Source organism: Phodopus roborovskii, unplaced genomic scaffold (assembly GCF_943737965.1).
Source record: "Phodopus roborovskii unplaced genomic scaffold, PHOROB, whole genome shotgun sequence".
In the NCBI taxonomy this organism is placed as follows: Eukaryota; Metazoa; Chordata; class Mammalia; order Rodentia; family Cricetidae; genus Phodopus; species Phodopus roborovskii.
This window is the reverse complement of record NW_026126636.1, coordinates 10868670-10922187: the sequence shown is the minus strand read 5'-3', so window position 1 is coordinate 10922187 and position 53518 is coordinate 10868670. Positions and strand designations below refer to the sequence as shown.

The following is a 53518-nucleotide window of genomic DNA, read 5'->3' as shown; positions in this document are numbered from 1 at the left end:
ATAATAGAAAGACCAGTATGACAGCACCAGAATCTGGGGACTCTACACCAACTAGACCCGAACACACCAAAGCATATGAAGCAGAAGAGAATGATTTAAAGAATAACTTCATTAAAATGATAGAGGCCCTCAAATATGATATGAGAAAGAAATGGAAGGAAAAACGAACAAAAATTGAAGAAATAGAGGAAAAGACCAAGAAAAAATGCAAGAAATGAACAAATCTCTTAAAGAAAGTAAGGAAAGCCAAGAAAAAACAATCAAACAGATGAAGGAAACAGTTCAAGACTTGAAAACTGAAATAGAGACAATAAAGAAAACACACACTGAGGGAATGCTGGAAATAGAAAAGCTGGGCAAAAGATCAGGAACTACAGACACAAGCATAACCAACAGAATACAAGAGATGGAAGAGAGAATCTCAGGCGCAGAAGATAAACTAGAGGAAATAGATTCATCGACCAAAGAAAATCTGAAACCCAACAAATCCTTAACATAAAACATCCAGGAAATGTGGGACACCATGAAAAGGCCAAACCTAAGAATAATAGGCATAGAGGAAGGTGAGGAAGCCCAGCTCAAAGATGCTGAAAACATATTCAACAAAATCATCGAGGAAAACTTTCCAAATCTGAAGAAGGACATGCCCATGAAAGTACAAGAAGCATACCGAACACCAAATAGACTGGACCAAAGGAAAAAGACCCCTGGACACATGATAATCAAAACACCTAACATACAGAATAAAGAAGGAACATTAAGGGCAGCGAAGGAATTGGCCAGGTAACATAGAAAGGCAGACCTATCAAAATTACATCTGACTTCTCCATGGAAACTCTCAAGGCCAGAAGGTCCTGGATAGATGTTCTACAAACTAAGAGCCCAGGGATGCCAGCCTAGGCTATTATACCCAGCAAAACTCTCAATCACTATACATGGAGAAAACAAGATATTCAATGACAAAGCCAGATTTTCACAATACATATCTACAAATCCAGCCCTACAGAAAGTTCTGGAAGGAAAACTCCAACTCAAGGAAGTTAACTACACTCACAAAGACATAGGCAATAGATAATCCCACTTCACCAGAACCCAAGGGTAAATAAAGCAGGGTGAATATACTCACAGTACCACCGCCAACAACAAACCCAAAGCATACAAGAATTATCAATCAATGATTCTTACTTTTCCTCAACATTAAGGGTCTTAACTTGTCTATAACAAGACACAAGCTAACAGAATGGATACGAAGACAGAATCCATCCTTCTGCTGCATACAAGAAACACATCTGAGCTTCAAAGACAGACATTACCTCAGGGTTGGGAAAAGACCTTCCAATCAAATTGACCCAAGAAGCAAGCAGGGGTAGCTATCCTAATATCCTAACAAGTTAGACTTCAAGCCAAAATCAATCAAAAGGGATGAAGAAGGTAATTTCATATTCATCACAGGAGAAACCCATTAGTACAAAGTCTCAGTTCTGAACATCTATGTCTCAAATACAAAGGTACTCACATTCGTAAAAGAAATGGTACTTAAACTCAATGCTCACATAAAACCTCATACACTCATAGTGGGAGATTTCAACACCCCACTCTCACCGCTAGACAGGACCACCAGACAGAAAGTTACCAAAGAGACAAAATAATTAATAGAAGTTATGTTCCAATTGGGTTTAACAGACATCAATAGGACATTCCATCCAAACACAAAAGAATATATCTTCTTCTCAGCTTCACATGGAACCTTCTCTAAAATCGACCACATACTAGGTAACATAACCTCAACACATTAAAAAAAAAATTGGAATAGTCCCCCGTATCTTAGCAGACCACCATGCTTTAAAGTTGGAATTCAACAATAACACAAACCACAGAAACCCTACAAACTCATGGAAACTGAACAATGCACAATTGCACCATTCCTGGGTCAAGGAAGAAATAAAGAAAGAAATTAAAGATTTCCTAGAATTCAATGAGAATGAAGACACAACATACATGAACTCATGGGGCACTTTGAAAGCAGTGCTATGAGGAAAGTTCATTGCACTAAGTGCCCATATGAAGAAAATGGAGGACAGTCACATTAGAGAATTAACAGCACAACTGGAAGCCTTAGAACAAACAGAAGCAAACTCACCCAGGAGGAGTAGATGCCAGGAAATAATTTAAGGGCTAAAATCAACAAAGTAGAATTTAGGAAAACAATACAAAGAATCAATGTAATGAAGAGTTGATTTTTTGAGAAAATCAACAAGACAGACAAAACTTTATCCAAACTACCCAAAAAGCAGAGAGAGAACATGCAAATCAACAAAATCAGAAATGAAAAGGGGGACATAACAATGGACATCGAGGAAATCCAGAGAATTTTCAGGTCATACTTTCAGAACCTGTACTCCAAAAAATTTGAAAACTCAAAGGAAATGGACAAATTTCTGTATAACCATCACTTACCAAAATTAAATCAAGAACAGATAAGCAACTTAAATAGACCTATAACCCCTAATGATTTAGAGGCTGTAATCAAAGGCTTCCCAATCAAAAGAAGCCCAGGGCCAGATGGCTTCAGTTCAAAATTCTACCAGAAATTTAAAGAAGAGCTAATACCACTACTCCTCAAATCGTTCCACACAATAGAAGCAGAAGGCTTATTACCAAACTTTTTTATGAGGCTAAAATTACCTTGGTACCCAAGCCAAAGAAAGACACAACTAAGAAAGAGAATATCAGACCAATATCCATCATGGTGCAAATATACTCAATAAAATGCTGGCAAACTAAATCCAAGAACACATCAGAGAAATCATCCACCATGACCAAGTAGGCTTCTTCCCAGAGATGCAGGGATGGTTCAGCTTATGAAAATTCATCAATGTGATCCACCATATAAACAAAGTCCCCCCACAAACATCTCCAATATGTCAGGGCACTGAATGGCAAGCCTTCAGCGGGTCAGAGAAGCTGAAGAAGAGATGCAGATCAAGTGAGCTACTGGACAGGCAGACACACACACACAAGGACTTTTTTGAGGGCCAAAGCTGAGTTCTTCATGTTATCATTCTTTTTGTTGTTTGCTCTATTCCATTCTCTTTCTGTTCTTTTTTCTATACTGATGTTTCCTTTCAATCATTTCCTGATGACTTCCTTCTAACTTCTTTATTTTTTTCCCTTACAGCTATGTATGCCAGCAGAATCTTTCAAGCAATATATAAATTACAATGTGGTTACATTCTATTTTTCAAGGGAATGATTACAATGAAAAAAAAAAAAACAACAACAAAACAAAACAGCATGTTTTTCAGAACCGTTACATGATTAAACATTTTATGTGTTAACGGTGAAAAACAAATCACCCTGAGAACCCATATGCATTCATGTTCAAGCAACTTGTTTTAGATTAACAAAGCAAGCAGGGTATTTTTCTCAGCCAGTTCTTTTATTGACAGACTACATTTTGTGGTTACAAAGACGGGACAAATGATTTTACTTATCTCAAAAGATGATCTTATTAAATCACAAATCTAAACTTTTTTTTGTAATTCAATTGTTATTTATTGTATTTAAAAGAGGAAAAAATACTATCCATGTCTCAAGGGAGCAAAATATCCCCCCCCCAAAAGCAGCCACATTGCAAAGTTTTTGCTCACTATGGGTGATGGCTTCTCCACAGCTGCATAGATGGAACCCCCTTCCACTAACCTCCCCAGCCTGAGTACTTGAAGTCTTTCAGAGACGGAGACACTGAGGCTGTGTGTAATGGGGCTGCTTTGCGTGGGGGGGGGGGCTGGGATCTCAGATGCTGGTCCCCCGACCCTCCCCCTCCCCCTCCTTCTCTGAAGTAGTCACCAGGGTTGTGACCAGCTACCTGGGCCGAGGGGCTGGCTTGTATAAGGAGGGACTACAGCAGGAAAGGGTACCATGGCTAGCAGCCTCTGTTAACTTCTGAGTCAGAGGAAGAGGAAGATTCAAGCAAGGCAAAGATCACAGAAGATGCCCTGGGTTTCCCTTTAATTCAACCCTGATTTTGGGAAGCTTCCCTTATGGCGAGTTATATCTGATCAAATGAAAACATTTGTTAATTTTTTTTAACTCTAATTTTTTTTTTGAAATTTAAGTTAAAAACAATCTTATTTTACATACCAATCCCAGTCCCCTCTCCCTCCCATTCTCCAGTTTCCCCCACCAACACCCTCATCTCAACCCACATCCACTGCTCAGGGAGGGTGAGGTCTCCCAAGGGTATGAATCCTTTTTACTAACCCCTCATTAGTGGTCTGTAAAGTCTGTATGATTCCTATAAGTTTCTCATTCTTTGCTCTATTATCAAACCGTTTCTTTAAGGATATTATTTGGGTCATCAAGGTAATAGCAACCATGGATAATAATAATAAATGTGTTCTAGGTAGATCGTAAGTCTCATCTAAAATCCCGCCCATGTAAGAAACGAAAAGGTTTTTTACTTCGTGCATAGTAATATCATCTGCTATTGTTAACCATTCCTTAAGCAAACGCCTGGAAAGCGGAGGTCTGTGTGGCTGTTGCCTCATTTGGCCGCCAGGTGTCGCAGTTGTACTGCCCAAAGGAGCCCTGCAGCAAAAGGCTCCTTCCTGCCTTCCTTGCCTCAATGTATTACAATCTGTAATTTCTTTTTATTTATTTATTTAATTTATTGTTTTACATGTCGATCCCAGTTCCCTCTCCCTCCCTCCATCCATCCCTCCCCCCTTTTACCCTTCTGCCCTCTCACATGCACCCTAACCACCCTCCCCTCCCATCCCCCACCCCAATTCCATATGTAGGGGAATGCCATCCAGTTAGGGTCATGTAGATCTGACAGGTCCTGTGAAGTAGGGACTAGGGCTTCTCTCCTGTCTCTAGGTTAAGGCAGTTATCCCTCCATGGGGGATGTGTCCACAAGGTCCTTTTGTGCACCAGGGATACATCCTGGCTCCACTGTCTGAGGTCTCTTAGACTGCTCAGTCCTTCTGGCTGAGACTCATATTCAGGGGGCCTGAGTCAGTCCCATGCTGGCTTCCCAGCTCTCAGTCTGGGGGGCCGTTAACTCTTCCTTGTTCAGGTCGGCTGTCTCTATGTGTTTTTGCAGCCTGGTCTTGTCCTCTCCATCTGTATCTGGGTTCGAGTTCGACTCAGTGTTTAGTTATGGATGTAAGCTCCTGTTTCCAACAGGTATTAGATGAGGGCTCCATGGATAAGTTAGTTGTTGATCTCACTATCCAGGAAGGGCATTTATGATAGCCTTTCCACGGATGCTCAGATTGTTAGTTGGCGACAGTCTTGTAGTTCTCTAGACCTTTCTTTGTGTTCAATTTTATTTTCAAACCAATATTGGCCACAATCTGTAATTTCTAAAGAATACTCAAAAAACCCAAACTGAATGATTTTTTTTTTTTTTAGAGAGAAGTAAAGGAACTCAACCTTTGCAAAGTACTGTTGGTGCTCATCCCGCTGAGCTGAGCAGCCATTGTAAAATGTCTGAAAGCTCCTTCCTGCTGCCTCGATGACTCAGGGAAACTTTTGGCCTGTCGAGCAAATCATAGAGGAAACAAACAAACAAACAAAAAACAAACAAACAAACAAAAAGCACTGCACCTCAGGAAGCTTTGGCTGCTTCCCACATGCGCACTGTTAAATTCGCAGAGTGCACAGGGCAGGGCGTCAAACTCAGCGGCCAGCTGAAAGTACAAAAGTTGACAGCTGTAGGGACTACCAGAACATAGTGAGGCTGGCTGCGGTTGACCCTGGGTCATGAAAATCCAGCCAGCTAGACAGGGCGGCACTAGACCACTGGTTCACATGAGTGGATCAGTTGTGGGCACCCACCCACTCAAATGGAGCGCCAAAATGTAGGCAAGGGTGTGAAGATTTCTCTAGACCCACGCCAAGTGAAAAATGGGTGTTTACTGGGGACCGCTTCTTCCCCCTTCCCATTGGATTGGCTGACCCAAGAGAAACACTGAACACAGAAAGACCACAACTTCCCTCTTTTGACTTCAGTCCACCTGAAGCCACACTCAAAAGGATGTGGCCACCAGTACAGCTTCAGAGGCTAGACACCGCTACACCCTTCCCAGTGTATCCAGGCTGACAGAGTATCTCTCCATAGGGAATGGGCTCCCAAAGCACATTCATGCTCTAGGTTTAAACACTGGTTCCCCTGCTAGAGGCCCTATAGACTGCCCAAGCCCCTCAACTGACACCCATGTTCAGGCAACCTGGTTCTGTCCCATGATGGTTCCCCAGCTGCCAGACTGGGATCCATACGCTCCCATTCGCTCCCATTCGCTCCCATTCGCTCAGACCAGCTGTTTCTATGGATTTCCCCAGCGTGGTCTTGATCCCTTTGCTCATCACTCCTCCTTCGCCACAACTGAATTCCAGCAAGCTCTGTGCTTAGCTGTGAATATCTGCTTCTGTTTCCATCAGCTATTGGATGAGGGTTCTAGGATAAGACAGTCTTCAATCAGGGGGAAAGAATTTAAGGCAGCCTCTTCACTAGTGCTTAGATTCTTAGTTGGGGTCATCCTTGTGGATCCCTGGAGATTTCCCTAGTGCCAGACTTTGTGTTAAGCCCACGACAGCTCCCTCTATTAAGGAACCTCTGTCATGGCTCTGCTTCTGTATTTTTCTCCCAACCTGACCTCCCTGATCCCTCACGTTCTCCCCCCCTCTCCTTGTCCCTTCTTTCTTCTCATACCTCCCTCTCCCTCCACCCATGCTCCCAATTTGCTCAGGAGATCTTGTCATTTTTCTCTTGGGCAGCCCATGTACATCGCTTTCAGGGTCCTCCTTGCTTCCTAGTATCTCTGGGGTTGTGGATTGTAGGATGGTTCTCCTTTGCTCTATGTCTAATATCCATATGGGAGTGAGAATTCTCTATTCAGTTCTATACCTCACTTTTATATACATTTATTAGTTTTTCTTATTTTACATATCGATCCCAGTTCCCTGTCCCTCCCTCCCACCTCCCTTCCCTCCCATGCCCCCCCACCCCCACCTCATCCTACCCCCCCCCACTCCACAGGGACGGTGATGCATTCCAGGAGGGATCAATAAAATCTGTTAAGTCATTTGGAGTAGGGACTAGTCCCTCCCTCCTGCCTCTAGGTTAAGGGAGAATCCCTCCATGGGGTATGTGCTCCCAAAGTCCATTCTTGGCACCAGGGATACATCCTGGTTCCACTGTCAGAGGCCCCTTAGACTGCCCAGGCCTTCTAACTGAGACCCATGTTCAAGGGGACTGAGTCAGTCCAATGCTGGATTCCCAGCTATCAGTCTGGCGTCCATTAGCTCCTCCTTGTTCAGGTCAGCCGTCTCTGTGAGTTTCTGCAGCCTGGTCTTGACCTCATTTTCTTACCACTCCTCCCTCTCTGCAACTGGATTCCAGGAGTTCAGCACAGTGTTTAGCTGTGGGTGTCTGCTTCTGTTTCCATCATCTACCAGATGAGGGCTCTATGATGGCAAATAAGGTAGTCATCAATCTCATTGTCAGGGAAGGGCATTTAAGGTAGCCTCTCCACTGTTGCTCAGACTGTTAGTTGGGGTAATTCTTGTAGGTCTCTGGACATTTCTCTAGAGTCAGTTTTCTCTTCAAACCTATAATGGCTCTCTCTATTATGGTATCTCTTTTTGTCCCCTTGTCTATTCTTCCCCTGACTTAGTCTTCCTGGTCCCACATGTTCTCCTCTCCTCCCCTTCTCTTTCTCCTAGCTCCCTCTCCACTCACTGCCCCCACCCACTCCCAATGTACTCAGGAGGTCTTGTTCCTTTCCCCTTCTGTGAGAGACCTTGTATGAATCTCTTAGATTCCTCCTTGTATCCTAGTTCATGAAGTTGTTTTAAGGTCATTCTCTGCTGCTTCATCTGCATTGGGATGTTCAGGTCTTGCTGGTGTAGAGTCCCTAGATTCTGGTGGTGTCATATAAGTCTTTCTATTGTTGAATATTTTCTTTATAATGTCATCTTCCCATCTCTTTTCCAATGGGTATGGTTGGGATCTGTCCCTCTCCTCTCTAGTGATGGGTGGAGGGGTAGGGCAGGAATGATACCCGTTGTTGGGACATTTTTTTCTGCCTTCAGGTCCCTCTGGGGGATTTTTTTGGCAGGGACTGTCTGGCAGCCACAATTCAGGGGACTGGAAAAGGAGAGGTGGGGGGCTGCATATGCTCAACATTGATTGATCTTTTCCTCTGCTGCTTTTTAGCCTACCCTTTAACCTGCTGGCACCTCTCAACCATTGCCCATGTCATCGTTCCATTTGCTTACCCCAGGTGGTAGAAGGAGAAAACATCCATCTCCTTGTCCACAATCTGCCAGAGAATCTTATGTCTTAGTCTGGTTCAAAGGAATGATAATCATGAACCATGTAATTGGAATATATACACTGAACAACGATTTAAGTGTTCCTTGGCCTGTACAAAGTGATAGAGGGCCAGTTTACAGCAACGGATCCATGTTATTATGGTACATCACAAGGAAGGATAGAGGATACCATACCCTACAAACCTTACAGAGACATGCAGATACTGCATCAACCACCACCATGTACCTTCTCATGCACTGTAAGATAATTCTTTTTGAATTCTGGTTTGTGGGTGGGGTTCAGTCAATTGGACACCACAGTATAATGGCCCATGCCTTCCTTTCCTGTGGACTGCACTTTTATTTTGGGGTATGAGTATTTATCACAGGACCCTCATGGTTTATAATAATGGCAATAGAACATAATTCTTCATTTAACTTCACTTTGCAGACAGGTGGATGGATGGTGGGTCACTCAGCCAAGGGCATCAGCCTCTGTTGCAACTGTTGGGCTTCTTACAAGAAATGTGTCATAGACAAAGATCCAGAGTTGAATCAATATTTGACCTTGTGGAGGGAAATTTGGGACCCTCACAGAGATGTGAGACTCCGTAGCTCCCGACCTTTGTCCAAGAATCAATTACAGGCGGCCTTGAGAATGATTTCATAAAGGTTTTATTTTGACTTCCTGATGCCAGGAAGCCATGCTTTTTAGTAGTTCAAGTCCTGCACCATTGGAACAAGCCAAGACACTGTCATGAGCTACATGGTTACTGTAGGTCCCCTAGACATCTTCTTTATAGACTAAACAAGGAGAGCTATGCCTGATAGGTGCTCAGTTCATTACCTATATGCTCCGATGGGCTTATTAGACTTTACGGGAAGGTCAGAGAAAATAAGGACAGGGAGATTGGACATACATCCTCCTGACAAGTGTCCTCTGGGTCAACTCGTGGAATCCTCTCCTGTAGGGAAATGGCTACAGGCTATGGTGATCTGGACAACTTCCAGACATGAGCTCTGGTCCTCCCAGTAATTCCCAGGGATGTTATTAGGACAAACAATGAACTAGCAGAAAAGCTTTTGCCTGAACCAGACATTTAGCTGGGAGCCTGGTTCCACTTCCGTTGTTTCAGACCCAGAAATCACGGACACAGTGGTGTCAGACCTACTGGGTTCTGAATGCGTGTGCAACGCTCCTAAAGGGTCACGTTCCCTTTCCCTGTTTATGTATTTTTTTTGGGGAATTCTCTGATATCTAAGCGGAACCTATTAGATAGAGGTCCAAGACTTCTCAGAATGACCATGGAACCCAAGGGAAGGCCCATTACTCAGTTCAGCAAACAGAGGAAGCATAAGCAAAATTGAAAATCTCCCCTGGGTCAAAGGACCTCTCAGCCCTTTTTCAGGGGTCAAGACCCCTCCTCTCACAAACCCAGGATGTGACATCCCTGACACATTCTGTGCCTTCTACCTTTGCAGAAATCAGATTGGTTTCTCCATTGGGAATATATTTGTTCTCTTCCTGACATACCCCTGCTCTAGTCCCTTTGGAGTCACACAGATATGTCTGTCACCTTCCTTGTGGGAGCAGTCCATGTTTGCAGAGCATTGAGAACATAATAAGGACTGGGTGCCCAGCTGGGTTTATGATTGTTGTACTTCTGTAGACGTTTTCGTTTTGGTGCTTTGAGACCAAGGGTAGAACATGGCCAAGGACAGTCTCGGGGCAGCTGCTATTTCCTCATGTCACAGGCCCTCACTCTATGCTCTAGGGGACAGAAACATAGGGACATGGGGAGAGGGCGACTGGGCAGCATTGAGGGGTGAGGGGATAGAGCAGTTTCTGAACACAGACTAACCCACAGCGTACGTGTCTCTGGGAGGTGCTCATTCCTGGGAAGATCCTCAGCTCTCATGGGAATGACGGCAGAGCTTGTGTGGTATGCTGCAGCAAACATACCACAGAAGGAATTCAGATCAGGCCACAGAGACTAGGGGAGTTGCCCCTCCGTACTGATCTCCAAAGGTTGTATCCTCTTCCTGGGGTTCCTGGTCATAGCCAAGGAAGCCATGACTTGAGTGTGCTTGAGAGGAGAGGACTGGCAAACTGCCTGTGTTCTCCCAAGAGCCATGAGGAGAATCCTAGTGTTTGAGCCAGAGGGTCAGCAGCATTGGCATTAAACACTAAGGGAGAGGGTGAAGGAACGAGGGTGGGGGAGACTCTGTATGCGGCTGAAAGGCAAAACATTCTTCTCCAAGTCCATAGTCTTCCAGAAGATCCCAAGCCTTTCCTGGGTATAAATCAATATATTGGGATCAGGCGCTTAAAACTGTAGTGTACAGCAGAGCCATGGATTCCCCCTCATGGCAACCTGCACACAGAATAGGGATGATGTACAATAATGGGTCAAGGATGTCACCGAGAAAGATGCAGGAAATGTACATACTAGAAGTTTCCAACAAAGATTTCAAAATGAAAAAGCTTAAGTGGAATTTTATGTAAACAGTAAGCAACTTTGGCTTCCAGCTGCTGGGTGTGGCTTATCCTACTTCATACACTGAACTGTCAGAACTGGCTCCCTCCCCTAGTGCATTGCATCCCCATACTGGGGTTTGGGCACTTATTGTAGGAAAACACGGAGTCGAATGTCAGAATTCCCTCATCTGCAGAGAAGAGGACCCCGGTTGGGTAAAGTTAGCCTCGCTTTTCCTCAGCTCTCTGTGAGCTTTCACCACACACATGTCCAAGCCGGCTCTCTCGTAAGATGAGACCACATGGAAGTACTTAGACTAATAAAAATGGGTTAATACTTAAGACAGAGCTAGCCGATAAGAAACCAGTACCTGACCAACAGCGTTATATCAAATACAGCGAAGCGGCAGGACAAGACCAACGGCGGGCGGAAAAACCTACTCCTAACATAATAAACATTTTCAGAGGTCATGCATGGGGAGTAGACAGGAGGGGAAACTCAGAGAATGGCTGGCGTCTTTGAAGATAGTAGCACTAGAAGGACAAAGTGTTTGTCCTCACAGCCCCAAAGGAGAGGACAGAGGGGAACAGAAGTTTAGGAGCAAAAAGCGCTTGGTGAACTGGTAAGAGTAAGGGAAGGGGGAGCCATATTGCTTTCTCCCCCAAGGTTATCATCATTAGCCATTACATTCTGAACACGAATGTATGTTCCCAACCACGACAGTGTTCCCCTCTGAAGGAAATTCAAAACAATGTGGGCCATCGAGGTGATCCTGTGGAAGAATGCACTTGCTGCCCAGGTCAACACGCTGAGTTCAATTCCCAGATTCAACTTCATGGAATTAAAGAACCAATTCTCTCATGTTTTCTAACCTCTGGATGGGTACGGCCGTATTTTCTTAGCCCTACCCTGATGTATGCACAAATAAACACACATTCTCACTGTCCCTAGCTCTTTCCACACACACATAAAATGCATAAGAAAGTGTAAGTTAAAGTCAAAGTCTGATACTATCCTATCTTGTTATCTACCGAATGGAATCCCTTCACAGAAGTTCTCTAGGAATATCATCCATTCATTCAGCCATGTGTTTCTGAACCACAGCTGCCTTCTGTCCTCACAAAGTTCTAGTTGAATTCAGTGTGTAACTTGAATCACAAATGGAACAGGGCAATAATTGAGAAAGGAGGTTTTGGGAGATAACCCAGTGTTGAGTAGCACTCGTTTATCTCGCAGAGAACATGAATTCCATGCCCAACACCTTTGTGAAGAGATTTCACAGCCTCACCTAACTCTAGCTCCAGCTGATTCCATAGAGTGCTCGGGCATCCGGTAAGAACCAGATAATCCCTTTCTGAGAGTCACCATGGAGTTCCCAGCGGCACAGGGTCACTGTTGTTAACTAACTGTTCTGATGGGCTTATGAGATGTCACAAGACTGTCATGATCCCCACGGGGAGGGACAGTACAAACAGATGCTCCCAATGACTTCCTGTCCTCAACGATTAAGTCTAGCAACTTCTCCTGAAGGCAAATATTTTGAGACAATCCTGGTCTGGACAGCTGTCCTGTTCCAGTGGCAAGACTGTGATCTATTTCACCATTTCAACATTCATTAACTGTGAGTGCTATCAGTAGAAAAGAGACATAGGAAATACATTGTGTACTTCTGTCTCACAGGTCACGAGTGAGAAGCTGTGTGCATACAACCACGTATCCAGCGTCTTCACTCTGGCGGTTTCCACCTGTGTATGTGGGGCAGGAGGAGCTGTTCTTCACAGATATTATACTTGGCCATCAGCATCTTGAGCACATGTGTGTTTTATGAAGTGAATACACATGGAGTGTTAGATTTGACTGTAGCACTAAACTACCCGAGTCTGTAATATTTCTGTCAAATTCCATCCCTCCATAGCCTGGACAGGGAATCAAGTAGTTTCTTCTGCTATCCCTACTCAGAAAGGAAAGGGACAGGACTATGTTTTGTACCCTCCTGAAGATCCAGTATTGGACACTGGGCTCTTTCTGCTCAGGGCATAACTGATATCAAACTATTCTAGCATCTATCTCTCATCAAATCTCCTAGAACTGTTTAGATAAGTATTTCTCTTGGTGTTTTACCTTAAATGCTTGGTGTTATTTATTCTTCTGTTTTATATAAATATTTATTACTTTTTTCTTATTTTACATATTGATCCCAGTTCCCTGTCCCTTCCTCCCTCCCATGTCCCCTAACCCCCTCTCATCCCATTCACACCACATGTAGGCTGATGCCTTCCAGGAGGGGCCATCTAAATCGGTCTAGTTATTTGGAGTAGGGTCTAGAGCCAACCTCCTGCCTCTAGGTTAAGGGAGTAGCCCTCCATGGGGAATGTGCTCCAAAAGTCCTTTGTGTACTAGGAATACATCCTGGTTCCACTGTCTGAGGTCTCTTAGACTGCCCAGGCCTTCTAACTGAGACCCATGTTCAGGGGGTTTGAGTCATTCCAATGCTGGTTTCCCAGCTATCAGTCTGGGGGCCAATTAGCTCCTCCTTGTTCAGGTCAGCTGTCTCTGTTCCACCAGACTTTTAAAGAAGAGCTAGGACAATTGTTCCTCAAATTACTCCATGAAATAGAAATGGAATGAACATTGGCACAGTCACCCTGATACCCAAGCCACACAAAGACTCAACAAAGAGAGAGAATTACAGACCAATATCCTTCATGGTCGTTAGTTGCAAAAGTACTTAAAAAATACTTGCAAACCACATCCAAGAATATGTTAAAAAGATCATCCACCAATGATCTAGTGAGCTTCTTCCCAGAGATCCAAGGATGGTTGTACATACAAAAATATGTCAATGTAATCCTTCAGATAAACAAACTGAGGGGAAACCCCCACACAATCCACTTATTAAACACTGCAACAGCTTTTGACAAAGGCCAACTTTGTGTCATGAAAAAGGTCTTGATGAGATCAGGGATACAAAGGACATACCTGTGTCAATTAACTTTTTATTGCTTTTGTGAATAGATGCCATGAGCATGGCAACTCTTATAAAGAAGAGACATTTAATTTGGCTTCTTACAGTTTAATGTGCTTCATCCATTATCATCACAATGCAACATGGCTTCATTATGATTCTGGAGCAAGAGCTGTGAGTGCTTTTATTTAGAGGTAGAAGAAACAGGAAATCATCTTTTTCACTGGGCATGGCTTGAGTGTATATTATACCTGAAATCCCACCTCCATAGTTACACACTTTCTCCAACAACAACAACCTATTCCTACAAGGACACATTGTGAATAGATATTGCAGGTGCAAGGGGACAGGGGTCTGGAGAGAGTGGTGGATCTGGAATAGGAGAACTCAGGGGGTGGAAAGATGCATGGAGATTACTGGGGGAGACAAATGGAATCTGGGGGCACCTGTTGCAGGAGCTAGACATCTAGTGTAATGGAAACTCCCCGGAATCTAGGGAGGTGATTCTAGCTAAAACTCTTAACATTGGGGAATATATAGGCTGAACAGGCTATCTCCTGTATCCTCGCAAGACTTCACTACAATTTGTCCTTTCTACAATACATGCTGTGTAAAGTTGTCACAGAAACCATGAGTGGAAAACTAATGCCTTGATGAAACTAATGGTATGATGACATTGTTTGACTTACTCTTCACAATGGCTGTGGTGGTCATCACAGCTAGGCAAAGGTCAAAGATGACATATGAATATCAGAGAGGATATGGGCTTACCCAGCACAGTTAAGTAACACATAATGCTAGAATATTGACTTGAAACCCTCTATAGTAAGATGGAGCCCACAGTTCTTTGGAGAACAATTGCTCTTCTGTTTCACCACACTAAGAATATGAAACTCCTCATGGAGCTGCTTCTGGGTCTCTCTCCTTGGACAGAACTTTGACTGCTTACAATTAGTGATAAACCATGGATCTTCCTTCCTAGTCATCACTCAGCTTGTCTTTTTCCAGCCTTCAGAGACATCTCTAAGACTTTCCTCAGTGAATTACAAAAGCACACATTGAGTACCCAGGGTAGGGAGGGTGCTCAGTTGGAGCTCTGTGTCACAAGGACACATAGGCTTATTGAAGTCTCCCTCTGGTGCTGAAAGACCTAAGGCGTGATGCAGCAGGTGCCTGCCCTGGGATGGGCCATTGTTCTCTAGACCATGAGGATGCTTATCAGCATTGTTGTGCAACGTGCTGCTTGGTGGAGAAACATAAATTGAAGTTGAAATGGGTGGGGGACGGCACTAAGAGCTGAAAGGATTGAGCTGTGCTTTGGACACAGATCCCACCACAAACAGCCCTTTGGATTCTGGGAAGTTCTGACTGAAAAGAAGCTCAGCTCATAGGAAGGAGAGCTGCAGAGACTGAGCACCTTGCTGGAGGACCTGAGCTGAGAAGAGAGATGGAGGCGTCCTCTGTGCTTCTCTGCAATGGGTGCTCTCCCTGGCAAAGGCTTGTGCTTACGGGTGAGTTCACTCACTCTCTGACTGTGAGGGTGGAAGTGGTCTTGGAGGCAGGCTGGGATCTCCTCAAAAGGGCAGGAGCCTGAGAGAAGACTTGAGGTTTTTGTGTGCAGCCGTGGGGCTGACGGTCCTGTGAGTGACATAGGCTCAGTGTCCTTAAGCACTTGTATCTGAATCTTTTTCAGGAGCTTCACTCTCCAATACAGTCACAGTAAACCCTATCCTTACAACCCCCACCTCTTGTTGAACTTATGTGAGGGTATCTGCAAGATGAAATCATGGGTTGTTTGGAATTACAAATGGGGCAGTGAAAGACTGAGAAAATGAAACCTCTCCAGAGGAGTTCAGATGGAAGGTGCTCATTGCACCAAGTATTATATGTAGAAGGAATAATGGGACACTGTTGGGGGATCCAGGTAAAAACCTGAGCAGAGTATGCCTAAGCGTTAATGACACAGTCATAGGCTTTGAGTGGGTAGAAGTCACGCTGCTCATGTCTACCGAGGAGGGTGGACGCACTGGTACCCCACATATAAGCTGAGTGATGACCACATCTGTTCAACATTGATTGGTTATTTTTTCTGTCCCCTTCTAGCCTCCCTTTTAACATGCTGGCATCTCTCCACCACCACTGCTCACGTCACCATCGAATCTGTGCCTCCCCAAGTGGGCGAAGGAGAAAACCTTCTTCTTCTTGTCCATAATCTGCCAGGGAATCTTATAGCCTTAGTCTGGTTCAAGGGGGTGAAAATTACGGAAAATGTAATTGCAATATATAAACTGAGCAACAATTTCAGTGCCCCAGGGCCTGTACACAGTGGTAGAGAGACAGTGTACCGCAATGGATCTCTGCTGCTCAGAAATGTCACCAAGAAGGACACAGGATTCTACACCCTACGGACCTTAAATAGACATGCAGATATTGTGTCAACGACAACCAAGCACCTTCTTGTGCATGGTAAGAAATCCTTTCTGAATTCTGTGCTGTCAGTGGGTTTCACCCCATTGGACACTCACAGTATAACGGCCTGTGCCGCCTTCCCCTGTGGACTGTACTTCTATTTTTGGCTATGAGGATTCAGTGCAGGACACTCATGGTTTAGAATAATGACAATAGATCAGAAATCTTTATTTGACTTCACTTTGCATACAGCTAGACAGATATTGGATAATGTAGCCAAGGGTATCAGCCTCTGTCTAGACGCTAGGGCTTCTAGCCAGGAATGTGTCCTTGGGAAAGGTCCGGAATTGAATCAATATTTGACACTGTGAAGGAAAATCTGGGATCCTCTCATGGCTGGGAGCAGCAAGACACCCTGGTTCTAGACCGGTGTCCCAGAATCAACTCTACGTGATCTTCAGAATCAGTTCATAAAGGCTGGATTTTGACTTCCTGTTGGCAGGAAACCATGCTTTTCATTATCCCAAGTAAGTCCTGCATCTTTGGAACCAGCCATGGCACTGTCATAAGCTATATGGTTAGTCTAGGTCCCCTGGACATCTTCACAGAGTAAACTATGAGAGCTAAGCCTGATAGGTGCTCAGTTCATAACCTATACGTTCTGATGAGACTTTAAAGGAAGGTCAGAGAAAATGAGGACAGGGAGAGGGAAAACATCCTCATGACAAGTATACTCTGGGTCCAGTTCAGAGACTCCTCTCTTGTAGGGAAATGGCTCTAGGCTATACTGGTCTGCACAGCTCCCAAACCTGAGCTGTAGTTCTGCCAGTGACCACCAGGGATGTCATTAGGACAATGAACTGGCAGAAAAGTATGCACCTGAAGTGGAAACTTACCTAGGAGACTGGTTCTGCTTCTGTTTTTACAGACCCCAGAGATCATGGACACAGTGGTGTCAGACCTGCTGGCTTCTTAATGTGTGTGCTATACTGGCCGAGGTTCATGTTTTCATTCCCCTTTTATGAATGTCCTTGGGGATTATGTGATACTCAAGGAGAACCAATTAGACAGAGGTCCAAGAAATCTCAGAAGACAGTGGGACTCAGCAAACAGAGGAAGCATAAGCATGGACTCAAAATCTTGCCTGGGACAAAAGAGCTCGCCGCCTGGGAGTCAGGGAGTCAAGTCACCTCCTCCCACAAACCGAGGATTGTGGTACCCCTGACACATCCTGGACCTTTGACCTTGGTCAGAAACCTGATTGGTGGCTCCACTGAAAATACATTTATTCTCCTTCACACACATCACTGATCTGGTCCCCTTGCAGCCACACAAATATGTCTGTGGGAGCCAATTCCATGTTTGCAGATCACTGAAAACGCAATGCAGACTGGGTGTCCGGGTGGTTTGCTGTGCCATGCGGTTTTGTAGGCGTTCCCGCTTTGGTGCTTTGAGACCAAGGCCAGGACACAGCAATGAGGAGTTCCTGGAGCACTTCCTTTTCATCTCATGTCAAGCCTCTCACTGTATGTTCTAGGGGACAGGTCCATGAGGAGAGATGGGGAGAAGCACACTGGCCAACACGGACAGTGGAGAGGGCAGAGCAGTGTTTTGTGCACAGACCCACCCACGTCTAGGAGGTGGGAAGATGCTCAGTTCTAATGGGCAAGGAGGGCAGAGCTGTGTGACAGCAGACATGCCAGAGAAGGAATTCAGGTCAGGCCACAGAGTCTAGGGATTTGCCATCTTTCAGGGTCTCCTGACCACAGTCCAGGAGGCCAGGAGTTGACTGTGCTTGAGAGCAGTAGTCTGGACCATTGACCTGGAGTATCCAAAGAGGGACAAAGACATGAGAGGAATCCTGCTGCGTAGGGAAGCAGACAAATCACAGCACAGGCAAGAGGGTCAGCGACATTGACATTAAACAGTAAGGGAGACCATGAAAAGGTAAGGGAGGGGGAGGCTCTGTGTTCCGCTGCAGGGCAAAGCACTCTCTTCCAAGGGCATAATCTTCCAGAAGACCTCAAGCCTTTCCCTGTTACAGGCCAATACATAATTATGGGTCAGGCACTTAAAAGTGTAGGTATACAGCTGAGCCACGGATTCCATCTCCTGGCAGCGTGCACACTGAAGCATAGGGGTGGTGTCCAACGATGATCCTGGACTGTCCATGTTGTCACCGAGAAAGATGCAAGAACGCACATAGTGGAAAATTTACACCTGGATTTCAAAATGAAAACACTTACGTTGAATTTCACCGAAACGGACGTGCCTTTGGCCTCCAGCTGCTGTGTGTGGAATTTTCCTGATTCATACACTGAACTGTCAGTCCTGGCTGTGACTGCTCCTTCCCCTAGTGCACTGGGTTCCTATGTTGGGGTTTGGGCGTGTTGGAGGAAAACACGGAGTAGACAAACAAAATGAAACCTGTCACCTGTCTTTGCCTGCAGAGAGGAGGGCCCCTTTTTGGTTCCTTCAGCCCTCACCCTTCCAGCCTCAGCACACCTGTTCGGAGCTCTGGCCATGCACGTGTCCCCAGAAAGACAGTGGGATTCAGGCAGTCCCTGGCTTTATAAGACATGGGATTCTCACAGATACCACCAAGAAGCACTTACTCCACGGTTTGCTCCTGGCTGGACTCCTGGTGACGCTTGGGAGGTTTTAGTTAAGGTCTGTTTATATTTCCTGTTGGAGACAGCAGGGGACAAGGCTTTACTAATTTTCCCAGTCATGGGGCTAACGATCCCATGGAGTGTAGAGCCAGTTGTGCACTGCCATGACGGTTGTAGTTATGTGGGTCACCTGTGAGTATCATCCTCCTGAGGCTCAGGAGACAAGTGTCTGGGCATTAGTCTTGCTCTGATGGACTCCTGGGATTTCACAGGAGAAAAGTCAAGACACCAAGGGAACAACAAGAGAAGGCAGCTCCTCCAAATTTCTCTGTCATCTCAGAATTCTATTTTTCACAGGTAAACAGTAACAGATGCTACTGATGTGGGCAGCTCCCCCATCCAAACATCAGACAAGTCTTCATAAATACCCTAATTCATTGGCAAGGCAACGATCTTGCTTCATGTGTCCCAGTACATGGAACTCAAGATACAGGAAACAGAGCCTGAATCAAGAACGCACGGGCCCTGGGTTGCAGAACCAAAGCACATGTTATGTGTATAGTCACAGCTCCAATCTCCCGAAGTCTTTATTTAATATGAACTTAAGAAGGGCTGGTTGGGCTGTCTGAAAGACTACCATCATTTGGTGCTTCCTCTGTTTTTCTTCACAGAGTATGTGATGCGGCCCTTCCTGCAAGTCAGTGACACCACAGTTCCAGTACAAAAATCTGTGTCCTTCACCTGCATTTCACCACACCTTGATGCCTCTTTCCATTGGATCTTCAATAACAAGAGTCTGAAGCTCACAGAGAGAATGACACTGTCTCCCGAAAAGCATGTACTAAGAATTGATCCTGTCAGAAGTGAGGATGCTGGAGAGTACCAGTGTGGGGTCTCCAACCCAGTCAGTTCAAAGACCAGTCTGCCAGTTATGCTGGCCGTGATGAAGGAGTGAAGTGCAGTGGGGGCACTTCATTGTCAGTGTGGTACCAAGTGGAGAAAAGTTACCTGGGTAAAAAGGTCTGTTGCCACTCAGATACAGCCAGCATGGTGACACATGCCTATAATCCTGGGGTACATGTGTGTACAGGGCCATGCCAGGATTTAAAGTGAGACTGTCTTAAAGGGAAAATAAAGACACCAATGTGGTAAACAGAAATGAAAAGTCATTAAGAGCTCGTGTTGTGCATCACATATATAGCCAAGCCTAATGATTCATGGGACCAATTTCAGTGACATGTAATCTTTTGGATTCTCTGAATCTGCTGTGAAAATGGTTCAGTGTTTGCGTAGAGAAAAATCACCTTCTCTTATGGGCCAATACATTCCCTGTTGGACTCCTTCACATAAGCTCAATGGTGAGCGCACACCATTCATCCGTGTGAAGTGAGGAAGATTGACAGGAGAGGGGTCTGCCCATGCTTCACTGTGGACACAGCTGGTCTCTAAATGGCTTTGATCCACAGTTTGTTTGATGCAGACCTGTAAAATCCTTCAAGTAAGGAGAGCGGCATTCACGCTGGTGCCTTGCACATGAGTGTTTTTCCTGTTAGTATGTATTGCTTTCCTTTGTTATTCCCATCTAATATATTACAACTTGACCATAGTTTCCCCCTCCCTCAGCTCCACTCAGCTGCCACCACCCCTCTATTCCAAGTACACTCCATTTCCTTTAAAAATAATGAGAGATCCTTCCAGGAATAGCCACAGAACATGTTTTAACAAGTTATATTGGACTTGCCACAAAACCTCATAGCTGGGAGAGGCAACCGTTAGGAATTGGTTCCAAAGCACAGGTAAAAGTCACAGAGGTCACCCACTCTGACTGTAAGGTGTCTCATGAGAGTACCCGCCTACATTACCATAGTTTATATGCTGAAGCCCTAGCTCCAACCACACAGGGTCTGTGACCATCACTTCAGTAGCTGAGATCCTTTATAAGCCCTGCCTAATTGTTATTCTGTTCCATGTTTTCATGGTGCCCTTGGCCACTATGTTCCCTATAATCCTCCCTCCCCCTTATCTGTGGGGTTCCCCTCACTCTGTCAATTGTTTGGTTGTATGCATCTGCATCTCCTCTCTTCAATTCACTGGTGATATATCTCCATTGACAGTTAGGCTGGACACCAATATACTAGTTTAACTGAATGCCATTAGTAATAACTTAATTGAAATTCTTTCCAAACATTTTTTTTGGTGTTCTCGATTTCTTGGCTGTCCAGCGTCTGGTTCCTGACTGTCCAGACAGAGTCAAGTGTGGGCTCTCTCCTGTGGCATGTACTATATGTTGTACTGTCATTGGTTGGCCACTGCTATAAGTTGTGTTTCACAACTACCCCTGTACATCTTACAGGAAACACAGAGTGCAGGTCGAAAGTGTTGAGGATGGATTGGTGTCCCAGTCTCTGTGCTAGAAGTCTTCTGTGGTTATAGAAGAAGGCTGGTTCAGGCTCTGCTTCAGGATGTATCCCTGGTGCACGAAAGGACTTTGGGAGCACATTCCTCCCTTAGCCTACAGACAGGAGGGAGGGCCTAGTCCATACTGCAAATAACTTGACAGATTTTGATGATCCTTCGTGGAAGGCATCACCCTCCCTGTGGAGGGGGGTGATGGGATGAGAGGGGGGTTGGAGGGCATAGGGAGGAGGGAGGGAATGGAAATTGGGATCGGATATGTAAAATCAGAAAAATAATAGATAAAAAATAAATAAATCATAATACAAAAGAAAGGAAATGTATCCTCACCACTGGAAGCCAGGTGATACCTACAGCTCTGAAGGGAAATGTCTTCTGGCTGTCAAAAGTCAGATGACATCTAGAGCTCTATAGGGAAATGCTTCCTGGCTGTCAGAATCAGGTGACACATAGAGCTCTATAGGGAAATGTCTTCTGGCTTTCAGAAGTCATGTGACACCTACAGCTTGGAAGGAAAAGGTATCCTGGTAAGAATCCAGGTCATACACCTACAGCTATGTTCCAATGCCTCGTGGTCTCATGAAGAAACCTAACAGTTCTGCTCCTTTCTGGAAGAGCTGTCATGAGAGTGATAATAAAGGGAGTCTAGGAACCTCCTCTGAGAGCATTCTCCATTTCTAGACAACAGCATTGAGCAGTATTATCACAATCCCTCCCACAAAGAAAAGTCTGATCATTTATTACCTTTTAGGGGCAGAGCAAAGTTTCATGCCATGTGTTTAGTTCATTATAGTGTGAGTGACAAGGACTCTGTTGTAGTGTAGGCTGCAAGACTTGTGGCCTGACTAAGTCTTTGGGATCTGACCTAAATTCGCAACCTGAACCTAATACAAATTTTCAGAGGTCATGCATGGAGAGTAGACAGGAGGGGAAACTCAGAGAATGGCTGGCGTCTTTGAAGATAGTAGCAAGAGAAGAGCGAAGTGTTTGTCCTCACAGCCCCAAAGGAGAGGACAGAGGGGTACAGAAGTTTAGGAGCAAAAAGCGCTTGGTGAACTGTAAAGAGTAAGGGAAGGGGGAGCCATATTGTTTTCTCCTCCAAGGTTATCATCATTAGCCATTACATTCTGAACACTGATGTATGTTCCCAACCACGACAGTGTTCCCCTCTGAAGGAAATTCAAAACAATGTGGGACACCGAGGTGATCCTGTGGAAGAATGCACTTGCTGCCCAGGTCGACACGCTGCGTTCAATTCCCAGATTCAACTTCATGGAATTAAAGAACCAATTCTCTCATGTTTTCTAACCTCTGGATGGGTACGGCAGTATTTTCTTAGCCCTACCCTGATGTATGCACAAATAAACACACATTCTCACTGTCCCTAGCTCTTTCCACACACACATAAAATGCATAAGAAAGTGTAAGTTAAAGTCAAAGTCTGATATTATCCTATCTTGTTATCTACCGAATGGAATCCCTTCACAGAAGTTCTCTAGGAATACCATCCATTCATTCAGCCACGTGTTTCTGAGCAATTTCCAGTCACTGGCTCATCCCGAACCACAGCTGCCTTCTGTCCTCACAAAGTTCTAGTGGAAATGGAATGGGATCTACAAGTTGAATTCAGTGTGTGACTTGAATCACAAATGGAACAGGGCAATAATTGAGAAAGGAGGTTTTGGGAGATAACCCAGTGTTGAGTAGCACTCGTTTATCTCGCAGAGAACATGAATTCCATGCCCAACACCTTTGTGAAGAGATTTCACAGCCTCACCTAACTCTAGCTCCAGCTGATTCCATAGAGTGCTCGGGCATCCGGTAAGAACCAGATAATCCCTTTCTGAGAGTCACCATGGAGTTCCCAGCGGCACAGGGTCACTGTTGTTAACTAACTGTTCTGATGGGTTTATGAGATGTCACAAGACTGTCATGATCCCCACGGGGAGGGACAGTACAAACAGATGCTCCCAATGACTTCCTGTCCTCAATGATTAAGTCTAGCAACTTCTCCTGAAGGCAAATATTTTGAGACAATCCTGGTCTGGACAACTGTCCAGTGGCAAGACTGTGATCTATTTCACCATTTCAACATTCATTAACTGTGAGTGCTATCAGTAAAAAAGAGACATAGGAAATACATTGTGTACTTCTGTCTCACAGGTCATGAGTGAGAAGCTGTGTGCATACAACCACGTATCCAGCATTTTCACTCTGGCGGTTTCCACCTGTGTATGTGGGGCAGGAGGAGCTGTTTTTCACAGATATTATACTTGGCCATCAGCATCTTGAGCACATGTGTGTTTTATGAAGTGAATACACATGGAGTGTTAGATTTGACTGTAGCACTAAACTACCCGAGTCTGTAATATTTCTGTCAAATTCCATCCCTCCATAGCCTGGACAGGGAATCAAGTAGTTTCTTCTGCTATCCCTACTCAGAAAGGAAAGGGACAGGACTATGTTTTGTACCCTCCTGAAGATCCAGTATTGGACACTGGGCTCTTTCTGCTCAGGGCATAACTGATATCAAACTATTCTAGCATCTATCTCTCATCAAATCTCCTAGAACTGTTTAGATAAGTACTCCTCTTTGGATTTGACCTCCGATGCTTGTTGGTATTAAAATAATACCATATGGACAAGTGTTGCATGCACTGTTCCTCACCCAGACATACCAATCACAGGTGCCCCTTCTTGCCAGTGTTCAAAAAGTTTTTGCTCACGACTTAGTATAGCTAGAGCTGCTTCTGAAGCCTCTCACCTTAGAGTGTTGTAGAGACAGCTTAGTGGAGGACATAAGTCCTCTTTCCAGAACACACATGGCCGCTGATAACCAGTCTGTAATTCCATTTCCAGTGGATTCAGGTTCCCCTCTGATTTCTTTGTGTACCAGCCATACTTGTGGCTCACAGGTATACATGCAGTTAAAATGGTCATTTGCCTGACAAGGAACAAGTAACAGAAGAGAGAAAGAAGATGTAAAGGAAGGAGGAAAGGAAGCAGCCACCCGAATTTCGAGAAACATTTCTCCATCGTCCTTAGCTGTGTAGAAGCTCCAGACCATGGTTCTGTTTCAAGCTCAGATATACCCCGTATTCTTGCATTTCGTATGTCATTCTGAAACTCATCATTTGCCTTTTGGTTACCTGTGCCTCATCTCAGTTCATCATCATACACCTGGAAAGATTTGCCCAAGCTGTGTGGTTTGAGTAGTTAGTTCGATGACAGGCCGCTCAAGGTCTCACGTGTGAGATTTCTGTGCACTCATTAATTCCTGAGATTAGTCTGAGTGTGCTTCTCATTGGAGATCAATGGGAAGTGTTACACTGCACAATCTTTAGGACTTCTTTCAACACCAATGCCCTGGAGGATACTCACCAAGACTCAGCACTGTATAACAGCAGAACAGCAAGGAGGCAGCACTCTTTGGTGCAAGATGTGGCATGGGTCAATGAGATCCAGGAGAGACAATAGTCACATGACTCCAGATCCTACTTCTGGGTCATCAAGATCTGTAGTTCATCTCCTTCATGCCAAAGACTGTTTCTCTCGTAGACCATGGGAGACCCACTATCTCTGAGCACTCAGAGCTTCCTGCATCTGTATGTGAGTCACCTTATGCCTGGTTCTCTGAGAACATGGGTTGTGTGTGGATGTTAGAAGGGTCAAAACAATTTGAAAGAGGCCTTTTCAAGAGTCATATGCACAGGACACCATCTTCTCTCTATTGTTTGCACAAATACTGCTACCCAAGTTGCCATCACAACCAACAGGTCTACCCTCATGGAGGGCAAGAATGATATCCATAAAGAGTGAACATGAGAGTCAGAACAATTCTCCCTGTTTAGAAAAAAAGACTCAAAGACCCTCAGAAGTATATGGTGGCTAAACTTTCACAGGGCAATGAACTCTCATTTTATTGAATGTCATAGTCATGCAGATCTCTCTGAATGTGAAATATGAAAATTAATGAGTGCCATTCAAAGAGACCTATACAATATGAGTATTTCCTCTGAGGAATTTTTGTTTCACCATGGCTATAAGGTTCATGACAGAGACCTATCACACAGATACCTACGGTGGCTAAGGTCTTGAGGAACTTCTTTCCAGACAGACTGGGGCTCATGGAGGCAAGGGGGCATCTCAGACTGAGACTCAGTGCATGCATGCATGTATAGTGGTGCTGTTTTGTATGCTGTGCTGAAGATATGTCAGGGCATGTGTATTCTGCATGAACACACTTCTACTAATGTGAATGCTGCTGTGCTCAACTGAGATTATAGCACAGATAACATATCCTCCTACAGATGAGGGATTCTCCATCCTTCTGCTCATTTCGCCTGCCTTTTTTTTCTGTGTGCTGCAGATGTCTCAGATGACCTGATCATATCCGTCTCCGACACTCATTTACATCCAGTGTCAAACTTCAGCCTCTTCTCCTATTCTGCCTTCCACAGACCTGACCATTACTCTCGACTCACCAGTGGAGAACACCAGATATCCGGCCGAGACTAGTTTATCCCCAATAGGATTACAAATAGCTATAGGGACTGTATCTTTTTCCAGAACTTGGCCATTGGTGTCATAGAACCAAAGTAAAGAAAAATGCAAGCCTTGTGGATTGGATTCCTCAAAAGACAGCTTGGAGCTTTGGATCAATTCTTGGTTTTATGGATAGATGTAGAAATTAATTACCAGTCTGTGCCATAAGCACAAACAAATCCCAATCCTCTCATGAGATTCAAGCTATGGTTCTCTCTCCTCTCCTTGCATGTCTGATTTCTCCCAAATTTCCTCGGGTCGTCATGGAATAGGAAGTGGTGGTTCTGCCAGAGGGCAGAATCAACTTCCCAGGCTTTGATACATTAGTTTCTTTAGTGTCCTTGTCTTTATAGTCAAGTAATTTTCCTATAACCAACACATGTTTCCCTTCATGATTTCTTCCATGACTGCTTCGTCCTAGAATGATCACACACACCTTTGAATCAGGCCCATGTTCCTTTACCCCAAATGCTCACATCCCATGTTTGTCTCAGCTGTTGATTGTCTTCTGGTCTGATTCCAATGCAGCCAAAAGAGGCAGCTGACGAAAGTGCTTGGGAAGCTTGAATCAGGGCGAAACTTACAATTTTTAAATTTGTTTTTCTTATTTTACATATCGATCCCAGTTCTTTCTCCCTCCTTCTCTCCCTCCCTCCCTCCTTCCCTTCCTCCCTCTAGCATTGTAAGAATGATAGAAGTAATAGATGCATTGGTGAGTGAACCTGTAACATGAAACTTCCAGGAAATCTGGGGCACACGAAAAGACTTAGATTAAAAATAGAAGGAACAGAAGGGGAAGAATCCCAGCTCAAATATCCAGAAAATATATTCAGCAAAATCATGGGAGGAAATTTTCTTAACTGAAAAAGGACATGCCTGTGAGGGTAGAAGAAACTTACAGAACACTAAGTAGATTATACCAGAAAGGAAAGTCACCAACTCACATGCTGATCAATACACTAAACACAGAGAACAAAGAAAGAAAATTAAAAGCTGCAAGAGAATAAGAAGAAGTAACAAATAAAGGCAGACTCTTCTGTCTGTGTGAGAATGTCAGAAAGTACACATAAGCTCCCTGGGGCTCAAACTTGGGAGCTAGAACCAGATGCAACATTTTTTTATGCATATAGAGTATTTTTTATTTAATTTTATATAACAAAGTCCAATTAAATGAAAACAAACATTTATACACAATATTTGGGAATTTGGGCATTGTTCTTTCCAAACTACTTCCTGCTGGTAAGGGGCGCTGTCATGGGGGATTTGAAGAAGATTCAGAAATCCTGGCTGTAGTCTGTCAGGCTGCTTTGTCCAGCTGTTTTGAATGAATGTAGGATCACCTCGTACTCTGTTTCAGGTGGTCAGGCTTGATCAAACCACATTAGTCTGGAAGGAATCCACATCTTTTCATTTTCTTTAGAAACAAAAATAGAAATCCTTTTCCCCAGTAACTTGTCCTTCAACTTAAATTTTGGAGTCAAAGCATTTTTTTTTTTAATTTAATTTATTGTTTTACATGTGGATCCCAGTTCCCTCTCCCTCCCTCCCTCCATTCCTCCCCTACAGTCCTCCCTCCTTCCCTCACTTTTACCCTCTCTGCCCTCTCACATGCACCCTAACCACCCTCCCCTCCCATCCCTCACCCCAATTCCATATGTAGGGGAATGCCATCCAGTTGGAGTCATGTAGATCTGACAGGTCATGTGAAGTAGGGACTAGGGCTTCTCTCCTGTCTCTAGATTAAGGTAGTTATCCCTCCATGGGGGATGTGTTCGCAAAGTCCTTTTGTGAGCCAGGGATACATCCTGGCTCCACTGTCTGAGGTCTCTTAGACTGCTCAGACCTTCTGGCTGAGACCCATATTCAGGGGGGTCCGAGTCAGACCCCTGTTGGCTTCCCAGCTATCAGTCTAGTGGCCCTTAGCTCCTCCTTGTTCAGGTAAGCTGTCTCTATGTACTTCTACCGCATGGTCTTGTCCTCTCCATCTGCTTCTGGGTTCTAGTTTGACTCAGTGTTTATGTATGGGTGTTTGCTCCTGTTTTCAACAGGCATTAGTTGAGGACTCCATGGAGAAGTTAGTTGTTGATCTCACTCTCCGGGAAGGGTATTTATGATAGTCTTTCCACGGAAGCTGAGATTGTTAGTTGGGAGCAGTCTTGTAGTTCCCTCGACCTTTCTTTGTGTTCAACTTTATCTTCAAACCAATATTGGCTCCCTCTTTTATGTTCTCTCTCTCTGTCTCTGTCTCTCTCTCTCTTTCCTATTTTCCATTCCTAACCAGGCTCAATCCTCCTGGTCGCACATGCCTTCCTCTCCTCCCTCTCATTTTCTCCTACTTCTCTCTCCATTAGCTGTCCTCCCCCACTATACCTGAGGTCTGGGGGACTTGTCCCTTCCCAGTTCTGTGAGGGACTTTATATGAATCTCTTAGAATACAACTTGTATCCTAGTTCCTCTGGTGATGTGAATTATAGGTTGGTGATCATTTGATCTAGGTCTAAAATCCATATATGAGTGAGTACATACTGTGTTCCTCTTTTTGTGACCGGGTTACCTCATTCAGGATGGTTTCTTCAAGTGCCATCCACTTGCCTGCGAATTTCAAGATACCATTATTTTTTTCTGCAGAGTAGTATTCCATTGTGTAGATGTGCCACATCTTCATTAACCATTCTTCAATTGAGGGGCATCTAGGTTGCTTCCAGGTTCTTGCTATTACAAATAGTGCTGCTATGAACATAGTTGAACAGATGTCTTTGTTGCATTGATGTGAATCCTTTGGGTATATGCCTAAGAGGGGGATTGCCGGGTCCTGTGGTAAACTAATTCCCATTTTCCTGAGGAACCGCCATACTGATCTCCAAAGTGGCTGTATGAGTTTGCACTCCCAGCAGCAGTGGAGGAGTGTTCCACTTTCTCCACATCCTCTCCAACATAAGTCATCACTGGTGTTTCTAATTTTAGCCATTCTGGCAGGAGTAAGATGGTATCTCAAAGTTGTTTTGATTTGCATTTCCCTGATAGCTAAGGATGTGGAGCATTTTCTTAAGTGTCTTTCAGCCTTTTTGATTTCCTCCATTGAGAATTCTTTCTTCAGTTCTGTACCCCATTTTTTAATAGGGTTATTTGGTGTTTTGTTGACTAGTTTCTTGAGTTCTTTGTATATTTTGGAGATCAGCCCTTTGTCGGATATAGGATTAGTGAAAATCTTTTCCCAGTCAGTGGGCTGCCGTTTGGTCTTGTCAACTGTGTCCTTTGCCTTACAGAAGCTTCTAAGTTTGAAGAGGTCCCATTTATTAATTGTTTCTTTCAGTGTCTGTGCCCCTGGAGTTATGTTCAAGAAGCGGTCTCCTATACCAATTTGTTCAAGGGTACCTCCTACTTTCTCTTCTAAGAGGTTCAATGTGGCTGGATTGATGTTGAGGTCTTTGATCCATTTGGACTTGAGTTTTGTGCATGGCGACAGACATGGGTCTATCTGCAGTCTTCTACACACCCTCATCCAATTGTGCCAGCACCATTTGTTGAAGATGCTGTCTTTGCCCCATTGTATAATTTTAGCTGTTTTGTCGAAAATCAGGTGTTCATAGGTGCGTGGATTAATATCAGGATTTTCAATTCGATTCCATTGGTCTACCTGTCTATTTTTATGCCAATACCAGGCTGTTTTCAGAACTATAGCTCTGTAGTAGAGCTTAAAGTCAGGAATGGTGATGCCTCCTGATGTTCTTTTATTGTATAGGGTTGTTTTGGCTATCCTGGGTCTTTTGTTTTTCCATATAAAGTTGATTATTATCCTTTCAAGGTCGGTGAAGAATTGTGGTGGGATTTTAATGGGGATTGCATTGAATCTGTAGATTGCTTTTGGTAAGATTGCCATTTTTACTATGTTTATCCTACCTATCCAAGAGCATGGGAGGTCTTTCCATTTTCTGGTATCTTCTTTAATTTCTTTCTTTAGAGTCACAAAGTTCTTATTATATAGATCTTTTACTTGTTTGGTAAGCGTTACACCAAGATACTTCATGTTGCTTGTGGCTATTGTAAAGGGTGATGTTTCTCTGATTTCTTTCTCTGCCTCTTTGTCGTCTGAAAAAAATAGGGCTACTGATTTTTTTGAGTTTATCTTGTATCCTGCTAGTTTGCTGAAGGTGTTTATCAGCTGTAGGAGTTCCCTGGTAGAGTTTATTGGGTCGCTTATGTAAACTATCATATCATCTGCAAATAGAGACAGTTTGACTTCTTCCTTTCCAATTTGGATGCCCTTGATCTCCTTTTGTTGTCTTATAGCATTAGCTAGAACTTCTAGTACGATATTGAAGAGATATGGAGAGAGATGCAACATTATTAAGCAGCTTACCTTTTATTAGACCCTGGTGTGTTTGGTGTGATGGTGCCTGTGAAACGTTTTAATTATCTTGGGAAAGTATATTATACAAACAAAGAATTTCTTCTCTAAGGAAAAGAATCCCAGATCAAAAGCTCAGAAAATATATGCAACAAAATCATTTCTTAACTGAAAAAGAACATTCCTATGAAGGTAGAAGAAAACAGAACACCAAGTAGATTGTACCAGAAAGGAAAGTCCTCAAGTTCATACTGATCAAAACACTAAACATAAAGAACTAAGAGGAAATTAAAAGCTGCAAGGGAGTAAGACGAAATAACATAAAGGAAGACTTATTAGAATTACAATCAAGTTTTTCTTTTTTTTTTATTAAGTTGAAAACAGGGTGAGTTTTTTTTAAAATTTTTTAAAATTTATTTTATATAACAAAGTCCATTTAAATGAAAACAAACATTTATAGACAATATTTGGGAATTTGGGCATTGTTCTTTCCAAACTACTTCCTGCTGGTAAGGGGCGCTGTCATGGGGGATTTGAAGAAGATTCAGAAATCCTGGCTGTAGTCTGTCAGGCTGCTTTGTCCAGCTGTTTTGAATGAATGTAGGATCACCTCGTACTCTGTTTCAGGTGGTCAGGCTTGATCAAACCACATTAGTCTGGAAGGAATCCACATCTTTTCATTTTCTTTAGAAACAAAAATAGAAATCCTTTTCCCCAGTAACTTGTCCTTCAACTTAAATTTTGGAGTCAAAGCATTTTTTTTTTAATTTAATTTATTGTTTTACATGTGGATCCCAGTTCCCTCTCCCTCCCTCCCTCCATTCCTCCCCTACAGTCCTCCCTCCTTCCCTCACTTTTACCCTCTCTGCCCTCTCACATGCACCCTAACCACCCTCCCCTCCCATCCCTCACCCCAATTCCATATGTAGGGGAATGCCATCCAGTTGGAGTCATGTAGATCTGACAGGTCATGTGAAGTAGGGACTAGGGCTTCTCTCCTGTCTCTAGATTAAGGTAGTTATCCCTCCATGGGGGATGTGTTCGCAAAGTCCTTTTGTGAGCCAGGGATACATCCTGGCTCCACTGTCTGAGGTCTCTTAGACTGCTCAGACCTTCTGGCTGAGACCCATATTCAGGGGGGTCCGAGTCAGACCCCTGTTGGCTTCCCAGCTATCAGTCTAGTGGCCCTTAGCTCCTCCTTGTTCAGGTAAGCTGTCTCTATGTACTTCTACCGCATGGTCTTGTCCTCTCCATCTGCTTCTGGGTTCTAGTTTGACTCAGTGTTTATGTATGGGTGTTTGCTCCTGTTTTCAACAGGCATTAGTTGAGGACTCCATGGAGAAGTTAGTTGTTGATCTCACTCTCCGGGAAGGGTATTTATGATAGTCTTTCCACGGAAGCTGAGATTGTTAGTTGGGAGCAGTCTTGTAGTTCCCTCGACCTTTCTTTGTGTTCAACTTTATCTTCAAACCAATATTGGCTCCCTCTTTTATGTTCTCTCTCTCTGTCTCTGTCTCTCTCTCTCTTTCCTATTTTCCATTCCTAACCAGGCTCAATCCTCCTGGTCGCACATGCCTTCCTCTCCTCCCTCTCATTTTCTCCTACTTCTCTCTCCATTAGCTGTCCTCCCCCACTATACCTGAGGTCTGGGGGACTTGTCCCTTCCCAGTTCTGTGAGGGACTTTATATGAATCTCTTAGAATACAACTTGTATCCTAGTTCCTCTGGTGATGTGAATTATAGGTTGGTGATCATTTGATCTAGGTCTAAAATCCATATATGAGTGAGTACATACTGTGTTCCTCTTTTTGTGACCGGGTTACCTCATTCAGGATGGTTTCTTCAAGTGCCATCCACTTGCCTGCGAATTTCAAGATACCATTATTTTTTTCTGCAGAGTAGTATTCCATTGTGTAGATGTGCCACATCTTCATTAACCATTCTTCAATTGAGGGGCATCTAGGTTGCTTCCAGGTTCTTGCTATTACAAATAGTGCTGCTATGAACATAGTTGAACAGATGTCTTTGTTGCATTGATGTGAATCCTTTGGGTATATGCCTAAGAGGGGGATTGCCGGGTCCTGTGGTAAACTAATTCCCATTTTCCTGAGGAACCGCCATACTGATCTCCAAAGTGGCTGTATGAGTTTGCACTCCCAGCAGCAGTGGAGGAGTGTTCCACTTTCTCCACATCCTCTCCAACATAAGTCATCACTGGTGTTTCTAATTTTAGCCATTCTGGCAGGAGTAAGATGGTATCTCAAAGTTGTTTTGATTTGCATTTCCCTGATAGCTAAGGATGTGGAGCATTTTCTTAAGTGTCTTTCAGCCTTTTTGATTTCCTCCATTGAGAATTCTTTCTTCAGTTCTGTACCCCATTTTTTAATAGGGTTATTTGGTGTTTTGTTGACTAGTTTCTTGAGTTCTTTGTATATTTTGGAGATCAGCCCTTTGTCGGATATAGGATTAGTGAAAATCTTTTCCCAGTCAGTGGGCTGCCGTTTGGTCTTGTCAACTGTGTCCTTTGCCTTACAGAAGCTTCTAAGTTTGAAGAGGTCCCATTTATTAATTGTTTCTTTCAGTGTCTGTGCCCCTGGAGTTATGTTCAAGAAGCGGTCTCCTATACCAATTTGTTCAAGGGTACCTCCTACTTTCTCTTCTAAGAGGTTCAATGTGGCTGGATTGATGTTGAGGTCTTTGATCCATTTGGACTTGAGTTTTGTGCATGGCGACAGACATGGGTCTATCTGCAGTCTTCTACACACCCTCATCCAATTGTGCCAGCACCATTTGTTGAAGATGCTGTCTTTGCCCCATTGTATAATTTTAGCTGTTTTGTCGAAAATCAGGTGTTCATAGGTGCGTGGATTAATATCAGGATTTTCAATTCGATTCCATTGGTCTACCTGTCTATTTTTATGCCAATACCAGGCTGTTTTCAGAACTATAGCTCTGTAGTAGAGCTTAAAGTCAGGAATGGTGATGCCTCCTGATGTTCTTTTATTGTATAGGGTTGTTTTGGCTATCCTGGGTCTTTTGTTTTTCCATATAAAGTTGATTATTATCCTTTCAAGGTCGGTGAAGAATTGTGGTGGGATTTTAATGGGGATTGCATTGAATCTGTAGATTGCTTTTGGTAAGATTGCCATTTTTACTATGTTTATCCTACCTATCCAAGAGCATGGGAGGTCTTTCCATTTTCTGGTATCTTCTTTAATTTCTTTCTTTAGAGTCACAAAGTTCTTATTATATAGATCTTTTACTTGTTTGGTAAGCGTTACACCAAGATACTTCATGTTGCTTGTGGCTATTGTAAAGGGTGATGTTTCTCTGATTTCTTTCTCTGCCTCTTTGTCGTCTGAAAAAAATAGGGCTACTGATTTTTTTGAGTTTATCTTGTATCCTGCTAGTTTGCTGAAGGTGTTTATCAGCTGTAGGAGTTCCCTGGTAGAGTTTATTGGGTCGCTTATGTAAACTATCATATCATCTGCAAATAGAGACAGTTTGACTTCTTCCTTTCCAATTTGGATGCCCTTGATCTCCTTTTGTTGTCTTATAGCATTAGCTAGAACTTCTAGTACGATATTGAAGAGATATGGAGAGAGATGCAACATTATTAAGCAGCTTACCTTTTATTAGACCCTGGTGTGTTTGGTGTGATGGTGCCTGTGAAACGTTTTAATTATCTTGGGAAAGTATATTATACAAACAAAGAATTTCTTCTCTAAGGAAAAGAATCCCAGATCAAAAGCTCAGAAAATATATGCAACAAAATCATTTCTTAACTGAAAAAGAACATTCCTATGAAGGTAGAAGAAAACAGAACACCAAGTAGATTGTACCAGAAAGGAAAGTCCTCAAGTTCATACTGATCAAAACACTAAACATAAAGAACTAAGAGGAAATTAAAAGCTGCAAGGGAGTAAGACGAAATAACATAAAGGAAGACTTATTAGAATTACAATCAAGTTTTTCTTTTTTTTTTATTAAGTTGAAAACAGGGTGAGTTTTTTTTAAAATTTTTTAAAATTTATTTTATATAACAAAGTCCATTTAAATGAAAACAAACATTTATAGACAATATTTGGGAATTTGGGCATTGTTCTTTCCAAACTACTTCCTGCTGGTAAGGGGCGCTGTCATGGGGGATTTGAAGAAGATTCAGAAATCCTGGCTGTAGTCTGTCAGGCTGCTTTGTCCAGCTGTTTTGAATGAATGTAGGATCACCTCGTACTCTGTTTCAGGTGGTCAGGCTTGATCAAACCACATTAGTCTGGAAGGAATCCACATCTTTTCATTTTCTTTAGAAACAAAAATAGAAATCCTTTTCCCCAGTAACTTGTCCTTCAACTTAAATTTTGGAGTCAAAGCATTTTTTTTTTAATTTAATTTATTGTTTTACATGTGGATCCCAGTTCCCTCTCCCTCCCTCCCTCCATTCCTCCCCTACAGTCCTCCCTCCTTCCCTCACTTTTACCCTCTCTGCCCTCTCACATGCACCCTAACCACCCTCCCCTCCCATCCCTCACCCCAATTCCATATGTAGGGGAATGCCATCCAGTTGGAGTCATGTAGATCTGACAGGTCATGTGAAGTAGGGACTAGGGCTTCTCTCCTGTCTCTAGATTAAGGTAGTTATCCCTCCATGGGGGATGTGTTCGCAAAGTCCTTTTGTGAGCCAGGGATACATCCTGGCTCCACTGTCTGAGGTCCCTTAGACTGCTCAGTCCTTCTGGCTGAGACCCATATTCTGGGGGGCCTGAGTCAGTCCCATGCTGGCTTCCCAGCTATCAGTCTAGTGGCCGTTAGCTCCTCCTTGTTCAGGTAAGCTGTCTGTATGTGTTTCTGTAGCCTGGTCTTGTCCTCTCCATCTGCATCTGGGTTCTAGTTCAACTCAGTGTTTATGTATGGGTGTTTTATTAAGAAAATGCTCCACATCCTTAGCTATCAGGGAAATGCAAATCAAAATAACTTTGAGATACCATCTTACTCCTGCCAGAATGGCTAAAATTAGAAACACCAATGATGACTCATGTTGGAGAGGATGTGGAGAAATGGGAACATTCCTCCACTGCTGGTGGGAGTGCAAACTCATACAGCCATTTTGGAGATCAGTATGGCGGTTCCTCAGGAAAATGGGAATTAGTTTACCACAGGACCTGGCAATCCCCCTCTTAGGCATATACCCAAAGGATTCACATCCATTCAACAAAGACATCTGTTCAACTATGTTCATAGCAGCACTATTTGTAATAGCAAGAACCTGGAAGCAACCTAGATGCCCCTCAATTGAAGAATGGTTAATGAAGATGTGGCACAATGGAATACTATTCTGCTGAAAAAAATAATGGTATCTTGAAATTCGCAGGCAAGTGGATGGCACTTGAAGAAACCATCCTGAATGAGGTAACCCAGTCACAAAAAGAGGAACACAGTATGTACTCACTCATATATGGATTTTAGACCTAGATCAAAGGATCACCAGCCTACAATTCACACCACCAGAGGAACTAGGATACAAGGTGTATTCTAAGAGATTCATATAAAGTCCCTCCCTCACAGAACTTGGAAGAGACAAGTCCCCCAGAGCTCAGGGGAAGTGGGGGGGCAGCGAATGGAGAGAGAAGTAGGAGAAAACGAGGGGGAGGAAAGGAAAACATGTGCGACCAGGAAGATTGAGCCTGGTTAGGAATAGAAGACAGGAAAGAGAGAGAGAGAGAGAGAGAGAGAGAGAGAGAGAGAGAGAGAGAGAGAGAATATAAAAGAGGAAGCCAATATTGGTTTGAAGATAAAATTGAACACAAAGAAAGGTCTAGAGAATTACAAGACTGATCCCAACTAGCAATTTGAGCATCCGTGGAAAGGCTATCATAAATGCCCTTCCCAGAGAGTGAGATCAACAACTAACTTATCCATGGAGCCTACAATCAATTTTTTCAAGAGGAGATTTTAAAGGTGGAGGGAATGGCGTCTGGGTCGTCAGAAACCACACAGTATTTATAGCTCTGAGGGGGAGAATCCTGGCCATTGGGAGCTAGGCAATGCCTATAGCTCTGTCACAGTGGGGGAATGACTTCCTTGCTATAAAGTAGCAGTTCTGGTCCTCTCTGTTACAGCTCTGCTCTGCTGAGGGTGTTTCCTCACAGTGATGTTGCTGCTATCTGGTGATAATCTTTACACATCTGGTCTTGTCCAACAGAATTTGTAGTCTCAACAAAGTAATGGCCTTTATCAGGTCAGTCAGGCTGTCCATGTCTTTAAGGGACTGCCTTAATTAACGGATGTGGGTCCAGGCCACTGTGTGCAATACCATCCCTAGGCAGATGGTCTGGGTTGTGTAAGAAACTGGCTAAGCATGAGTCTTCCAGTAGCCAGGGGATGGGCCAGTAAGCATCAGCATCACGTTTCCTGTCCTGACGTCATTCAGTGCTACAATATGACACAGACCCAGAAGGAAATGTCCCTTACTCTCTAGTAAGCCTTTTCCCCTCAGGCCATTTTTAAAAATCAGAGTGAGAGAAACATAGAACAGGGCATAGAGAAGAGCAGATGACACATCCATTTGAATCAATGTTCCCTGTATTCCTGAACAGATTCTCTCTGCACCCTGTAGGCAAAGAGAAGGAAGGATTCAGACATCATTGACGGTCCAGAAGTGTGTGTGCAACCCCCCTCCATTCATACATTAATTTCGTCTCCACTTTTTCAAGACTAGGTTTCTCTGTCCTGGAACTTACTTTGTAGACTATTCTAGCCTTTAACTCACAGAGAATCACCCTCTTCTACCTCCCACAAGCTGCAATTGCAGACATGGGGCACTATGTCTGTATGTCTCTTCTTCTATGTCCTAGGACTTTCCTCTGAGTTTATTGACCAAATTACTCCTCCTGGGGATGTCCTTCCTCTGGTTAAAGATTGGTTCCAACCACAGTCAAGATGTTCCTAGGAAAATTCTGGAATCTTACCTGGACCCACTCTATACTAGGCAGTGTTTGGAATTTAGCAGAGCACAGTGAACAGAATGACATACCTTGCTTCTCATATGTTTTCAGGGTTTCAGCACAGGTTGCAATTGATTTTGGACCATGTGTGAGTAGCCTTGGGCATAAGATTTCAGGTCTCCCAGTCATATCCATGGGTTGATATCAGGACACACATTCGCCGTCAGAAAACTGTTTCCCCGAGCCAGGCACAGCCTTGCCTAGTAGACGTGTTTCCATCCTTGCCGCTACTAACTGGATGTCAGAACCATAGGCTGCTTCCTTTTTCTGAGAATACCTTTCTACCTGGTGAACCCTAAGGTCCCCTCTCTCCGGCATCTCTCATGGGAGAAGACAAAATTGCCACCAGGGAATCAGCTAGGCAAAGAGCAAAGATGACACACGAATATCAGAGAGGACATGGGCTCACCCAACACAGTTAGGTACCACATAATGCTAGATTATTGACTTGAAACTCTCTATAGTAAGATGGGGCCCACAGTCCTTTTGAGGACAACTGCTCATCTGTTTTAGCACGCTAAGAATTTGAAACTCTTCATGGAACTGCTCCTGGGGTCTCTTCTCTAGGACAGAACTTTGATTGATATCTTCAGTGATAAAAGATTGATCTTCATTCCTAGTCATCACTCAGTTGGTTTCTTTCCAGCATTCAGAGACATCTCTGCCACTTTCCTCAGTGAATTACTAAAGTACAAATTGAGTACACTGGGGACAGGGGATGCTCAGCTGGCCCTCTGTGTCACAAGGACGCAGGACACATAGGCTTGTTGAAGGCTGCCTCTCTTGCTCATAGACCTAAGGCGAGACATAGCAGTTGTCAGCCCTGGGATGAGCCATTGTTCTCTAGGGCTTGGGATTGCTTATCAGCATTGTTGTTCAATGTGTTGCTTAGAGGAGAAACATAAAGGGAAGTTGAAATGCGTGTTGGACATCTCTAAAAGTGGAAAGGATTGAGCAGTGCCTTAGACACTGATCCAATTCCCGATAGCCAATTGGATTCTGGGAAGTGCTTCTGCCTGAAAGGAAACATAGGTCATAGGAAATAAAACTGCCAAGATTGAGCACCTTGCTGGAGCTGAAGTTCTTCTCCTGAAAGGGAAGACAGCGAGGTGAGCAGAGAGATGGAGACTTCCTCTATGCATCTTTGCAATAGGTGCTCTCCCTGGCAAGGTCTTCTGCTCACAGGTATGTGTATTCACTCTTTGACTGTGAGGTGGGAGGGGTATTTGGAGACAGACTGGAGACAGACAGAGCACAGGAGCCTGAGAGGAGACTTGGGGTTTTTGTTTGCAGTCACTGGGCATTAAGTTGCATTTAGGGACAGAGGCTTAACACCCTGAAGCTCTAAGTGGACAGGAGGATCGGGGGAAGAAAAAAGCCTCAACCATTCAATATTCACAGCCAGTTACAATGGCTGTCATGTTCTGAGGCATAATATCCCCTACTATGCCAGCCAGTGTGATTCTCCAAATAGAAATCAAATAGGGATGGGGCCAGCTAGACAGCCCAGTGTGTGGAGACATGACAATCTGATTTTAATTCTCAGCTCTCTCATTGTAGGTAGGGAAAATAGCCTTCTGCAGGCTCTCATATACCATCCACAATTAGCATCGGCATGCACGCACACGGATGCGTACTAAGGCATGTGCTTCCACACATTTTTGTCACATATACTTCCACGTGGTCCCATGGAGACACCTCTTTTCAGAAACACACACATAAAATACATGAATAAATCTAAAATAATTTAAATCAAACTCGAGTAAAGTTATTGTCATTAACTCCAAACTTGGGAATTATGTAGTTAATCCCATTGGGGCACTTCCTTCCTTCCTTCCTTCCTTCCTTCCTTCCTTCCTTCCTTCCTTCTTCCCTCCCTCCCTTCCTTTTCCAAAACTATCACACTAATCCCTGCCCTCAACGCATGTGCTGGCTCTTATGTTCCAGATGTCAGTGCATCTGCAAGATGAAGCAGTGGTTTGATTGGAATCACAAAGGGGACAGAGGTAAAAGTCAGAGGAGGAGTTCAGAGAGGATTTGCTCCTGACACCAAATAGTCTATGTGGAGATGGGTTGGGGGGAGCGAGATTCCTGAGCACAGAATTCATAACAGAGTTAATGGCACTGTCAGAGGCTTTGAGGGAATGGAAGTCATGTTGCTCATGTCTACCAAGGGTAGTGGACGCACTGGTAACCCCATATATAAGCTGAGTGATGACCACATCTGCTCAGCATTGATGGCTTCTTTTCTCTGTTCTTTTCTAGCCTCCCTCGTAATCTGCTGGCACCTCTCTACCGCAGCCCCTGCCACCATTGAATCTGTCCCTGTCACCATTGAATCTGTCCCACCCCATGTGGTTGAAGGAGAAAACGTTCTTTTCCTTGCCTACAACCTGCCAGATAATGTTCAATCCTTATTTTGGGCCAAAGGGGTGACTACTATGAACCTTGGAATTGCAACATATATACTAAGTGAAAATTTGAGTATTCCAGGGACTGTTAACAGTGGTAGAGAGACTGTGTACCCCAATGGATCCCTGCTGATCAGAAATGTCACCAAGAAGGACACAGGATTCTACACCCTACGAACCTTAACTAAACCTTTTAGTATTCTGTCAACAACAAGCATTTACCTTCATGTGCACAGTAAGTGATCCTTTGTGAATTCTGGGTTGTCGGTGGGGTTCATTCCACTGGGCACTCACAGTATAATGGCCTGTGCCTTTCTCATTGTGGACTGCACCTCTATGTTTGGGTATGAGGATTCAGTGCAGGACACACATGGTGTAGAGTAATTGCAATAGCTCACATTCCTTCATTTGACTTCACTTTACAGACAGATGAACCGATGCTCAGTAACTCAGTTAAGAATAACAGCCTCTATATCTAGACTCTTGGGATTCTCACAGGGATGTGTCCTTGAGAAAGACCCAGAGCGAATCATCATTGGGCATGGTGGATGAAAATTTGAGGTCCTCTCATAGTTGTGAGAACCAAGATGCCCTGGCTGCAGAACTCTGTTCCAGACTCAACCAGCTAGCTAGCCCTTAGAAGCATCTCAGAAAGGTTAGATTTTGACTTCCTAATGGCAGGGAACAATGCTTTTTATTAGCTCAAGTCCCGCACTTTTGGAACCACTGTTATGAGCTATATGATTAGTTTATGTACCCTTAACATCTTTCTCAGAGACTAAACAGGGAAAGTATAGCTGCACAGCCATTACACATGTGTTCTGACAGGCTTATGAGATTTCACAGGAAAGTCTGGGAAACCCAGTATAGGGAGAGAGGACACAGGTTCTTCTGACCAGTGTCCTCTGAGGTCTAGCTCAAGGAATTCTCTCCTGCACAGAAATGGCTGCAGGCTATGCTTATTGACAGCTTCCCGGATACAGCCGTCAGTTCCTCCAGTGATCACCAGGAATGGCATCAGGACATACAATATTCTGGTGGAAAAGAATTTGCCTGAATTGGGACCTTATCTAGTAGACTGGTTCCACCCCTGTATTTTAAGATCCGAAAATCACAGACACAGAATTCTCAGACCTACTGGCTTTTTAGTGTGTCTGTCACACTGCAAGGGGATCGTGTTTTGTTTCTTCCTTTATGTGTTTCCTTTGTGAAATATACAATATTCAAGGGGAATCAATTAAGATAGAGGTCCAAGTTATCTCAGAAAGACCAAAGAGCACATGAGAGACCCATCACTCAGCTCAGCAAATAGAGGAAGTGGGAGTATGGCCTAGAAATCAGCCCCCTCCTCTCACACATCTAGGAGACTCCTGACACATCCTGGGCCTTTGATCAGATTGGTCAGAACCTTGACTCTTGGCTCTACTGAGAATACTTCTGTTTCCTTCCCCACACATCACTCAGCTGCTCCCTTTGGATCCTCACAGCTATCTCTGTCACCTTGTTGCCTGGAGCAACTTCCTTGTTTGCAGACCATTAAGAACACAGGACAGATGGAGTGCCCAGCTGGATTTCTGTGTCACAGACTTGTGGAGAGTTTCTCTTTTTGGTGTTTAGTGACCAAGGCCAGAATACATCAGAGTGCAGCCACAGGGGCAGCTGTTTTTCTCTGTCACAGGGATGGCCATTCCTTGTGTGTTCTAGGTGACAGAAACATGAGGAGGAGGGAGGGAGGGAGGGACACCGGGCAGAGCAGTGTCTTGAGCACAGACCCACCTTCACCCATGGGGCTCTGGGAGGTGCTGCTCCCTGGAGGAGACTCAGATCAGATGGGGGAAGAAAAGCAGACATCGTGAGCTGTTCTGGAGCAGATATGCAGTAGAGGGAAGACCAACGGGGCCGCAGATACCTGGGAGGCGCTCTCTGTACCCCTCTGCAAAGGATGTATTATCGCTCACAGGCAAAGGCGCCACAAGATGGCTGTGTGCCATAGGAGTGGGCCGACTCTCTGTCTGGAGTCTCCTAAGAGGGACCAGAACATGTGAAGAGTTTTCTTGTGTGTAGGGGATGTGACAGGGCGGCTCAGAGGTTTAGAAACAACATTACACAGTAAGGGAGAACGATAAAAGGCAAGGGTGGTAAAGACATTGTTCTTACCCAAAATTAACAAACATTCCCACAATATTCTGAAGACTGATATTCTCAGCTTTTTATGAATACAAAAAATCAAGCTGGTGTGCGCCAGTGACATAGGCCAGTGGATATAGACACCTGATTCTTATTCTGACAAGCTGAGGCCAACGAACCAAATTGTCCCCTGACCTTCACTCAAGTACTTTGTCCTGCATTCACCCACCCACACAGAGATTAGTCCTACACAAACTGACACACAAATATCATCTGTGAACAACTATAGAAATAGAATGATTCAATACTGTATTCAAGTTTTTTTTTTTTTTCTAGGCAGTATTTTTTAAAATAAGAAAAATCAAGTTTTTTGTTTTTGGGTTTTTTTTTTGTTTATTTAAGATGTCCCAGTCTTAGTGGAGTTGTAAAAACCTATGTAGCAGGCGAAGTCAGGTGTCGAGTGGAACTCTAGGAGGAACAGAACAACAGTGATTAAAAAAAAAAAAACTTACATAGTGAAGTTGCAGGGTCTGCAGGGGAAGAGCTCTGGTAGGCATCACCCCAACACCAACCCACTGTAAATGTGAGCAGGGATCTGGTGGCAGTAAGACAGGCTGTGTTGACAACTGGAGACCACAGAGGAGTGGCAATGGCAAGTAGAGGGACATTGAGGGCACTGAGGTCATGTGCTTGCTTCCTCCTAGCAGGACAGGGAGACACTCACACACCTAGCTTAAGCAGTGGACTCTGGGCCTCATCTCAGACAGATCTCTCTCTTCCCTCCTAGCTGTATTTTGGACTTGTGGGCGCCATGACACCTCTACGCAGCTCACTGTTGAAACGGTGCCACCCTGTGCTGCTGAAGGGGCAAGTGTTTTTCTACGCATTCACAACCCGCCGGAGAACATTGTAGGCTATGTGTGGTTCAAATGGATGACTGCATTACAGAAACTGGAGATTGCCAGGTACACAGTAGACAGGAAGTCAACTGTGTGGGGGCCTGCGTACAGCGGCAGAGAGACGGTGTACCAGGATGGATCCCTGCTGATTCACGGGGTCACTCAGCAGGACTCTGGACTGTACACGCTTCAGATTGTGAGGACAGATATGATTCGTGAGGAGGCGCAAGCGCAACTCCAGCTGGGCAGTAAGTGACTCTCCGTGACTGTTCATCGCTGGGCGGGGCTTAGACACACAGGACGGACGTGGCCGGCTTAGCCTTCCCTCCCTCTGCACTGAGTTTCCAGGTGGAGGTTTGGACACTCAGTGCAGGACACTCTAATAGAGAGCAACGGCCACAGAGTGGCTTCTGTCTTCTGACTCCATCTGCATCAAGGAAGACCTTGATAGAAAGTAACTCAGCCCAAGATGTTAGAGTTAACCCACTCCCTTGGGGCTCTAGACCAGGGATCATTGAATCCTGTCATCTTCCTGACGCTGGGCTAAAATGATGCAGGGGAGCATTTTCCTAGCTCTTACATCCTCTCTAAGCTGATAGGGGATAATGGTTTTAGAACATGCATGTGAAACTGTGGTGTTTATTATCTCCAGAAAGTGATAGAGAGGCCGTGGAGGAGTGCTTCCCATTGGCCTGCTCATCATGCTTTCTCCACCAGCTGTCTTATATCACCCAGGACTCCTATTGCACGGGTGAACTGCATTTTGCATCAATCCCACATTGAAAAAATATGCAGTACGATTTTGCCCACAGTTCACTCTGGTGGTGGCATTTTCAAGTGAGGCCTTGTCTTGTAAAATGGCTGTAGCTTGTGCCAAGCTGACACACAAACAGCCAGCACAGTACCCCAAGCCTTTGAAAACCTGAACCTGCCTTGAAGATCAGACCCCACACAGCCCCAGACCAAAAGGTTAACCCGAAAGAGCAGCAAGTGCATCTATCAGGTTGCCGCAAAGGAAACTGAAAAGGAAAACCTTGAAAGTGAGAGTTACAGGCCTGTTGAATTCAGGGAAGTCATCGTCTCAGACCTCGGTGTGTATGAGTGTGTGCAGTGTTTGGCTGAGGGCAACGAGGGAGCAGACATGTAGACACCCATAGGTACAGTTCTATGCAGTTTCAGGGGCAGTGTTGGAAAGGAAAGGGCATATTTCTGACCTTTAGTATGGGACACACACACACACACACACACACACACACACACACACACACACACACCTGTAGCTCTAGTCTGAGGTACAATTCCATCTGTTCAGGATGGAGGTCATCATCTTTTCACCAAGCCCAATGGTCCCTATGTGATGGCTTTTTTTTTCTCTTTTTTTCCTCACAGCTTCCCTTTCTCCATACTGCAAACCTCTCTCTTCTTCCCAACTTGTGGTCCAACCTGTGCCTCGGTATGCTGCTGAAGGAGCAGGTGTACTTCTCAAAGTTCACAATCTTCCAGAAGATATGCAAGTCTTTACCTGGTACAAATCAAAGAAGAGGATCCCGGTCCTTAAAGTTGCAGAATACAGGCGAGATACGAATGCCATCACCTGGGGGTCTGTACACAGAACAGATGACATGGTGTACAATAATGGATCCTTATTGCTCCCTGACCTCACTGAGAAAGATGGAGGAATCTATACATTAGCAGTTCTAAAAAAAGATTCCACAATTGAAAAGGCATATGTGAAATTTTATGTGAAGAGTAAGTGACTTTCTATTGTCTCCAACTGCTGGGTGTTGCTTATCCTACTTTATATACTGAAAAATGTCAGGATTGGGATGTCCACGCTCTCTCCCTCACCACATCGGGTCCCTCCACAGGGGTTTGTGTCCGCACTGCAGGACACACATGGGGTAGAAAAACTGTAATAGGTCATAACCCTTCACATGTCTTTACCTGCAAAGAGCAGGGCCAGTGTTGGGTAAACTCAGCCCCAGGATGTCAGATGTAGTCCAGACATGTGGAGCTCTCGCCATGCACATGTCCTCAAAAGACTCTGTGGAAGTCAGGCAGTCCCTGGCTGATTAAACTGTGGGGTTCTCACAGAGTCCGTCAGGAAGCCATGACTCCAAAACTTTGCTCTTGACTGAACACAAGGAGACATCGGGGAGCTCTTTTGTAAAGATTTGTTAGGATTTCCTGTTAGAGCTGACAGGGAACAGGTTTTATGTCTGTCCAAGTCATCGGACTGACTGTCCCATAGAGTGTAGAATCAGTTGTGCACTGCCATGACCAACTGCACTTAGGTAGGTCACCTGTACATCTCCTTCTCCTGAGTCTCAGTGGACAGGTATCCAGGCCATTAGCATATTGTTCTGAGATGTATGAGACGTCACAGGAAGGGAAAGAAAGAGAGGAGGCAGCTACTCCAGATTCTTCCTTCACCTCAGGTGCCAGGCCTAGGAAAATTCTATTCTGCAGATAAATGGTAACAAGTGCTGCTGACAGAGCAGAATTCCCCTCTCCAAGGTCAGATAATAGCTCATGGCTCATGGTTATAGCAATGATCATGTACTAAATATTCTATTACAGGGTAACCAAGACACAGAAAACAGTTCCTGAATCAGGGTCATATAGGCCCTGTGTGGCAGATCCAAAGCACAAGGATGTCCACAGTCACAGCTCCAAATTCTCCCCCGGAAGTATTATAAAGTATGAACTAAAGAGGGCATGATTGAACACACTGGACTCCTTTAATTTGATAGCCTCTTCTGTTTCTTTACAGAGCCCGTAACACAGCCCTTTGTGCAAGTCAGTGATACCATAATTGCAGGACGTAGAGCTGTGATCTTCACCTGTGTTTCACCTGACACTGATATCTCCATCCGCTGGATCTTCAATAACCGGAGTGTGCATCACTTAGAGAGGATGACGCTGTCCCCGACAAAGTGTGGACTCGTGATAGCCCCTGTCAGGATTGAGGATGCTGGACAGTACCAGTGTGAGGTCTCCAACCAAGTCAGTCTGAAGACCAGTCTCCCAGTGTCCTGGCCACGATGAGTGAGTGACCACTTATTTCATGCTACAGTAGATTGCTAGCGTTTCTTTAAAAATGGGGCGCAAAACGGAGAAAAGTTATGTGGTGAAAATGACCAGTCACTACTCAGGTACTGCCAGCGTGGTCACCCATGCCTGCAACCCTGGGCTACACGAGGGTACAAGGAAAGGGCAGGGGTCAAAGTGAGTTTATTGAAAGAGAAAATAAAGACATCCATATGGCAAACAAAAAAATCAAAAGCCTTAAGAAATTTGGTTGTGGTTCAAATATACAGCAGTTCTTCAGAGTTCATGGTAACTAATTTCAGGAGCCCTCACACTGTTGGATGCCCCGAGTCTGCGGTGAAAATTGTGCATTGTTTGCATAGAGAAAACATCCTCTCATATGTTCAAATACGTTCCGTTTAACTAATTCACCTAAGTACAAGGATGCCTGCACACCTGTCGTCCATCTGAAGCAAAAGGAAGAGTGTCAGCGGGAGGGTCTGCCCGTGCTTCACTGTGGACAAAGCTGGTTTCCAGACATTTTAACCATGTTTTGTTTGATGCACAGATGTAAAGGCCAGACTGACTGTTTTCATCCTGAAAAGGGTATTCACAGTGGGGCCTTGCACATGTGTGGTTTCCCTGTTAATATGTACTTTTTCCTTTTTTATTATACTCTCATATAGTACATGAAGACCACAGATCCTCTCCCTGCACACCCCCCCCCCAACACCAACTTCCATTCTATCCCAGATCCACTCCTTCTGTTTCCTTTTAAAAAATAAGTAGGCCTCCTAGGGATATCTACAGAACGTGGCATAGCAAGAGATATTTGACTGGACACAATCCCTCATATCAGATCTCGGAAAGGCAGCCCAGTAGGAAGAAAAGGGTCCAAAGGGCAGGTGAAGAGTCAGAGATGTCCCTCACTTTCACTGTTAGGAGTTTCACAAATATTCTCATCTGTATTAGCATAACTTACATGCAGAGGCCTTAGCCCAAACCCAAGCAGAATCGCTGATTATCACTCCAGTCTCTGTGATCCTCTATAAGCCCTGCTTAATTGTTTCTGTGTTCCATGTTTCCATGGTGCCTTTGACCCCTCTATTTCCTACAATCCATCCTTCCCTTATTCTGCCTTATTCTGTGGGATTCCTCTGGTGCTCCCAAGTGCTTGGCTGTATGTCTCTGCATCTGTTCCCATATGTGGCTGGATGATGTCTCTTTGGTAACTGCTGGCTGTACAATGATCTACCTACAGTATAACAGAATATTATTAATACTTCTTTCATTTAAATATTTTTCTAGTCATATTTGTGTCTATCCTGAATTTCTGGGCTGTCCAGCCTCTGCCTCCTGGTCATCTTGGCAGCGTCAGATTGGGGCTCACCTCTCATGGCATGGACTTTAGTTTGGATCATTTATTGGTTGGCTACTACTACAAGTTCTGTTCTACCCTTATCCCAGTATATATTTGAGGAAGCACAGATTGTAGCTCAAGTGTTTTGTGGCTGGATTGGTGTCCCAGTCCTGTGTCTAGAAGTCTTCTGTGGTTGTCCTGGCTACTTATCCCTCACTACTGGGCATCTTTGCTAGGGTTACTGTTGTAGATTCTAGGGAGTTTCCACTCTAGTAAGTTTCTACACTGCTCTCAAAATACCCCACTATTACAGTCATTACTCCAAGTACTCTCCCCTCCTGTCCCATCTCCCCTGCCTGTTCCCTCCTGTTCCCATCCCCACCTGATTCCATCTGTTCATAATGTCTTTTCTGTTTCTTCTTCCCAGGGAGATACACTTGATTCTTCCTTGTTACTTAGCTTCTCCATGTATCGACAAAACAAGGCATCTAACTGTTCATATACAATATTAGTCTACAGTAATAGAGCTCAGATGGTTGTGTTTGTTTACCAGTTCAAGAAACTTATGTAGAATTTTTAGGATTTTCAAAAAATGAATTCATGTAATCTGCAGATCTATTTTTACAGTCAAATAATTGTCCAATTTTTATTTATTTGTCTTGCTCAATTATTCTGTCTAGGACATCTAAGAGAATACTGGAGAAAAGTGTCCACCACAGCATCATCCTGTGTCGATCCTGGTCTTAGAGGCAAAGCTATCAGTGTCCCTGCTGAGTATTGAGTTGGAAGTGTTTTTTCATGTATACCCCTAATGCACTGGCTTCACTTTTACCCCTAGTTTGTCTGAATTCATCATTAAAAATTGTTCACTTTTGTCAAATGTCTTTTATTGATTCAGTTTTATGAGTTACTCATGGAATCAGTTTTGTGTTTCTTTATGCTTCCATTTCTGTAAGTCCAGGGATTCTATATATTTGTCTGTTTCATGTAAGTTCCTCTATAATTACCCCCATCACTATTGAGTAGTCACAGAAATTCCAGTAATCAGAAAAATGGATAACAAGTTTTCAAATTTCACTTGTAGTATTAATTATGTTACTCTATTAAAAACAAAGTTAATCTGTTAAATGATGTCAATAGCATCAGTCACTTTGGAGAATTAACATTTGTCATTTATTGAAAATAGATTCTTTTCTCATGCCATTTTCATATGCTTTTTATAAGGGTACAGATACCCTGATATGCCACACAATAAAGAAAAAGAATAAGAGACTAATATTACTCATGAACATTAATGCAAAAATAATAAATACTGGCAAACCAAATCCAAGAGCACAGAAAAAAGAAAACCACTCACCATGATCAGATAGGCTTCATCCCAGAGATGCAGAGATGACTCAGCCAATGAAAATCTGTCTATGACAAGGCTGTCCTCTCCATATCTCTTCAATATTGTACTTGAAGTTCTAGCTAAAAGAAATAAGACAACAAAAGGAGATCAAGGGAATCCAAATTGGAAAGGAAGAAGTCAAATTGTCTCTATTTGCAGATGATATGATAGTTTACATAAGCGACCCAATAAACTCTATCAGGGAACTCCTACAGCTGATAAACACCTTCAGCAAACTAGCAGGATACAAGATAAACTAAAAAATCCAGTAGCTCCACTATATACAGATGAGAAAGAAATCAGAGAAACATCACCCTTTACAATAGTTACAAACAACATAAAGTATCTTGGGGTAATGCTTATCAAACAAGTGAAAGACCTATATAGCAAGAACTTTGTGTTGTTAAAGAAAGAAATTAAAGAAGATACCAGAAAATGGAAAAATCTCCCATTCTCTTGGATAGGTAGGATAAATACAGTAAAAATGGCAATCTTGCCGAAAGCAATCTACATACTCAATGCAATCCTCATTAAAATCCCAGCACAATTCTTCACTGACCTTGAAAGGATAATAATCAACTTTATATGGAAAAACAAAAGACCCAACATAGCCAAAACAACCCTGTACAATACAGGAACTTCAGGAGGCATCTCCCTCCTTGACTTTAAGCTCTACTACAGAGCTATAATTCTGAAAACAGCCTGGCATTGGCACAAAAATAGACAGGTAGACCAATAGAATGGAATCAAAGATACTGACATTAACCCACACACCTATGGACACCTGATTTTCGACAAAACAGCTAAAATATACAATGGGAGGAGGAATGCATCTTCAACAAATGGTGCTGGCACAACTGGATGATGGTGTCTAGAAGACTGCAGATAGACCCACGTCTATTGCCATCCATGCACAAAACTTAAGTCCAAATGGATCAAAGACCTCATCATAAATTCATCCACACTGAACCTCTTAGACGGGAAAGTGGGGGGGTACCCTTGAACAAATTGGTAGAGGAAAGTGCTTCCTGAACATAATACCAGTAGCACAGACACTGAGATCGACAACTCATAAATGGGACCTTCTCAAACTGAGAAGCTTCTGTAAGGCAAAGGACACAGTTGACAAGACCAAACAGCAGCCCACAGACTGGGAAAAGATTTTCACCAATCCTACATCGGACAAAGGGCTGATTTCCAAAATATGCAAAGAACTCAAGAAACTAGTCAACAAAACAGATTTTGATGATCCCTCCTGGAAGGCATCAACCCTCCCTGAGGAGTGTGGAGGGGATGGGAGGGGTTGGGAGTCATGGGAGGGAGAACTGGGATCGATATGTAAAATAAGAAAAAATAATATATATGTGTGTATGTATATATATGTGTATATATATATAACCAAAAATAGTGTAAATACAATAATCATGTAGGAAATTCTAAAAACACTTTTAAAAGCTTTAAAAGGAGTGAAAATGAGAGAGAGAGAGAGAGAGAGAGAGAGAGAGAGAGAGAGAGAGAGAGACAGGGAGAGGGAGAGAACAGGAAAAATTGCTAGGACACTCATCATGGAAGAAGAATGAGAATCCTCTTCTGGGAGCACTGTCCGCTTCTGGGGAACAACACTGAGCAGTCTTCTCCAGATTCTTGGCAAAAAGCTACATTCTGATCCATAACCATATGGGGACGAAAGGACGTTTCACAATACTCATTTATTTTCAGTGTAGTGTACATGACAAGGATCATGGAGGACTCGGGTGTTGTAAACAGACAGTACTCATGTCACAACACAGACAGCTTGTATACTCTCCGTCTTACAGTGAGTTGCAACAGATACAGCCTGGGGTAAAGCTGCAAATCTGTGTCCTAACACAAGTTGCAGAGACCATTTTTTGGCAGTGTATTGGAACTCAGCATATGGCTAGAGTCTTCTAAGATAGGAGCTTGGGTGGGTGGGGGGACTAGGTGTTTGTTTTTGTAAACCAAAGGGAGAGGACAGAGGACAGAGGTTCAGTAGTAGGAAGTCCTTGGTAAATTGGAACAGTAAGAGGAGGTAGGACCAGATTATGTTGTACTCAAAGTTTATTATCCTTGGCCATTATTTTTTGAAAACTAATGTTCCTAACCAAGGCAGGGTCACCCTCTAAAGGAAAATAAGAGCAGGGTAGGCCACTAAAAATAGATAAGTAGGTAAAAGCACTTGCTTCCAAGGATATCATTATGATTTCAATCTCCAGATCCAACTTGGTGGAAGGAGAGAACTCACTCCCTCAGGGCCATTTTCATGTGTGAGGCTAACTTATCACCTTGGCAACATTCAGTATGAATGTATGCTAGTACTGAAAAAGAGACAGAAAAACACTGTGTACATCTGTCTCATAGGCACTGGGTGACAGAAATCTGCCTGTGTACAACCACATGTCCAGTGTGTTCACCCTGGAAGCCTTCTCCAGAGTATGTGGAACATGATCACCTGTTTTTCAGGCATTAATCCTGGACATTGGCAGCTCGAGGAGATGTGTGTTATATGAGGTGAAAACAAATGGAGAGTTTGATTCCACCCTAGAACTAAACTACACACATCTGAGCAATTTCTCACAAATTTCAGGACCCCAAAGCCCACCTATCGGACATAAATCATGTGTTTATTTTACTTCTGAATAATTTGTTTCCTTATGGCTATAAGTGCTTATGTGAGGAGTGCCAGAGCTGGGACACTCATCCAGTCTTGGGTATTGACATAAACACACCACACCTGTACCTAGGCTAGCTAAGTTATATTGCTCTAGCCCAAGCACATGCAGCTGGAGCCAGCACTGAGCTAGAATGGGCTGGGAGAACTTCTATTTTCTAGGCAGGCTCTTGGCGATGAAGACAGGGGACAGCTCTGATTCAGGTTCAGTACACACAGGAGAGTTTTGTGTTGTACCAGTGACAGATCAAGGGCTTGTGTATGCTGCATGAGTACTCATCTATTAATCTACACCATAGCTCAGGTTGGGACCTGCTCAACTCAGGTAACAGAACAGATAGTAGAGCCTTCTATACACCAGGGTTTTCAAGTTTCTTTGCAAGGATCACATGTGGCTTTATTTGGTTTACTCCACATTGTTCAGATGGTCTGATTAGATCCCTTTCAGATAATTATTTGTATCCAGGGTCAAACCTCAGTCTCTTCTGCAATGTTGACTCTCACACATCTGTACAGTACTCTCGCCTTATCAATGGAGATCTCTAAGTATCCTTCCAAGAGCTCTTTCCCCAACATTATTACCAATATTTGTAAATTATATATCCCCCTCATCTAGAAATCAGCCAATAGTGTCCACAGGACCAAAGAGAAGAAAATTACAGGTCTTGGGATGTGGATCCTTGACAGTATTGAGCTTTGGGTGAAGCCTTGTTTTTTTTTTTCTTTTTTTTAAATTTAATTTTATATAACAAAGTCCAATTAAATGAAAACAAACATTTATACACAATATTTGGGAATTTGGGCGTCGTTCTTTCCAAACTACTTCCTGCTGGTAAGGGGCGCTGTCTTGGGGGGATTGGAAGAAGATTCAGATATCCTGGCTGTAGTCTGCAGGGCTGTTTTGTCCAGCTGTTTTGAATGTAGGATTAGCTTGTACTTTGTTTCAGGCGGTCTGGCGTGATCAAACCACATTAGTCTGGAAGGAATCCACATCTTTTCATTTTCTGTGGAAACAAAAATAGAAATCCTTTTCCCCAGTAACTTGTCCTTCAACTTAAATTTTGGAGTCAAAGCATTTTTTTAATTTAATTTATTGTTTTACATGTGGATCCCAGTTCCCTCTCCCTCCCTCCCTCTCCCCCCAGCTCTCCCTCCCTCCTTCCCTCCCTTTTACCCTCTCTGCCCTCTCACATGCACTCTAAACACCCTCCCCTCCCATCCCCCCACCCCAATTCCATGTGTAGGGGAATGCCATCCAGTTGGGGTCATGTAGATCTGACAGGTCCTGTGAAGTAGGGACTAGGGCTTCTCTCCTGTCTCTAGATTAAGGCAGTTATCCCTCCATGGGGGATATGTTCGCAAAGTCCTTTTGTGAGCCAGGGATACATCCTGGCTCCACTGTCTGAGGTCCCTTAGTCTGCTCAGTCCTTCTGGCTGAGACCCATATTCTGGGGGGGGCCTGAGTCAGTCCCATGTTGGCTTCCCAGCTATCAGTCTAGTGGCCGTTAGCTCCTCCTTGTTCAGGTAAGCTGTCTCTATGTGCTTCTACCGCATGGTCTTGTCCTCTCCATCTGCTTCTGGGTTCTAGTTTGACTCAGTGTTTATGTATGGGTGTTTGCTCCTATTTTCAACAGGCATTAGTTGAGGGCTCCATGGAGAAGTTAGTTGTTGATCTCACTCTCTGGGAAGGGCATTTATGATAGCCTTTCCACGGAAGCTGAGATTGTTAGTTGGGAGCAGTCTTGTAGTTCTCTCGACCTTTCTTTGTGTTCAATTTTATCTCCAAACCAATATTGGCTCCCTCTTTTATGTTCTCTCTCTCCGTCTCTGTCTCTCTCTCTCTCTTTCCTATCTTCTATTCCTAACCAGGCTCAATCTTCCTGGTCGCACAGGTTTTCCTTTCCTCCCCCTCATTTCATCCTACTTCTCTTTCCATTCGGTGAAGCCTTGTTTTATGGATAGAGGGAGAAATTAATTCCTAGCCTGTGTCATGGGCACAAACAAATCCCAAACCTCTTGTGAGATTCCAGCTATGTTTCTTCCTCCTCTCCTTGCATCTCTAAATTTTCTTGACTCACTTTGTTGTTGTTTTGCTTGGTGGTTTATTTATTTATTTTTGCATCTTGATTCCAGTTTCCCCTCCTTCCTCTCCTCCCAATACCTCTGTCCACTTCCCCCTTTTCCTCTGATATGTTTGTTTTTATGTCAATGCAGTATGTTTTTATTACCATAACTCTATAGTAGAGCTTGAAATCAGGCATGGTGATACCTCCAGAAGTTACAATGCTGAACAGTATTGTTTTAGCTATCTGGGGTTTTGTTTTTGTTTTTTTTTTCATGAGAAGTTGAGTATTGTTCTCTGATATCACCAAGCAAAACAACAACAAAAGAAAGCAGTGTCTCAATCAAAGAAGTCAGATCTGGCTGCATGCATACTTCTATGAGTGATTGTCTTGTTTGATATAGGAGAACTCAGACTGCTGTGCACAGCATAATTCCTAGGTAAATGATGCTTTAT

At 43.8% G+C, this 53518-nt stretch overlaps 1 protein-coding gene across 1 annotated transcript; it reads left to right on the top strand.

The window, feature by feature from the left end:
• Window positions 1-2936: 2936 nt before the first annotated feature.
• LOC127238446 (carcinoembryonic antigen-related cell adhesion molecule 3-like) lies at window positions 2937-45579 on the top strand. The gene is given in 6 exon segments (XM_051207064.1): window positions 2937-2986; window positions 8225-8343; window positions 8346-8582; window positions 15868-16230; window positions 42420-42779; window positions 45305-45579. Coding segments are annotated over 6 exon segments (1404 nt in total).
• The last annotated feature ends 7939 nt before the right edge of the window (window positions 45580-53518 follow it).